The following is a 72,089-nucleotide window of genomic DNA, read 5'->3' on the forward strand; positions in this document are numbered from 1 at the left end:
CTGGTGCTGGCGTACCATCATAGTACTGGGTTTCTCAACTGTAAGCAGTTTTCCTGGTACTGGTATGAAGTAACGTTAAATATGGAAATTCACCGCCGTAGCTGTCAATAACATGCCGTATTAGACATCCCAGCATGTCTTCTTTATGGATAAAAAGGTCTCCAGTTGTATTATATACAATATTTCACTACAGTTCCCACTAAAGCTTTCCTATGTCACTAAAAGCATCCAGTATGTTCAACATTAACTTTGCAAAAGATGTTCCAGTTATTCAGTACAACTTTACACACAGTTCCGTTAATTTGTCTTCTAAAGCGTTAATAAAACCTCCTTACAGAATTATTATTTCACAATTTTTATTTACAATTTCACAGTCGTTCACTGACACCCATTTTAAAATGGGCATTGCTTTCAGCTGTACAACTCTTGAATTTCGAACTCCTGTGAGGTTACAATGTCTATATAGGCATAGTTGTCAATAGATATTTGCACAAATTACACGAAACTCAGTCGTTTACATCCTCAAAGGGCTGTGAAGGCGTCGTGGCGATATCCAGATTACCAAACAGTTCGTGTGTTAAAACTTCTAACGGTACTGTTTTCACACCGACGCAATTGTTCGTCTGGGTACAGAGACACATCTATATTCCGTCTATTGCACATCCATATAGAACACACCTTGGGCAAATCTATACACTTTGTTTGTCACTATTGTACAGGCGTAGATTTGAGCTGATGAGATTCTGGCTGTATATATGGTTTTCTTCAGGTCGTCATTACATTTTTCTTCATATAACCGAGCCGTGAATTATTTTAGAAATAGTTTCAAATCCCATAATCTGTAATATGAAATGAAATCTCAAATAAAAAGAAAAGACATAAGCCACAGACTACAAGGCTTTAACTTGAATTTTTTTTAAAGTGGGAAAGTGTTTCCATAACCGTGACCAATTTTACGAACAAAAATTTGTTTCCCATAAAAAGAACCCTACAAATATGCTTCATACATATTGACCAGGACTAGATTAGATAGGAGCCTTATGAATGTTACTTATAACTCCAGTAACTGCAGAGACCCCAGACTGAATGTTACTCATAACAGTAGACGATTACCTGAGACCCCAGACTGAATGTTACTCATAACTGCAGATGATTACCTGAGACCCCAGGCTGAATGTTACTCATAACTGCAGACGATTACCCAATACCCCAGACTGAATGTTACTCATAGCTGAAGGCGACTACTTGAGACCCCAGACTGAATGTTATTCATACCTGTAGACGATTACCTGAGACCCCAGACTGAATGTTACTCATAACTGCAGACGATTACCTGAGACCCCAGACTGAATGTTACTCATAACTGCAGACGATTACCTGAGACCCCAGACTCATAATATAACCTATAACATGTGGACAACGACTCGTTCAGAGAACCACCCCAAAATATCTTCTTCATAACAAGCTTTTGTTTTGATAGGAACCCTGTAAATGTTACCCACAGCTTGGCAAACCTTTCTCTGGGAACCTCAAATGCAGCCCTCTGTGGACAACGACTCTTCCAGGCAGTCACCCCGTGGACATGCTGCTCAACTGTCAGAAAGGCGACTCTTTCTAACAGGAACCCTCACCTTAACTTCTTGTTAAAATAGCATGAAAACGTTGCTAAGACATGTCTCAGAAATGAAGTTTCATGGATCACAACTTACCTTTTTACCTGAACGTTATATGATATGTTCTGGGATTAAGACAGACGTCTATCTTAATCCCAGATATGACTCATATCAATTGCGGGCAACCATGACACATTTTAAGATTACGTAATTACAAAAATGTATTTTCGATTTTGGAGATTATTAATCTCCAAAACTTATAAAACGAAGACACAATTAGCTCTTTTAAAATATGCATAAACGTGCGTGGGTGATATACGTATTCGATGAATCGATCTATATATAGCGAAATTACTTTGGCATAGATAGGTTAGACTGAACAATTAAACTTTCCTGGTACTTGAACGATCATGATATTCCTCACACGTAACCCTCGTTCCTTATTACTGATTATAAGGTTACCAGAATTAAAATCCCATTAATTGGGAACTGACATTAACGACCCAGTCCTACGAGTACGCAACTTCTCTTCTAAATTACTTACCTGTTCTGTATGCCTTCCTTCCACCAATTTGGCACGCTTGTCTTAGGCAGCACTTTCTATTATTTCTCAACAAGCGGAGCGACGACCTAGGTCTTTGTTCAGAATTCCACACGTAATGTATTCAACCGGATACACTGCATTTTAATGAGCCTCGCGCCTCCCCTGGAATCCACTCCCCATCATTAAACCCCTAAGTTATTCAGCTGACCCCAGGGTCTTGTGTGTAATGACTGGCCCGCGTGTAACCCGATACTTTGGACATTGGGATAAAATTCCAACCTGGAGTGGGTGGGTGTACTGAGGTGTCGCTATCTGACAGCTCATTAGCTATACTGTAAAACAATACAGGCCTGTATATAACCTTGAATTAAGCGTATGCTCTTGTCACGTTAGATAGAAATATCTAAACAAAGGCTATCTGAACAAAGACCTAGGTCGTCGCTCCGCTTGTTGAGAAATATATATATATATATATATATATATATATATATATATATATATATATATATATATATATATATATGCTTATACTGTTAATGTTAACCTTTTAACGTGATACGTGGAATTGAGTTTCGAAGACATTTCGATTATTCTTATCTGATTAAAGTTGACAGTCATTACGAAATGTATATTTATATAAAGAGATGAAACTTTGTGATGCAGAGTAGGGGCCGGAGGTGGGACAGCTGTCATCAGTTAATCTGAGAGGTTGGCTATTCTTAAGGTTGGCTTAGGAAGTATCTCTTAAAGAAAAAGTACGCGATAATATTACAAATATTGTAAGTAAAGGTTGCAGTAACATGATATTACGTACATTTCAAGCTCATCTCTAGCAGTTTAGTTCGTTCTTGAGGGTCGGCTCATCAACTAATTAGCCAATGAAATATCCCAGGACGAAGGAAGAAATCTGACTGTAAATCAGTTCGTGGTTTAATTATTCTGTTGTTTTAAAATGCGTAGCACAGGACTGTCAATTTTCATGGCAAAATGAGACAAATACCTAAATAATATGTTTAAAAAAAATTGAATATGTTTTAGCCTGTATTATACCTTTAAATAAGTTACATCATTGGCCAGTTTTCACTTTCTTATTGGTCAGATGTTGGATGTGAACATTTGAGCCAAACAGCACGGATATCCAATCCATATTCACCGCAGAACGATCCTAACTAAATCCAAAACGTCACAGATACAAATTTTTAATATTAACTGTATTCGATCTCACTGTTTCAATTCAGTTAGTTTGACCAATCATTGGACCGTTTAAAAAAGCCGTTACAGCGGATACTATGGAAATGCAAATCTTCGTGATGCCCGTTGAATATGACCCCCTAAATGATATTAGTAGAAGGAAAGAAAGAAAAGGGTATGAACCAATATAATAATATGGGCCTATGAATGATTGCCAGGACATCTAGTGAACAAATCTCCGTACAGATAGCATCTCACACCAGGTAAAGGTAAACATGGATCAAAGGGTACCGCCTTATCGCCTTAGCGAGATGGTAGATGTTCGGGTGAAACCTATAGCTCGTATATATTTTTTCCTCCTTGACCGGAGAACGACCCCAAATTTTTAGCTGTGCGTCTATAGACGTTTGGAGTAGTTGCGGACAAGGTTCTATCAAAGATCACAGTTTCTGTTCATTTAAATTTCTCACCCAACCATGACAGCTTTGGTGTTCAAGAGGGTTTATACCAATGCAATCAACACAAGCTTTATTCTGCATTATTAACTGACACGACCTGAAATGACGTTGGTGTCTGTTAACGCTGAAAAAACCCGACCGCCAAGTGAGGCTCACGTGCTGATCTGTTGCTCTCTTGGAAAGCGTACTGCTGTAGGTCAGCGTTGACCATGTCAGCGCCTAAGCCAGACCAAATGCTCCAGGAGCGACTTTCCAGCTGGTCATAAAGAATCAGCCTAAATAATGCAAACAATCTGCAACAGTGTAATTTAATAAACCAAATATACATTATATGTATGTATGTATGTATGTATGTATGTATGTATGTAGAAGAAAAAACAAGGGAAACCTCAAATTTCTACATCGTTGTATTCCAATCGAAGTTTCGAACTTTCATTCTCATCACGGATACTGAGCGTTAACAGTGTAAAGTCATGATTATATGCAGTCTGTGGTCAGTGTGTACTTGACAACAGTGGTCGCTTAACAAAACGAAACCAGAAGTGGAGAGTACTGACTTGATTTTAACACTTTATGCTTAACACAACTGAGAGATCAAATAAGATAATCCTAGTGTAATGTAATACAAAGACAGCTGTTAAACCTGACAAACAGGTGAAGACAAGTCTAATATACAGTTTTATATGTTAAATATGAACTAGTGGGGGTGATTTCCGTTTAACACAGGTTTGTATTTTTCAAGAAATAGAATTTCTTTCACGTCGATCAAAGCTTGGTTTTCACGTAGTACCTTGTAAAAAGGGAAGACAGTAAATGATGGTGAAAGAGAAATAGCACATCGCCTGAAATGACGGCTAACGGGGAGAAAACAAAGGTTTTCGTTATTGTTGTGTTGCCTGGGAACAGTTAGCCTAGATTGCAGATCTGTAGTTTGGCCAATGTCTTTTTTACCACCCTCGGTACAAATAAGGCAGTATATTACAAATTTTGATTCGAATGACGTATTAAATTTGAGTTTAAAAACAGAGTTTACATTAAATCTAACGCTAGGACCCTTCACGATATGGACACAAGCTCCACATCTGGGTTTGTTACATTTAGTGACTTGTGCATTACACGGATTGTCAGAGTGAGTGAGTGAGTGCTTGGGGTTTAACGTCGTGCTCAACCATTTTTCAGCCATATGACGACGAAGGAATCCTTAGGGTGTATGTAATGTACCTCCTTGTTGCAGGACGGATTTCAACCGCTCTTTTACCTAGTGCTGCTTCACTGAGACGACTTAATGAAGGTAAGTAAGTCGCCCCGCCCGAGACATTATACTGATACGGGTCAACCAGTCGTTGCACTATCCCCTTCATGCTGAATGCCAAGCGAGAAAGTTACAACATCCTCTTTTAAAGTCTTAGGTGTGACTCGACCCAGGATTGATCCTGGATCTACCGCTCCTGAAGCGGACGCGGATTGTCAGAGAAGCGAGTCCGAGTTAATATTTTCTTTAAGTTAGGGGCTTGACGATTGCTGTTAATAATAACTGATTTTGATATTATATATTGCATTCTATCGCTATTGCTTAGTATTGATAATGTATTCATGACAATCGGAAATAAATTATTGTTGTTAGGATTGCAGGTAATTACTAGAGGTATAATGTAAGCAGTGGCTTATCGCCACTTCCAAAATACCGCTACCATGTCGCGGCGAGGGCTTGAACTTGTCTCTCGTCGTTTTGGCTGTGGATGTACATATATAAAACTCTAGAGAAAGTGGGGGGTGACCGGGTACTAATATAACACGTGGTCCTTGTTTGTTTTCACTCTGCAGCTTTGTTTCTACACTCATAATCAAAGGTGTTGTACTATAGTAAATTCTCCGCACATTTTTACTCTCCATATTCTCGTTTCCGTTTCTTATAGCTGGATAATCAACGTGGCATTCATGTAGCCTATCACGCGAACTCACGTGAACACCGTGCCTTGTCGCCCAATCCCATGTTGTATATTTCACTCTCAGACCAGTTTATTATACATATTAATGAAAGAGTATTCCGGTTTGATCTACAGGTGTTTGTTTTCTAATTCCTATTTTTAGATATTAAAACACAAATGGGTTACAGGCTCTACAAAATTCTTCATTTATTCCTGTTTTTTTTTTTTGTTGTTTTTTTTTTTTTAACTTTATATAACACACATGACCCTCATCTCGGATAACTTGTGATAACCGCTCATGAGATCAGACAGTTTCGCAGCTAGTTTAAATTTACACGCTAAGCTGACAAACCAGTTGACTCATAGCCTATCAATAGTGTGAGCTAGTTTCGAACATGCGACCTTTTTGGTCAGGGTTATCGTGGCTATTACAACCTCAGGGTTTGTTACAGCCTCATGACGTGTACTTTTCAGGTATAATCTAGTGAAGTTCGTGGCATGCATATTGTTGTGTAAATGACTTCTCCCCACTGATAATGACCGCTCCCTGACACCGGGATGTCAAAGGTCACTCGTGAACTAAGCCATCCCGGCACAAAGTACATGTTGCAAACTAAAAGGAACTCGGTTGTTGAATTATTGCCGGACACAACACATTGTTTGTCCCACCCATTCTTCACGGCCATTGGTTACTTGAATTATTCTGGAGTACGGCATTAAACGTCACATAAATGAATACACGATGCTGTGATACATTGGACTGGTCAAAATATCGGCCTAGTTCACGGGAGACAAGCTATGGTTTACTCCCAAATTCTGACATTCTGACTATCATGGACACTAGTAAGCGTGCTGCCCTCTTACCTGACGTCCAGCACAAAAAGGGTGAGGAAGGGTGGGTGTAGTCTTCGGCATGGCCTTACACTGAGGCAGCACTGTAATTACCGGTCGGCTTTCGAACAGATCAATTATAAGAAGACACATTCCTTTTCGTGAGAGATACATTCACAGGAAGGCTGGATTTCAAACAAAAGATTTTCATGGTCTCTCCTTTCAAAATGTACACAGGACTATGAAAGATTTTGTTAGAGATTAAACATGGCCGTGAGCACAACTCGTATATAGTCTAACCAAACGTCAAACCCAAAGCAAAACAACGACATACATGAGGCTGTGAAGAAAGAATAATCACAAAACAAACATGATTAACTTTGATTCAGTTTTATTCCTGAAGAGTATAAAATATATCTGTGACATATCTTTGTACATTGACAATAATAAACAATTTTAGTTGCAATACAAATCGGACTCTTGGTAAGCTCATAAGTTTCAGTTTATACGTTCATCAATTTGTGAACATTTGGCCGTAGAAACGTGTAAGGCTTAGTCAATGTAGTGGTTCGACCACCTCGTTATGCCATATATGATAGTACATAGGTTAGACAGTAGAGCTCTTTAGTCAGTTAGAAGTTGAACTTTGTAACTTCAAACCAGAATTAGTTTATCCATTCTAGTTTAGTAACTTCTAACTAAATGTCTCTAATAGTCTCAAACACTATTACTTTAGATACGTTGGCCTTATGATGATAATCCCAATAAGGAATGAAAATAGCATGATTCCACACCCAACTTTGTATCTATATATCAAAGGCGAATAGTCAAAAAGTTGGAAGGTCTGATAATACTAATAATAATATAATAATAATAATAATAATAATAACTGACAGGCAACAAGCACTATTTGAACATGCGAATACTATATACAAGAATATGTACACTGTGGGCTTCGAACCTGCATTCAGACAAATATAACACGAAATCATTCATGCCAGAATTTATGTACAGTTAATATATGGACAACACTTATATGAGTTAATATGAATAAAATACATAATATATTAATAAATTTCGGGCCAAATACTTACGAAAACTGAAGCGATGATTTTATATAGTATCACATAGCACCATTAGGCATCCAAAATGTACATCACCTCTGCTTACCTACATCATGACTGAAACTGGTGTACCTTCTTTTTTCATAAGCTATACATTAGATTATTAACACGTTTTTGTCATAGGTTTAGTAATGGGAAGAAATGAGAAAATGCGTAGTCCGATACTGTATGATGAGGAAATATACAATAATGATTCAGTTGCTTCCCTTTGTTGACCTTGCCTTCACTGAGCCTCGCTTTGATCTCTACCCTACAGATTTACCTGCCAAGTCTACAAGAACTTTTAATCCTCTCATTAGCATACACGTCTAATTTAGCCGCCGGGTTACCTATATATTCCTTACTGCACAGAAATGACAGGTTTGTCCAAGATGAAATTGTCTGAGCTATGACCTGGGTAAGTTTCATCTCACAAGGTGTGTTTCTTAACCCGTTCAGCTGACCAGATAAATTTTACAGAACCTTCCCTTCCATGATAACCCTGTCTTAATACAACATAAATTCAAAGATTTAATTAATAAACTAAGTACATATGAGCAGGAATTATGTATAATAGGCGATATTGTTGAGATGAACAATGATAATGATACCAATTAACAAGGTAATCCGTTTACCATATTGGTGATTTCTGTTCCTCTCTGGCAAAGACTCTATTTCATTTCATTTCTTTTACTTCATCGTCTTTAAGGTATAGAAAATATGAATGAAGAAAAACGTCAATGAATGAAAACAGATATTCACCTAGAAGCTTAGAAAATTTAAAAATATACTTTTCGGTCAGACTGCACGTCACTAGGAAAATGAGCAACAGGAAGTACCCTATAGATCTTTCCGAATTGTTAATCAAGAACACACAGTTGTCCACTATCCAGTCGGTAAACATTGGTTACAAATGTTCAATCTTTCTGTGACGTCATGACGTCACAACTGCTTTCATCGGGAATAGAATGAAAAGTAACGTTGTCACGAGAAGGGTTGGTGGGACATCAGATGCGTTGGATTCGTCCTTTTGTGTGGGAAGACATGAATAATGTGGAAGTCCAGGGATAAAAATGCGAGTCACAGAATGTTATAGCTAATCTCAATGTATGAATAAACAACGCTCGGACGAATCTACTTTTCGCTCTTTCCGTTTGAGACAGACGCCGATAAAGATGCACCAGAAATGATACATTAATTGACTCCCGCAAGCTCTTGGAATGACGCACGTCATAACCGCTGAATATATAATATGGTTGAATATCTTCTTGCATTGTTTCCGGTCCCAATTGCTATGAAGCACAGAAGTCCCACACTGAACACTTGGCCGCGTGCTGATTGGCTACAGGAAATGTCAGCCAAGTCGCGTGATACATCATACAAACGAATCCAATTATTGTTCATAATTCGTTGGCTGTAGGCTTTACGGCCTAGAATATCACAACCGCGAGAGTTTGGCCTCTAGAAGTTTTATCACAACAGTAATGAGATGTCCTTAGAGTGAACAGCAACCAATGCTTAGGTAGGCATCTCCTCAAAAGTAGACCGTTATCTCTGGCTTTTCTTCCGCGGGCTTCGTGTCATTACCAGACACTTCTTCCTGTAATTCAACAACAACAGCAACACCGATGTCTTAATTAACGTGTGCTAAACACTTATCTGAGCTGATATGAAGTATATAGTATTTAAAACTATTTAAAATGTCTAATACTAAAACTTAGTTATTATGTCCTAACTTTATTTTCTTAATTTTTGTTCACACAAATCGTAACTAAAGACAGAAGGAAACTCTTTTCATGCATAGTTGAAGCAAACTTGCAATTCGATATGATTTTTAAATTTTCTTTGATACTATTTTCAATCAATTTCCTAACTGTTTCGTTCGTTACTCTCTCTGTTTAGCTCAACATGCGTTTCGGTTCGTCTGCATTTCCAGAATGGACATATTAAATCCCATTTCTATATGTGACTAAAAATACTGTAGACATGCTACTTACAGTGCTGTTCAAGTTGTTCCAGGAAAAGGGTTTGCCGTTCCCCTTGTCGTGCTCTACCAGGTCGGGTTTAACCAGCTGTTTCTTACTGCCCGGGGTGCTGTCGCTGCTTAGACTCTCACAACTACTTCCGGTGTGATGGAACGTCTTCATGTCGCCCGTGCCGTAAAGGTCGTTTTCAGTGTAATCAATGTAACCATCTTTGTAAGGTGTCATCGAGGTCTGTATACGGATGTCACCCATGTCCCGTCCCATTTCCGACATGTCACTTCCACTGTAGCCGTGGTTAATAGAAGTGATAGGGTTGTGTTGTACTGTAGTGGCGCCATCTTCCGTTTCGCCATGGTCCGCGTCGAAGTTAAGGTCAAGTGTACTTGGGAACATTCCGTTGGAGGGCTTCGTGGATCTGTATGCAAGTCCTTCCGGGTCAAGATGACTAGGTGGTTTAACTTTTTCCAGGTTTTCGTCCTTAAAGGCATGTCTGAAAAATAGCCCAAAACACTAATGATAAAGTCTGAACAAAACTAGTAACGACCTTTGAAAAAAAAGTTCATGTAGAAGATTTTTGTGATTTGTGTGTATTTCTGTGTTGTTCTAAGAATGATTTTCTCATTGGAAAATATTAAAAACACTGTGAGGGTTATGCAATCCCTTATTTATGAGGTGGAGGCTAATGCTGTTTGCTTAAAGATGTTTAAAACATATGAATTGCCCTTGAATGCAGATGACTCTCTTTGCTGATTGTTGTTGTTACAAAGATCTGACTCGACCTTACAAGGCATCACCAGAAACCAAATACAAACACAAAAAAGTTATAATAACAATTTTCCTGTTCAAAAAATGTGTGAAGCATTTGAGAGAAAGGTGAAATGTGATCATGAACTGAGAGAACATTGGTGTGACACGTGTACATTGAAACAAACGACATTGCAATCTGCAGCAGATCAATAGAAAAAAAAACATAACGTGATATACAACACCACAGAATAAAAACTGTTTCTAATAAAAATTTAACAATAAAGTGAAATAATAAATGAGCCAGAACCCAGCGAATATAGATGGCTGTACGTGTATTATCACTGCAGTGGAATAAAGTTATTCCAATGTAAAAATCTATGTTATTAGCGCTTAGTGATTATGTAAAATGGCACAAATAATTCTTTGGCACAGAGAATATTATTGCTATTTTCCAGTATTATTACTTGTTATTTATCCTTTGAGAACATGGCGACTTTAACCTGGAACAGAAAAGATTTAACCTATTCCCAATTATACACAAGAAAGCCCAACTCCTTGGTATTAGTTCAGAGATATTCTTTGATTCAAGTTTCAAACGGAACGGGGCTTCTTTATATATTGTAGTCTGTTATACTGCCCCATCCACAATTTGAACCAAATGTTAATAGGCATGTGCGTCTATTAAGACCAGCTTTTGTTGGTATTAGTCCGTTAGATTTGCATGTGAATTCTAATCTATGGTAGTAAATGGTAAATTCTAAAATACAAATGTTAACATTTCCACTAACCAACAGTACCACATTGGAGGGGAAGACGTCAGAAATAAGCCAGAGATAACCGTCCCTACATCACAGATATATAGGGAATACATTTTGATACAGATTTTTTAAAAAGAAGACAGTCAGCTCTAAGAGCATAAACCCTCATCCATACCATTCCTCTCTTTCACTTTTTCAAAAACTCCTGCAGCAAGCCACCATTTTCTTGGGGCTTTTTGATCGTCATCATCCAGTTGACACAAATTATCCCCCATTTATATATTCATACTTCTGTTTAGGAAGATTACTACTGCAGAAATTTTCTTTCAACTTTTACGACTGAGTAATTCTAGACCAGTGACTAACTAAAAAAATTGCAATTAACATCAGTGCACTTTTTATTACCTAATTCTGATTAAACTATGGTGCTAGAGGGAGTGTAAGTTGTTTCCTCCGATGTTTATATATTACGGACTTGCATTTATATGAACTATACAGAACTATTATAAATGCATCGGTAGACATAGGAAACAAACTAAACATTGATATTAACACAGCATGCGGTTTAGCGAATAAAGCTTCACCATTAGTTAATGCGGTAGATGATCATGCTTTAATTCATGGTGAAATAATATGGTGAGTTCAAGTCTAGCTCGAACTGACTTCCTCTCCGTCCGTGCGTGGGAATGTCTGTCAGCAGCCTGCGGATGATGGTGGTTTTCGAACCCGGTTTCCTCCCATCATAATGCTGGTCGCCGTCGCATAAGTGATGTATTCTTGAGTACGGCGTAAAACACCAAGCAAATAAATAAATATATAAATGTGGCCATAGGATATTAAGGAAGTAGGATAAGAGCAATCAAAGTATTATTCAGTAACATATTGCTGTACATCATTAACATATAGGTATCATAATCAGCTGGTAAAGAAAGAAAAGGGTTATCCTGTCTTTTCACCCTGGAGCATGCTACGGCGATATGACCATTGTTCATGCAACGAAAACAGCCTCACCTGCTTTCACTTGCGTTTTCGGTTTGAATATCGGCTGACCCTTGTGCCATTTTGCTGCACAAAAGTCATAAATAATTTTATAAGATTAGTGCTGGACTCAATAAAGCAAGGAGTGAACAAAATGAAATTATTTCCGACAATAACTATATGGCTTGCGTCGTATGTAAATAATAAATAATGATGCAATGATTTTCAGATCATTGTATTTTAAGTGGAATGTAAACAGAACTTCATATAAACGTAGGAAGTGTAAGAAGCACATTTTGGTTATGTATGTAGTACATTCTTTTAAAGTGCTAAGATCCAGGTGAATAGCATTAATTTGTTGAACAAAATCTCCCTCATGGGTATTTCACCGTGAAAGTGTACGAAAGTGTTCAGCCGTTCAGCTGTACACCATAAGACATGAAAACGGCTACAATCCATGTGTTTATAAAGAACACAATATCAAAGATGCATACATTGACTAAAAACCATATCCCCCATAAAGAAAACGCGTTTTCACATTAGTAATGAAGATGTCAATCAGTTCACGTAAAATAAATAGCCCGTTCCTTCACCATACATATTTATTAACTATCACAGCTGTTATCGCCACAACCTCTTCCAGTGTACGTGAGCCATTGTATCATCTATCTAAACCAAAAAGTGCCCTTGAAATGTGTATGTAGCATTAGTGTGTCGTGTGAATAGTGATCAGGTAGCAGGAAATCCGTGACCTAATCTAATTCATTTGTGTGTCCGGCAATATCGAGCAATAATAGCGAGAAGCCTGCCATCTGAGATACGACCATGTTAAGATTCAATATGAAAACCGGAATTACGAAGGGTCCGTGATTTTGGTTAGCACTTCGTAAAACACCTTTCCATAAATGGGCTGAAGTGCCTCTCTATCATGATTTTCATGCCTGTGTGCGTTAGTAGGACTAAAAACCGTTGTTTTGCTCATGAAACCATAATATAAGACCATAAAACCAATGCTCATCACCATGAAACCAATGCTCATCACCACGAAACCAATGCTCATCACCATGAACCCATGTTCCTCACCATGAAACCAATTCTCTTTATCAAAAAACCAATGATGATTTCCAGTACCTTTGTCCCATAAACCAATGACCTTACAATAAAACCATTGCTCTTGGCCATAAAACCAATGGCACTGCCATAAAACCAGTGACCTCTACCATAAACCAATGCTCTTAACCATAAATCCGATACTCTTTACCATAAAACCAACGCTTGTCACATCCAAGTGAATTTTGTTTTCTTTCCTTTCCCTCCCTCCCGACCACCATACATTCCAAACAATTGAAAAGTGACACGTGTCGAGATTACCAGGAAACCGTGTTAAACACATCAGACAAAACAACACCTAAACAGACTGTTACACTTTCTCACCTATCAGTGTTCTCATTTTGTCGTCTGGCGTTGGCTTGTTTCTTTCGGCTGCGTGGAATTTACAAATATTTGTTTACAAATCTCGTGTGATTATTGTAAAGCAAGGTTTGACCCTTGAACCAATTCACAGGTCTATACCAGTGCATGTAAGCTTCAAAGAAGCTCTATATCTAACCGGCGATGTAGCATTATTGGTGAGTAATATTAAATAAGCAGACACAAAAGAAAAACGAAAAACTTTCCCATGACAAATGAATAAATTGACGGTCCTCAGACAGACTTTCTACATGTATTAAGTGCTTGGTGGGTCTATAAAGGCGACTGTTCCTAAAGACGGGTGCGGAAGTATCAAATATATCAGCTTAAGTTAACACAGTGCATCGGGGGTTACAAGTAAAGCTATACAGCTTTCTCCAAAAGCTTCGAAAACAGACTGAACCCAAAGGCAAATGTAAATTAAAATTTGTACAAAAATTTCATGATTAATATCTCACTGCTGAAAACAACCCTTTAGTCAGTAAAACTGGAAATTTTGTTACTTTTATTTTTAAATTAAGAAACATGATTACATATAATGATTTGTCAGAGTCTCGATCACAGGAATGACCAGTTTTCCTGAAATCGGATGAAAGCACCAGATACAACTCGCTACCATATACTGACCTTCTAACAAGCAGAATAGCAAGAACGATGACGACAAAGAGCAAGACGGCAGCGACAACACCCAAGATGATGGGAACGACGTCATTCGGCTCCTCCTTCACGGCAGCATTTGTAGGGGCCTCTGTAGTGGTTATTGTTGCGGTTATGGGCGGGACCCCTGTCGGGGTTAAAGCCGGTAGATTCACAAGGACATGCGCAGTTGCTTGTCTCGGCGGAAGTCCATCGTCCTGGACTAAGATCACCACACGGTATTCGGAGTCTGGGAAGGCTTCTGGAGGTGACATCATAAAGACCTGTCCCTGGGCATTCACTGAAAATCTGTGGTAAAATTAACAGACAAATATAACTACATAATACAACTAAACAACAACAATTCTAAACTAATATAGACAAACTATTCTTGTATTAATTTTGATATTTTTTTGTAACTAATCCCATTGTGCTTTCGAACAACTATATTACCTCCATGTTGAAAAAGACATTGATTCGTTACTAGAAAAGCAAGTAGCGGATTGCAGTGTTGTACTTACCTATTGTCCCCGACAACTGAATAAGACAGGACAGAGCCAACATCCTTGTCGGACGCCTAAAGAATAAACAAATAAATAAAGTCAAAACGAGATAACACACTTTAGCTGTACAAAAGCAAATTCAAACAACGTAAGGTATTGCTGTACCTATACTTTGCATTGGTCTTGTCTCTACGCTATCTTAGGCTGTAATTGGTTATACGTGTAGAACTTTTAAGGGCAAAAGCTTAGAAATTCATAAAGTAAACGTGTGTTTTTTCTGTTCGTTCTGTGTCTGCGGAATCGCCTATTTCTTTCCGGAAATCTAGCTTACACTTCACGTCGACGTGGCCAGTAGAATGACAGAGAAAACAAGAAATGGTTACACCAAGGTTACCTTCACGCTCCATAGTGGCTATAAGCGAGTTTTGATCGTACTCTATATACGTCGCTGTGGCAAACAGAATGGAAGAGAAAACAAGAAATATCACAGCAACTGATTATGCCGATACCAGAGTTTCCGTCACGGAAAACGTACCTCAATAGTGGCTATAAGGGAGTTCTGATCGTACTCTATATACGTCGCCGTGGCAAACAGAATGGAAGAGAAAACAAGAAATATCACAGCAACTGATTACGCCGATTCCAGAGTTTCCGTCAAGGAAAACGTACCTCAATAGTGGGCTATAAGGGAATTTGGATCCCGAGCAGCTCTGACGATCACCTCTGGGTTTTTGATCTCAGGGTTGTTGTCGTTCACGTTTTTCGACAGTAATTTTCACCATCACAGATGCCGTCTACAAGGTACATGTTTACATATTAAAATCAAACTAATCACAGTATTCTGGTATTTATCTATAATCTCTAAAATCTAAAGCCGTGCAAATTCTAAAACTAAGCTGAAAGTGCCGCCAACATCATCGACTTTGGAATACTGTTAACTTTGTACGATTTTTTCTTTCCTTATATAGATGATTATATATGCCCTTGACAAAAAATATTACAGCTTTTGTTTGGTAGGTCAGTTGTCGAGTAGAAATTGTTAGAAATGTAAACGGTTAGAGATGAATAAATTGGAGATAACTTACATAGGTTCCATCCGTGACGCTGACGTCGAGGCTGTATTGTCGGACTTTCTCGTAGTCTAAGCTTTTAACAAGTTGAATATCAGCCCTGGGAATAAAATCATCACCATGTGATATCCAAATCCAAATCATTTCTAAGTCAAATCGAGATCTCTATTATTTCTAAGTGATATCGAGATTCACATCATTTCTAAGTGATATCGAGGTTCACATCATTTGTAAGTGATATCGAGACCTGCGCCATTTCTAAGTGATATCGAGAGTCACATTATTTATAAGTGATATCGAAATCCACATCATTTTTCAGGGATAACACAGGGCACAGCATTTATAATTGTGTTTGCATGTATAATAAGAAGATGTCCTGGGTAGTACTTACGTTGGCGTAATCCGGAACATGCCATTTATATCATCTTTTAACCAGTATCTCAGAGTGGAGCCCTAAGAAGCAAAGGGAAACTTAAAATCAGATTCTTTTTGGCTATCAGAAGAAATTATATTATATCTCGATTATTTTCAATGCCACCCATTATTTAAACATAGTACCCTGCTGTTTAAAATCTGATAGCTTTTGTTTAATGCTAAACTCAATCTATGGCGGTTAGTTTTGCTGGTGGAGGAAACCAGAATGCCCAAGATAAACCACCGATATTTGGCAAGTTATTGACAGACTTGGAGATCATATTGGTGAATGACAAGTCGTCTTCAACGAACGGAACACTTGAAGACGGAGCAGCCTTGTCCATAAAGTCCAAATTGCCAGAATAATAAAGAGCGAGTGTGACTAAAGATTTCCATACTCTCAGATTTATTTAACATACAATTACATCAAAACAAGAGTTTCATGACTAACACCAGAGAGCAGAACAGTTCCTTAAGAAGCAAAAAGTAGGCGTGTACTGTACTTACAAAATCTGGATCCACAGCTTGAACACTCACAAGTGTATGATTCACTGGTGTAGTCTCTAAAACCGACACGTCGTAGTGAGACTTGAGAAAACTGGGCGGTCTGGTCTGTGCGCCAGTGTAAGTCACCACAAGGGTCATGGTCGCAATGGCCCGTCGTCTAGGGTTGTCCACTTGTGCGGCCTGTAGCCAAAAGAAAGTGTTTAGGTATTTTCTTTCAAAAGAAGACCTAAAAAAGAAAGACTGTTCATTCCCATCCCAACAAAAAACTGCGATAAAATTTTGAAAGCCAAGAAGATAAAGTTCTGCATTGGGATATGGCACTGACGGACAATTCACTCTGAGTACCCATATTGTGGAAGCTCTTATTGCTAATCACTATCGCTGAAAGCGTCACATGATAATTGTCTGTCACGTCAAAAAACCTTTTAGCTCTCAATTGTCAGTGTGGTTTCTTATAGAGGATAGACAGATATCGATGCAATAAATTGAATTTTGCAGTCAGTTTAAGTGTTAAACTGCTGCATTTTGAACCACACATTTATGAGCAGGGATCTGAGAACGGCTGCCCGTGTCACAATGCGTCCACAATGTTGGACAGGATACTGCAGCAGTAACTTATCAGGGTGAGCTGGCAAGAAAACTGCCTAGGGATAGTCATTGCTTGAAGAAAAATATTACGACTGCATTATTTTTCCTTAGAAAGGTCAAATTTATTATGAAAATATCTCTTGCTGACCGACTATGCCACTACAAGAAACATCGGCACATTAAACACGGAGCAGGGCTGATACTCTTTGATCGGGTATCAGGCGTTTTTGTTTTTAAACGCTATATAACTGGGGACTCGTGCCCACTGCTTAATTCCATAGCTCACTTGAAGAAACCCTGGACAGAACTGCAATCTTTTCCTTTACTAAATGTGACTGGGGTAGGGGTAGCTATGTTTTTATATTGTCTTGTACACTTCGTCAACAACAGAATGTCACAGAACTGCCTCTTTATATAATATACAATGGACTATTCCGGTAACCTCTGTAAACAATAGCCTAAATAACAGTAAAGACAAAGAACAAAGAAGACGTGAATGGCCTCGCAACGTCTCTTCACTGCCTATCCCCAGTAACCTGTGTCAGCAATAGCCTAAATAACAGTAAAGACAAAGAACAAAAAAGGCTTGTTTGGCCGTGCAACGTCTCTTCACTGCCTATCCCCAGTAACCTGTGTCAGCAATAGCCTAAATATCAGTAAAGACAAATAACAAAGAAGACGTGAATGGCCTCGCAACGTCTCTTCACTGCCTATCCCCACTAACCTGTGTCAGCAATAGCCTAAATAACAGCAAAGACAAAGAACAAAGAAGACGTGAATGGCCTCGCAACGTCTCTTCACTGCCTATCCCCACTAACCTGTGTCAGCAATAGCCTAAATAACAACAAAGACAAAGAAGACGTGAATGGCCTCGCAACGTCTCTTCGCTGCCTATCCCCAGTAACCTGTATCAGCAATAGCCTAAATAACAGTAAAGACAGAGAACAAAGAAGACGTGAATGGCCTCGCAACGTCTCTTCACTGCCTAGGCCTATCCTCAGTAACCTGTGTCAGCAATAGCCTAAATAACAGCAAAGACGAAGAACAAAGAAGACGTGTTTGGCCTTGCAACGTCTCTTCACTGCCTATCCCCAGTAACCTGTGTCAGCAATAGCTTAAATAACAGCAAAGACAAAGAACGAAGAAGACGTGAATGGCCTCGCAACGTCTCTTCACTGCCTATCCGAAGACGAGTACAGTCTTTATAATGACCAGGTGTCTTCACTACTCTGTATGTCCAGAGTAGACGGTCATAGCGTTTATCCTCACGTGTCTTCACAGTCTATGCTAGTGTAGACGAGTATTGTCTTTCTCCTGACAACATGTCTTCATTGCGTACTTATTTGTCCACAAAAGCACTATGTATCTCTTACCCGTAAAACGGCCGTATAGACACCTTTGTCAAGCTGTTTCTGTAACGTCACCTGAGCCGTGTCGGGATCAATAGCAAAAGAATCGCCATAATCTGTAACAGAATAGCAGTGCAGACATATAATTAGCTGTCATGTACTATCCCAACCTTTTCACATTTTTTCAAGACGTTTATTAAAGCATATTCTTAAGGCATAGTTTTGTGTAGACTGATAAATTAATAATTTTGGTGAAACCCAGAAATTGGCCAACCAGACGAACATAATTTTGTCTCCAACTTCAAATTATAAAGGTCATAAATTGCTCTGAAAGTAGCTCTTTCGTATGCAAATAGGTTAAGGTATTAGGGTATTATAAGAAACCATTCACTTACAAGTATGTGCCTTCAAACGAATTACCTTATCACTTACGACGGTGATAAGAGAATAAGATTTGTGTCCTTTTCGACGAACAACAGTACTAATAACAGTGCATCGCGGCGTCGTATAATATATGATCCCGACATTTGAAATCACTGATTGGTGGGTAAATGTCTTAAATTCCTCACTACATTTCTTTATAGAGTCTCTTATGGCGGTAGATGAAAGTATATTGCAAATCATATATAAGGTAAAATTTCCATGTCTGAATAAGTTCCCGACGTGACAGAAGTTTTATTTATTTTGTGCCAGTGTACTGCATATAATTCATGCATACCTGACGGCCAGTGCTGGTACTAACTGGTTTGCTGAATACCGCCTAATATAACTGGATTCGTGTAACATGAAGTTCCAATCCCCGTCATACTTACCCCATATTGAGTAGACAATGGCGGACTTGTCGGTCAGATCCTGGTCCTCGGCGTATATCGCCGGGATAGTGTTAACAGTCGTACCCTGCAGAGGAAACAATCAGAATTGTTACTTTTACATGTGCGCCTGTTATTAAAACTATCAGTTTTGTTTTCAACTTCTGACCACATGGTTGCGTAAGATTTGCACGAATCGACAATTTCTACCTTCATGTCAGAAGATGGATGAGGATGTCTCCAACCTGTAAACACCTATACACACAGAAATATGACCCTTCTTTACTCGTACGACTCGTGTCTGACTCGTACATTTCCTGTACGTGTATCATTCAGCTGTATACAACTGATTATGTGCTCGACGGTTAAGCAAAACAAAGTTCACACTCGTATTCAAGTGGCTGTGTTATACTTTGGAACGCTATCAAGTCACATGGTGCTGGTATACATACGACTCAAAATGAAACCAAACATTATTTTGTATTTTATTTTGTTCAGTACGCCATTCTACCTGGCCAATATTTCCTGATTTGGTTCAAGTTGTTGAATTTTGGTTCAACTAAAATATTAGACTGATTCAGACTCTGTATCAGTGTGCCTTAACATCATCATCATCATCGTCATCATCATCACCATCATCATCATATCCACGTATTACACCTTTATCTGATCTGGTCTGATTTATCTGATTGGTGTTTTACGCCGTACTCAAGAATATTTCTCTTATACGACGGCGGCCAGCATTATGGTGGGAGGAAACCGGGCAGAAACCCACGACCATCTGCAGGTTTCTTGCAGACCTTCCCACGACACATGTATCTGAAACACGAACATATTATTATTATTACTAATAATAATATCAGCAGGCTTTGTTTCTAGGCCTGCAACGGACGCCATGTTTGAGGACTGCGCTCACCCCTGCTGCATTGGAGTCCATCTTGGCAGAGTAATGGTCTTTACTAAAGGCAGGATCCATGTCGTCCTCGTCCTGAACGTTGATGGTCAAATTGACGACGGCGCTGCGTCGTGGGGAGTTCGTATCCTCGGGAGTGTCCTGAGGATAATGAGAAATGTTAGACGCCAATATACAATGCTGTTTGAGACATTACGAGAAATGTTAGACGCCAATATACATTGCTGTTTGAGACATAACGAGAAATGTTAGACGCCAATGTACGATGCTGTTTCAGATATAACGAGAAATGATAGATGCCAATATACAATGCTGTTTGAGACATAACGAGAAATGTTAGACGCCAATATACAATGCTGTTTGGGAGATAATTAGAAATATACCATACTGTTTGAGACATAACGAGAAATGTTAGACACCAAAGCGATGTTGTTTGAGATTTAAAGAGAAATTTTTCAGGGCCGTACGAGATACTGACTGAAAAATAGCAAGAAATTTTTCACACGCCTACAATATTGTTTCAGAATCCAACCACGTGGCTGGATAGGCCTGTGCACAGAATAATGCATGGTCCCAATGCTCTTACATGGTTTACATACCAATGCTCTGATTTCAACAACAAAGCTCTGCATTGTTTCATAATCCAGACTCTTGTTCAGAGTGACTTCCCCTTTACTGGCCCGGTCAAATCGCAGGTACTCCTGTGAATCAGATGACAAAAGAGATGTTATCACCCACCTGTATTCTAAATAAGATACATCAGATTTCACATAAGCCAAATTTTTTTTCTTTCTTTTTTTTTTTTGGCACCGTCAATGTTAAGTTTATTAAACAAAAGAACCACTGCTATACATGTTTCATAATATTGTTACCAAACAATGACTAATCAAACAACTATGGTGGTGCATATGGCTTTACGGTTGTAAATTGTGTTTTTGAGTAAGTTGAATATTTGAGGAATTTCAGCTAGTGTATCTGAATGACTTTCCCGTCGCTTACCGAATATGGTCCATTCACAACCTCGTACTGCATGTACAGATTTTTCCCGTCCAAATCATTTGCTGTTATCCCATCGAAAACGACTGAACCCACTGAGCTAAGCTGTAATGAGAGAAATTTAAAATGTTGATAATCAGTTTTAAAACAATCCTAACAAATATCAATAATTAAAATGATTTTATCTAAAATTAAGAATTAATAAGGGAATGGTTCATCATACCATGGAATCTGGATATATGGGACCACATTACGCTTTCATCAAATCGCGGGCGATCTCAACCCACGCGCGATCTCGACAGGTGACATCTGATCACAACAAATCACACACGATTTCGCATAGTCACACGTGTTTTAAGTGTCATGTTATGCTTTGCTTATCTTCTCTATTAAGTGTTGCTGTAGAGACAATGTATAAATAAGATGTAGGTAACATGGACACTTGAGTTTGCTTACCTCACTAACGTTAGCCGTGTACGAACTGGCAGTGAACACAGGCGGGTTGTCGTTGATATCCTTTATAAGAATTCTTTGCACCAAAGTAGACTTAAAAAGCAAGAAAAAATTTAATCGGATCATTGAAAAACCCACTGTGTAGTTGAAGCTTGTCAGCAACTGTACTGTATTATATAAATGCCGAGTTCAACAGATTATAAATGACTTATACAAAAGAAACCGAAATATTGTTGGTTAAAGCACCTAGGAAATATTTTTCATGTTAAGTTTAAATTGTCACATTATCAGTTAACTGAAATTTACGTGCGTATGTTAATGGCTACCTCAAATGTCGGGTTCGTCTGTCGACATATAGCGTTGACCTTGTAGCTTTGGGTCTTTTCAAAATCTAAGGGCGCTGTTAGAGTTATCTCCCGCGACGTGACGTTCAACATGAAGGGGGAGAGAGGCGCCTGTTGACTTAGTTCAACCTCGTCAACATTTCCGGAAATATTAAAATACCCAACAAGAGATCCTGAAAATAGAGTTTAAAGGGGCATGAAATGAAAGCGATTACAAACGGTCTACTTCGTGTTAGAGTAAGATTCAAAACATTTATTGTTAAAAACCCTATAACGATACGAAGGGTGTTACTCTTTGTCACTTTTCACAACTATTTATAAATTGCAATGAATGGGTTACTCTATGCAAGACAATTTCTGGGTGTCTCGAACATGTTTTAGGCATAATATTTAGATTGTATTAGACACAGAGAAGAGATGACTTAACAAGTCGGCATAAAAACAAACGTAAACCTACTCACCAACTGTCGTGTTTTCAGGAAGCTGGATAAAGGTAGTTTGTTTGAAGGCACATAAATCTGAAAAAGGAAACAGGAAAAAATCAAAAAAGAGCAAACCTTTCATTTAGCACGAACTGAATTTCAAACGTATTGCATGGAACCACTTATATATACGTCTTATAAAGACATTGAGTACGAGGTTAAACCCCAAGCACTCACTCACTCACTCTTATATAGACAAAACTGCAACCCAATATGTGCATGCACTGTGTGTTTTTCTCTGTTGGAGACACGTCTCGAGATAAACGGCGCCATATTTTGATTTATTTATTTATTTATTTATTTCATTGGTATTTTACGTCGTACTCAAGAATATTTTACTTATACGACGGCGGTCAACATTTTGTTGGGAGGGCCCGGAGAGAAATCTACAACTAATCGCAGGGTGCTGACAGAACTTCCTACTTACGACCGCAGAGCCAGGATGATCTGGGATTGAACTCACAGCGACGGCATTGGTGAGAGGCTCCTCTGTTATTGCGCTGCGCTAGCACGCTAACCCCTCGACCACGGGGGCCACCAACCCATATTCTGTGTGTGGGTATGTGTTGTAGTGAGGATAAATGCAGCTTAAACCTATATACATATCCAGTACAGCGTCCATATTTATGGGTGCAGGTTTTCTATATTTTATCATAAAGCATACAAAAAAAAGAATTCTTTCATTTTTGTGTTGAATTTAAGCACTAAACCTGTCATAATCTTTCTGGAATATATTCGAGTGTCTCAGATATGGCGCGAATTCATTTTACTCTCTGTTCAAAAGGCCTTCATTTCGAAGTCCGAAAGCCTGTTTCAGTTATGTCCGGTTCAATCCTACCTCTCTGCCCAGCAAAACTGTACGTCGTGCCGATGGAGACTATCCAGAATATAAATGAGGCATTAAAATTCAAATTCCCAAGATTTTGGGATAAGGACAATGGCGAATGTATCTGATGATATAACTCCGGGGGTGGTACAGTACTTGAGTGTACATCCATTAGTGAACATCGGAAGTTTTCTCACCCTCGGGAAGCCTGTTCATCATGATTTTAACACCCACGATGACAAGGTGCCCTCCAGGGCTGTCCGGTTTAACTCTGCGCATCCCCCTCCCCCAACCCCAATCTCTGCTATATTCTGCTGGCTGGGTGGCAGGGCATAGAGTACGTTTAAGGGTAAGTACCCAACCCTCTGGGCTACCCATTATACTCCAGACGGATTAGACAAGGGATCCTCAAGAAACAGGTAAACTATTGATTTAAAATCACCATAAAGTCATTCAGGTATTAAAGTTAAACCGGGCATTAAAGCCATATACGTGACTTTATTATCACTTGCTCGATTGTCCCGCATTCGGTACTGCCATACGTCGTGGCATTATCTCTACCTGTGGTCTTTAGTGTTAATGTTTTTCACGTTTTGCATTCACAGGTGTGGTCAGAAACGCTTTGAATTAACCGGACCTTTGATCATTGAGAACGAAGACGAAACCCACTATCTGCAAGTCTGGCGGAAATTGGCATATTCTGTGGTTTGTGCAAATCAGACGTATAAGATGGTTCCATTTACTTAGTGTGAGACCTTTTTGTTTCAAACTTGCTGGCATTTTTTGTCACGGACAAAGTGACCTACACGCGTTCAGAAAATATAAAAGTTTTGTTTGTACTTACAGTTGGAAATCTATCTTAACCAATTTCAACAGAAGCTTAGAGTTGGTCAGGTAAGAAAAAAAAAAACCTTTCCCAATCGATAATTCATATGCGGTACAACCATTAATTCCAATTCCGTGGCAAATAAGAAACCATACAACGTTTGCAAAAGAGAAACTGTCCCAACTTTCAATCTCTGGTGAGTTTATTGTCGATATTCGAGGTGCCCTAATTCTTCAACCTTTTCAACCGTCTCTGCGACCATTATTTTGAAACATTCTGAACGGACTATGGGCTGTGGAGAAATAATTTGCACAATTAGTTTAGGCTTATTTCTTTAATTACACAATGAAAACATTTTAGTGTCAGTTTCATAATAACTGTTTGCGTAAATCCCACCGAGTGCTTTAGAGGCTGAAAAGGTGGAAGATTTACAGTACGTAAGCCCCAAAATAGTACATTATATTTCAATGCCATATATTTATTTAATGCTTAAGTCAGTGTTTAACGCCGTCATTTGTGCTGTATTTACACATCCACAACAGACGTCATGATTACGGACTTACGGAGTGAAGAATGAATGTGTAAGAGTAAATGTCGACGCGTTTATAGTTTCCCTTAGCATGGGTACCGCGGTATGTCCGGAGACATTTAGCAGTCAGTGACCAGACACTGACCATTGTCCGATGTCTGACCATGGGTGCAGCTTACGTAACTGCTTAAACAAAACCAGTCATTGCCATTATACAATAAGGTTTTTAGGCCTACTGCTACAAGTCTATATCCATTTTGACCAGTGACCAGACACACGGCACATTACATGACAATGCTAGCATATGGTGTGGCTAGGACAGGAACACAGCTCATTCACCTGCAGTTAATATGGGTTGTTCCAATCTATGCTTATTACGACAGCAAGTTATAATGGTTGACAACGACAAGACTGCATATGTGTGTACCGACGTTACCTTATCATGCATACGTATGCCTGTAACTCAGACTTGGCGGTCTGCTTATCCCTTTTTTTCAACTCTTCCTCTTGAAAGGTAAATGTACAGAAGCCTATGGCGTTAATTGCGCTAGAGCGTTGATGTATGTAACCGCGAATGGACACAGCTAAATTAGATTATTTGCCATTTTTAGAAAATGAAATATTGAAAAAAAAAAATTAATATCTGGTAGGCTTATGACTCATGTATTACACAGATGAATTTATAATGATTTAGCTAGAAAAAACTCCCTTGTTGTTGAATATAAAGGGCGGTGTAGAAATAACTCATTGGTTAAAATTGATAGCATGACGTCCCCTTTCAATTTCTCAATGTGTGCGATTTTAGTTACTCTGAACTGTGATAACTTGGTTATGCAACATCACAAAATTATTATTTTTAAACTATACATCAGATACTTCATCGCAGCATATATCGACGTAGTCATGACATAATGAATCCACATCAAACTCTTACCTGCGCAGGATGCCCCCTGAATGAGAACAGCAGTCACGAAAACAAGCCGCCACATGGTACCCATGGTAACTGCTGTGCGTATTGGTTTGGTAACCTGCAAAACACAAAGCAAAAAAGAACATTAACTACCAAATACAAACCAATTCATTACACTTAACTTTTTGGTTCTTTGACATTGTGAATTCTATGGGAAAGATTTAAAAGAAACAAATTTGTACCGGTTAAAAACGATTTATTTATCTACGATAATTATTTATTGGGGATTAACGCCATAGGCCTACTCAAAAATATTTCACTTATAGTACTAAGGACAGCACTATGGTGCGGGGAGCCAGGCAGATCCCGGTGGGGAGGGAGGGCATGTTAAATATATGCTTGAAGAGCCACCAAAGACAGCTGCGCATGACTCCCTAGAGGCCTATAACAAAGGCGGACCGTCTATCGCTTGAAGACCTTATATCTGTGGTTACATTACGCAACTTGAAACGCAGGTTAAACCTGCCTGAGATAGATTTTACCTATGGCGTTTGTTTCACAATTCAGTGTGACATATGTAGGCCAACAGATAGGTCCACTCTGGTACTCATCATGTAAAACCTTAAACTACAGCATATCAACCACCGTGAACACGTCTACACTTCTTTGATATTCTAACATTTAATTCTTTGAATGTGTTTTTTTTTTTAAGAAATAAATAACCATTAAGCACAAGGGAAATCAAGTTTCCAATTGGGACGTTTGGCACAGATTGCCCTAGTAGGAGGTTTAAAACCTGTTTTACATATGTAAAACTAACTTTTTACAGAGTATCTTTTAAGTAAACTGCGTTTTAACGCTTCAGTACTGATAATAAAAAAGATTTCAGGTTCTCCATCTTAGTGAATAAAACTGTTCTGACACTCAGCATAAAGGCCTGGAGCAAGTTGTTATGAACCGTTAAAAATAATCATCGGCCATATTAAACGTTCTCTATGTTGTTAAAGCGCGAGGCACATGCGCACGACTTCCTCACTGGATGGCCATGCATCTAGAAGAAGATCTCAGTACAAACGGACTACATGGTGATACATCTACATTGCGTAAAAAGAGGCCATTTCCATTGCTGACTGAATAATATCCACATTACACCTCAAAGACACTATTTTTAACATAATAAGTTATCCATACGAAAACTGAAGGAAAACAGTTTATGGGCCGGCAACACAGGGCGGCCGGCACAAACAAATTTCAACATAGAAACTTTTGTAGTCATTTGTAGGGCAACACACCAGTAAATGTAGACTTGCTGATTGGTTGATTTTCTCCTTAAATATACGTATGCGCATATGGTATACATTTTATACCATGCACACATGTTGACAAGGATGGACCAATCCACACACGAGGGGTCTCTATTTAATGAAAATACCAGTAATGTAATAGCTCAATGTTTTAAGTCTTTATAAATTTCCGTTCGGAACAAGAACCACATTCAGAATTTGCTTAAGCAAGCGTTAAGAAAATGTGCTAAGATTAACATAAAATTTCAAAAACCTCACGAATTTCAAAGAAGATGACATGGAGACAACGCATTTCCGGACTGCCTAAGTGCGTTTTATTTGCGCCATGTTATATTGTATATGCTTCAGTTAACACGATGCACTTGTATGCTTGTAATGCCATTATCACTGCCTCGTCTGAAGACTTGGGCTGTTGGTCAATTGTGTCCACTGTAGAGTTTCTGGACAAAGGGTATTGTCCAGTTCGTGAGAACACGACCCTTGGAATCTTGTAGAAAGCCTTAGTAATCGAGAGTGCAGGTAACATCAACACAGTGGCTAAGAGGTGGGCTCGGTACATTGAAAACGGGACAAGTCATTTCATGAACAATACAGTATGAGAGCTGCAGAACAAGTATTCTTTTATAAAGCAAAAATAAAAGTCTGCTTGAATTTCATGAAACGCAGACTTTTATGTTGCCTTTAAACTTTACAAAAACGTTGTTTATGTCAATTTAACTACTTTGAACACATGACCCAGGGCCAATGCGTTGAGAATTTGAGGTAAACACCTGGAAATTAAGTTACCCGTACAGATTTGCATTTGTGACGTTACCCAGTGCAGGTAATCAGGTGCTTTTTTTTAGAAGCACTTTTTGTAGAATCTGTAAACATGCATACGGGTCTAAAATATGAAATACTGCAACAACGGCAAATTTCACGGATCATTTATAATATGCAGCTGAATAAAGACGCCATAATCAGCACATTGATGTATAATATTTTTTTGTGAGAACCTATTCGATAAAACTATCTTAATAACTGACTTATTAATTAGAGTTCCAAACATATATTGCACACAATGAACGACAGAGAATTTTGTAAGAGAGTTTCAAGAATACAATGAAATAACGCCAGGCATGGTGTGGAAATGTAAGACGACACATTCTTGGTTGACTGATTACTTCATGAATTATTTAAACCACGGTAACTTTTTAATTAAGACAATTTCAAAATACATGTAGCATGCATTGCGATTGGCTTTACGTCAGGAGATACGCCAGGAACCTGGTTTCCTCGAAGATCCTTCCGGTTTCCTTCATCTCAGAACCCGTTGACTAAATTCATCTAATTAAAACGGTCTTAAAGACAGGATTTATCGGACAACCCAGTTCTTTTCTATTTTCTACATCGGTGTTCTTTACCTTTGCTTAGGAAGGAAAATACTCAGTAATCTACCTGTACCACTGGCACTGTCCTCACAAATCATGGGTACAAAAATTAACAAACATGACCAGGGGCCGTATGAAACTCTCGTGATCTACTGGTTCGCGTGCAAACTTAAAAAACGAATATGTATCAGTAAGACTGGATTATATTATTAATTGCAACCACAGATTTCCGACATCTCAGCATCACATGCAAATGTGTGACTAACTTTATCAATTGCTGAAATATCTAACTCTGGCCACAAAAAAAAAACTGAAATATTTTCATCGAAAAACAAACACGAAGACAAGACGTTTATAAAGTGCAGGAAGTCCGCGATGCATGCTTGATCTGATTGGTCGGCTATGTCGCTTTTCATGTTGTCATGGTGACAAGCCTTGATTTCACTATATTTATAGAATAAAGATTGCCCGATATGAAAACGTCACGCATATTATCGTGGACTAAGGCACTGCATCAATGACCGAGGAATTAATTAAGGTAGATATACATGTAGGTATTTACAGATGTTCGCATGTGTACAGCAGAACAAGTCGGAAGGGAGGGGCGCACTTTGCTGTAGTTACATGAAATGCATATGAAATTCGATGGAAACATTTAATCGAGCCAACAAATAAAAATAAAAAAATGACGATTGTCTGCCTAGCTGTTCAAAGCATTCATTGGTTAGTCTTCACTTTGCCAGGATTTGATTTTATCCATGCAATGAATAATATCAGTTTCAAGCAAAACGACTGGTTTTGTATACATTAGTACTGACAACAAAGGACCATTCAAGATACAAATCACATGTATACACAAAAGGTGATGACTGTTAACATTCTGAATATTTACTGCAGACATATTAAGAACGATACCACCCTATTAGGGGTGATGAATTTGTGGTTTGTGCTTGTAAGTTACAGTAATGTGTAGGCCTACCCTAACGTATGCATTGGGAATGAATGTGCAGCGTGACCCAAAAAAAGAAAAAAGAAGAAAAACTCTTAAATAAATATATATATACATACCATATACGTCAATATGTTCATTGTTTTAACGTTTTCAGATTTTGTCAGGTTTATTATACCTGTGGAACTGTCCTCGCTGGGAAATGAGTAACCATCCTCTCTGTGCGACGTGATGGGAATATCTTAATTAGATATGCACAGGTAAATTGGCTTGGTTTGTCAGATTGTATGGTATCTTTGTTATTCCTTCCTCACCACACAGAAGATAACAGTCTGTCTCTATCCTCTGTAGCTATGTTCCTCACACGATCAAGACAGATTAAAGATAATCTCATCTATATACATTTGTTGATTAGATTTAATGTACACGAATGTCAATGTTGTACCGCTAAAAAGCGGAGTTTTAAGAGAACGAACATGCGAGACAATAATGCTCATAAAATAAGATTTTGGTTACTAAAGTTAAACCTCTTAGCATAACTTAGGCGATTATAATTTGAAATCGTAAGATCACGATTGAAAAAAATACAAATAGATCACGTATCAACTTGCCCCCGTAAACTCGCTCATTAATATATTGTTCTTCGTCAAAAGCATCATCTAATTACGTGTATATAGGGTGTCTTTTAATCAGTGTCACTTTTGATAGCACCACCTGCCTAAGCTGTGTAGCCTACATCAGTTATAAGTTCAACTGCACAGTCAGTCATCTGGTACTAATTGTCCAGGCACCCCAACCTGATATGTCCCATTCCAGTACTTCGGTTCTATACTTACTACAGAATACCCAGTATAACCCAGTACCATGTAAGCTAGTGCAACTGGTCACGACGGCACGTGCGCGCGCGCGTGTGTGTATGTGTGTGTAAATACGTCATCAATATATGGTATCGAGAGAGACAGGGTTTTCATTCCATCATTTAAATTGCAAATGAGATGGATTAGATCACGGAAATGGTTGAAGGCGATACACTTCTGTAAGTTGTCTAAATACACTTTAATGGGAAAGCGTGTTTGAAACTTGTGCACTTTTGAAGCGTAATTTTATGGCTATGACGTCAATGCTGTATATTTGTAGATGCTCTCTGTGCAGCTCTATGATTCAGTGTTATCAAAATGATATATTTAGTCTTCTAAACAAAGGAGAATTGCTTGGAAATTGATCTATTTGTTTGTCTTGGGCATACGTGCGTAAAGATTCAACACTTCGTTAAAACTCCATTCAGGGACCCGTTCAAGGACTCGAGTAACTACCACGGCGACGTAATACATATGACATGGTAGTGGTTAGGGGAATGTAACTACCTTGGTTGCGTTAACGTTTTCTGTATCATGTATGCGGCGTTGTATATCTTTGGTGTCATGAATCTCGATGTAATGGCTTGTAGAACTGGTTACGTGTTAACTTGTAAAAAGGAAATTATACGCAGCTAAAAACTAATTAATGCTTGAATAATTAGCATGTGGATTTTCTCAAGGGAATTACGGATGCATGAGTAGTGTGAATTTCGAGAGAAACAACAAAGGTGCAATGCAAATTCACCACTTAGTCGCTGATTCCAATCGCGTCAGAATGTGGCAGGGTTGTGCACCTGACACACCTGTGAGCTGAACAGTGTGCTAAGTTGTTCTCTTAATCAACAATCATAACTCACCTGCGCTAGATCAAAGACGGCTCCAGGTAAAATCCTTTGAATCTTTACAATGGGGTGTAAAATCCAGGTATATTTTACATTTCCATGAGTGTAAGGTATGTATGAGTACGTATCACTGGAATGATTCAATAAACTCAGATAAAATCCTCGACAGGTAAAAATCCCCGACTATGATGTGGCTTAGTCTGCCCGTACCTGACTGATGCCAGGATCGTCTGAGACCCATCTCACTGGTGTTACCTGAACAAGCCTTAAACCCACGCTAAACACTAAATATACCCAACAGCCTCAGGGTACAGATTTACCTGCCCAACCAAGCGTTACCTGTAGACAAGATTCTCTCTCTTTCTTACGACGTCACCCCTGGCTGAGTCTTCTCCAGATATAGACTCGATGGAGCGGCAAAAACCACCCAGAAATCAGATAATTTCACAAGCGTTACGATAGGATATACCAGATCTTCAGACATCGGTTAATCTGGATTAGGATTTCCCCCTATGGGCAATGGCATGGGATTGCAAATCCGCCCGATGTAACTTCCTCTCCATTTAAAACTCCAATTCTACATACGCTACAAGTTTGGCCTATCTTGTACATGGAATCCGGTGTTAAACTGCATAATGTAACCAATCTCAGAATGTGAATATCAAAAGAAGGCCACATCCTACACTGTTTCTGACGTACATTTGCAATTAGTTATGATAGTTAGGATAACGTTCCAAGATCAAAAAACACGCATGTTGCTTGCTTTACAGGTAACATGACTTAACTGACACTTTTCATTTGCGCTTAATGCCTGATTGTCTGACTGACCGACTGGCTGTAAGAATGGAATTTGATTCAGAGGCACAGTCCCATTTTGAAGATGTGACTCATTATATGATTTGCCACTCAATGGAAAAACAACAACAATACGCTATTATATTATTTAGTCAGCTCGTATTATTGAGATAAATTAAAACCTATTATTCGTCACAAGCGCTAAGTAATCCCTGAATATGTACTAAAAGCATGGCATTATCTACCTCACGTGCCTGTTTTACCTGTGTAGTTATCACGCCCAGGCAGTAAGTATGGAAATTACCTGTAATAAACTCAGGTACTATACCAGGTAAATTAATTACCTACTGATCTATGTCACATGGTTTGTATAGGGTTGTCTGATGATCGATGATCGATCGTTGCCTTTTTTTTGTCCAGGTACAAGAATGGCATTGTAATACCTGAGCGGATATGATAAAGCCGGAAGTGAACTATTATACACCTGAACTGCCGGGTATTGGTGAAGATACATATGTATATAAATCAAACTATTTTTACTTTTTATCAACTTTGCTGTATTCCTTTTTAAAATCATTTTGCTCAAAACATGTAATTTTGGAATTTGTTTACGACAGCTGAATACACATTTTTTTCTACATTGCTGAATTTTTGACAAACACAAAGGAATTATACCAGCGATTAACAAGAGTACTCAGATGCAAGAATCAAGACTAAAGTACGTTTTATTTGGGCATTCCAGCGCAAAACACATCACACTCTTTTCTGAGTTGATTATAGTTTCTTTCCTTGTAAGTGTTTTGGCTCTGTACCCATGAAGAATTGAAATCAGATACATGGTCCGTAATATTCCTGCTTGCATCACACTTCCAGGGTATAATTTGTATCAATTTGCCTTTTACCCTTATCTATAATGATATGCCAAAAAACACTCGTGATCCGAACATTTCAGTTTGGACGAATTCATTTGTTATTCAGTGCTAAAGCACGAGATGCCCCGTCACTTGAACGGACGGAGGGACGATCAAAATACCCCTGGGGAATTATCAGACGGTTAAGAAGCGAGCTCAGCGCCATCCATCATGGATGACATTCACCACATATGAAGTTTGAGTACGGGCAAGATGAAGGCGCTAAAGGCAACGATTTTGATTAACGGCGGCAACAACTGAACCGAGGATTACAGTCCACAGATCCAACATTGTAGAAGCTGCAGTCTACTAGGTGGGCCGTGCAGAAGTTTTGGTATAGGAATGATGGCCCTGGATGACGAAGCTATCATAAGTTAAAATTTCGATCACTTTAATATTGTTATTTCTTTACGTAACAAGTTCAAAATATAGCTTGCCAAGGTAAATTCTCGGTAAGATACTAATTTCAGCTAAAATAATGAAAAAAGGAAGTTTGGTGAATGAAATTTTGAGTTAAGTCAAAGATCGGTTCATGATCCCGGGGCCTGGTATATTCAAGCGTAATATTATGTTTTCGAAAAGACTTGACCTCCCCCTCCCCCAAAAGAGTCCAAAACAGTCACAACACAAACGTTAAGATCAACATGCCATGGGGTTAGTTTTATAAGCAATATACAACGGTTTTGGTTACGGCCTTACGGCCATTGATCATTCCTGCATTTACGACTACGATTTGTAATCAAACGGGTGGCACATTTCACATGTACAAAAAAGAGGAATGGTCAATCCAGCTTGGACCTGAGTCGCCATTACACGGAAATAGGCACATGTACCTCACTGATGAGCTGATAAGTGGAGGAACTAGACTTAGAATCAGTGGATGACGGATTGCTAAAGTGAATGACTTAAATTAGATAGCATGTGAAGGGTCGCACTTCAAATATGGGATTGTTGATTTATTGTTTCTAAGGTGGATTGATTTTATTTCAGTTACTTCGACGATGATTTACTTCTCAGCAAATTTGATACGACAATTCGCAACTACAGAAATGTGTTGAATCCGCTATACCAGCAATGTGCTACTGGCACACAAACAAGCACAACAACAACATATGTTTATGGAGAGAAAAAGTACGCAATGAAGACACCTCATGAGGTTAACTTATTTCTTTTGCTTGTAAAAGTATAGTTTTACTATTGATGTCTTCTTTTCTGCCTACTGACTCCTGTGCGTTCTCAGTCTACAAAAGAATTAAACAGGTTACAAAGTGGGTCGCTGATCCCAGAGAAAAGAGCAGCAATATCAGCTGTTACAACGCGGAAAAAACAGCTGTCATATATGTGTAGATGACAAAGACCCGCATGACAATTAGTAAAGTGCTAAAAGATGGGGGGAAAGAAAGATTAAAAAGTCAAACAATTATAACGTAAAGTGTATTTTTATGTCTCATTCGGATGAGGCTTTTTGTTGTCTATCAAGTTGTAATTATCACGTATTCAACTTCAGAGAATAACTGCATGACAGAGTCTCTTAATGAAGCGAGGGGTGTTGAATTAGCCCAAGTATAGTGGACATCTGCGATTTAATTGTTCATTCCGGGCTGTTGAACTTCTGATGGATTCCCCTGCAGGCAAGGTTGAGTTATCTGCCCTTTACACGGACGATTGCACACCGCGGCCAGTTACGATGAAAGAAACAAGGGCAGGTAGACATAAGAAATTTACCAGTGATCAGGTAAACCTTGAATCTTGTGGGGGAAAAAACCAATTTGTCTTTTTAGGAGAAAACAAACCATTTTACCCAAATATCCAGAAAAACATGTAGCTCAAGATTTGGAAAGAGACATTCGGAAGGACATATGGTATGTGCTTGTACATAAAGACTTCTTTTGTAAGGTATAGCTGTAATTAACGCTAAACGTGTGTCAGGAAGCCTATTTATAAACAACCAGTACAGAAAAGAGGCGAAGGTAAACAATGAGCTACTCTGACACCCAACCCACTAGTAATGCAACAAAAAGGTGATTAATCCTGGGCGAGAAAAAAAAAATACCTGTGACATCAGAGCATGCATTTACCTTTGATTGGCATAATTTATGAAACATGTATTCAGTGATGCGTATAAATTATTTCAACGAGTCAGATAGTAATGATGTTATATTCAAAGCATATATCAGCAGCCTCATCCACATGATTAGTCCAGACATTACGTCAATTAAATTAGCTCTTTACCTGTATGTATACATCGCACAGGTAAACTAATGCTAATTAATACTTTTTGTTTCATATATGGATAGGTGTAATAAATTGCATAAGCATATGAGACTGTATAAACCCTGTGTTAATGGATTAACGCGTCTTCAGAAGATACCAGAAATCAATACAACTACTTATCTAATGAGATCATTCAGATCAAACTATTCCCTTTGAACAGTTTTCCTTAATTATACAGATTAAAGATACAAGGCTGTTCAAACTGTCTGAAAGAACGTGAAGTGTTTTTTTTTAAGCACTCTGCCAGATCTGGAACAGACACCCTTATATGAGCCAGGTTAAAGAACCAGGTTAAAGAGGTTAAACTGTGTCGGCACTGACTTTAAACTCGATCGTAAACCAATACAGTATATTATAACATCTAATCTGTGAAATAAAGGGCGAGTTATAAAGAGGCTTCTTGAGCTAAAACCACAATCTGTCGCTTAACGCATGTCTTGCAGCTGCAGAAATCCTCTATTGAAAACAACTAAGTTTAGAGTTTTAGATGTTTAAGTTGGATGAATCCAAATAAAATTCCTCACAGGTAAATGCTTGGAGTCAGAACTCAACCCTTTTCAGTCGGTGTTACAAATGCGTTTCATATCCTGAGGACATTCTCCTTAATTTGACCTTAATATTAATCATAATGTCGAGTGGGATATAAAAATAGCCACCGTTTGCCGAATATGCAAAATTCACTTGGGTTGCAAAAAAATCTTGGAAAAGATCACACATGTTTTTTGAAGTGCATGTAAAAGCTGTTACATTCTTCTTTAGGCTTTGGGAAGGAGCGGTTAAAAAAATATACGCGATAAAAGGAACGGAGGAAAAACTGTATGAGTAAATACAGGAATGAGAGACGGATGAATACTGCATTCAGTGCGCATGACTGGCATGCGTATTAGGGTATATTTTCAGTAACATCAAGAGAATATGTCTTGTTATTCGCGGCTATACTGAAGTCTACCAAATGACCCTTTGAGAAGAGGTGTTTATGACCTGGATGGTATTAATCAACAATACCGCATATAGGTACGATGAATAGCTCTCAAGGTTGGCTGATGCTGGAATGGAGGACATGGTATAATGCCCAAACATGAATCATATTCAATCATGCTACCTATTCTATTTTTTTCACCGGTCTACTCTGCACAAAAAGCTTTTCATGTCAAGATACAAACAGCCCTTCACAATTATCTTTTGAAATCTTCGCATCATTAAGCAAATCTTACGGGTCACCGATTTAATATGTCCTTAAAACATATTCGGGCACCATCGCGAATGCAAGATCCAGGATTATAACGAAGGTCTCCGATGACTGTTCTTGCTTTGGAACCAAGTGTTTCATTTGTAGACAGCCAGGACACGGTTGTTTTGCTGCGCAAAGAACAAACCTTTTCGGAACGGGTGTTATTAAGTGGAGATCGACACGCCTTGTGAATTTACATCAGACTTTGATACAATAGTACAATTTGGCAAAGGTCCGTGTACCTGTCCCAAGCGGAACCATTATACGTTGTGGCCTAAAGTACGTGTCACTAACTGAATAGCCCAGCCATTAGGGTGGTTAAATCTAAAAGCTAGATATCTAAGTTCATTTCCCAGGTTGTTGTATGTCATTTGTGCCTGTTATCGGAAAATCTAAAACAAACTGAAAGATATTCTCACCTTTTCTTCAGATCGTATATAGTGAAAACTCAAGAAAATGTGGACGACTGGAAATATCTATGCTTTTCTTCGAGCGCTCTATCTCTCTTCATCTTCCCACTGGCAGTGGCCTTTAACTTTCGGCTGTTTTGGTAAAAATACTTAACTTCAACCTATCAAATTTAAGGTGTAAAACTCTTGGCACCGTTATCACCCGTGAGGCCATTCTTGTGGCGTACAAAATATTAGCGTCCCAAATCTAAATTTGATTTATTCGTAAGTTTCTTAACTTTATAAACTACACTTGATTCATCAACCAACACATGGATGCCACAGTCGCATGATCTTGGCCTCAGAGCACTCGCGGATGTGACCCGGAAGCGATAGCAACGAGGTAAGAATTGTCGTAGAGCCAGATGATGAAACATCGCCTTCTGTTGACAAAACGTGAGGAAGGAAACGTTGTGTCACGGGTTAACCATAAGGGCACGCGAGTCGAGTGCTGCGTAAACTCGAAACACTAGAGAATGTCAGCTGAATCTTTTGGACACCTACTCCTTTGTGACCTGCCGTACTGACAAACATGGCACGATTCAGCCCTAAGTTCATGACACAAACACCAACTTCCGGCACTGAACTGCCATGCTGAGCTATCAGACATGCGCAGGCCATAGGTCACAATTACCAAAAGAAAAAGTAAACAATCTAGAAAAATTGTTTCTATGTCTGTTGACATAAGGTTTCTAACAGTCCACCATCAAAACGAAATACTATTTACTAGTCTGTTCAGGTCATTGATGAAATGTTAACGGCTTTAAAGCTACTTGACATCGTAATAAAGTACAGCGCTACCACCTGAATTCATGAAAACCAGAAATTTATTTTATGCCATTGTTGTTTTGTTTTCTTTTCAGAAAATTGCTTTATTTCCGAAATTAATGTCAGTTATTTTCGGGAAAGAATCCTGCATTGCTCGGTTTTATACAATAGCCACAAAGTGTTGAAACCATGGAAACCCGCCTATGGATTCCAACGCAAAAGCTTATGTTCGGAGCAGAAGTCACCTTGACAAAGCCACTACCCAAATACCTGGTAACACTTGCTATCGTTGCCTTCAACAAAAAGTAAGGGGAAAAAACACGAGAAAACGTCGAGAGTTTAAAATGCTTACAAAGATTACGTAGTGTATTCGAGCAAAGTGATGTAAAATTCTGGTCCACGGAAACCCTTTGCACTTTATGTAAGCAACGTCGACAGCAAGAAATACTACAGTGAAGAAAGCGGACGTCACCATGTACCAGGGCTCATGTTATCTAGTGAATTCTGAGTGGCTCACTTTTTATAAGACGCATTGTGGGAGTTGTCATACCCCTTCATGTCAAAAGTGCAAAAGCCAAACCAAAATTCGAATGAACAGAACAGGTATGGCGCTGTGAGATGGAACGATTACAAACAACACAAGAAAAGGGGTATGATGGTTAGGTTTTGATGTTTGAAACCGAATCCGTTACTTTACACATCACAGCCTCCATATTATATTACATATTATTATCATAACATTTTGTCTGAATGAAGGATACTAGTATGAGTTAAATAGGCCTACATACAAGAGGGTGAATGAGAGGTCTCATTTCACGGACACAAGTCACTGACTGCGTATCAGCTCATTGAAATGTTTGACAGACAGTCTCACTTACGGATTTATGAAATGCAAAGCCTAATCATGTAAATAAAATACAGTCACTCCATCATTTCCAATGTCATCATAAGTAGACTGACTTGTATTTTGGAGTTAGATTTAAAGAACAGCTCATTTACTTTTGCTATGAGTAAAAACAAGAATGCGTGACCTATACCACTGTATTTCTGGATGTCGCTCGATAGCTTTTGAAGATGTCTATATGGTGGAACAAGGTCGCTGCCTGGTTAATTAGTTTGGATATTTAAAGTAAAAGAAAACTAAAATATGAAGTAAGTTTCATCATACAGACAACTGAAAACTATGCGTAAAAATGTTCTTTTTTAAGGTTTGGAAGAGTGTTGAAAGGCATTCAAATATTTGAATACTGTGGCGGTTTTTATGGGCCATACTGACGTTATCTAGGTCACATCAACTTTTTTCCTGATGAAGGAAGGACTTTTTGAGAACATTGCTTTAATCTTTTACTTATGAGCAAAAAGAGTTATTACAACATTCAGTGTCGTGATTAGAGTTGGAAAATATTCCTGTGACGCCGAGTTCCTAAACTCTGATAGTATGGCCTATCAAGCGAACTCCAGAATTCAAACGTTTGAAAGCCTTTAACTCTCTTCACAAAAATCTTTAAAAAAAAAACAAAAAAAAAAAACAAAAGTATATTTATGTATGATTCTAAGTGGTCTATTTAAATTGTCTTTTCTTTTAAATTTTGTTTCACATTATGTTTAACCTGGAAAACTGGACAAAATCTTGCCAGGCGTCGAAATAGAAATTCGTATACCAGTTGTCAATATAAAAGAATTACAGCATACAGAAGAAAACCAGAACAACGATAACACTGTAACAGTTAGCAAATGGTGGAGAAATTCCAAAACTTATCAATTTACCAGTTTTATTCTAACTGTTCATGTAAATGATTAAATAGTAGCGAATTCCACGCCCCCTATCGCCATGGCTTAAGCAAAATGGATAAAAAAAAAGCAGCGATGTTACCTGAATTTATATTAGAGATCACCGGTTTAGAATTACTCAAAATGATGTGTTGTGATCATGTTTAATAAATAATAACATGTAAAGACCCGTTTCCAATAGCTTTCAACACAAACGACCAAAGGACTGCATAATAAAGTGTACAATTATTTGAAAAAAAGAAATTAGGACGGAAAGAAAAGCAGTCCACAGATAACAATGAAGTCCGGAAGCGACTGTGCTCTTTCTTTTCGCAACACTTTGCCTTTAACTGATTCACAAAACAATCGCGGGATCAAGGCATTGACATTTTTATCAGTGCATTGTCCAATAAGCACCCAGGTGAGTGTATAATGGATTCAATTTAAATTCCTGGAATACAAGAGCAGGTAAATATACAGTCGATGATCGATAGACTGCTTGATTGATTGATTGATTGTCCATTGCACACGCCTCTGTATTGTTAAGATCGCTGTGTAGCATCCAATGGCTCGACAAAACCCATCGACAGAAAATTACGACAGAAAATGTTTGGTGGTCTTGTAAGGCCAGAAATGCCGCGGGCGATGGAATTGCATGAAACGGATAATTGCATGGTAAAAGCAGACGAATTCCTAGAGCGATACTATCGTATGACCCGAAGGCGGTAATTACTCGGAGATTTCATAAAGACACGGCCCCAGGTTTGGTATCAGATGGTTTTTGGCGTGAATGGCGTTCCATCACGTCACAGAGTAATTAAGGCATCTTGATCATGATACAGACGGGAGTTATTTACACCGCTAACAAAAATGCAATCAATGGACAAAAGGCATCGAGGCATCCTGACTCAAGCTAGCGAAATCCCCACCAAATTAGTCCAAGAGCGTTTAAGATTACACACGTAGAGACTTGTTGGTTTTTACATCGCAGCCATGCTTGGCAAAAGCTTTCTAGACAGGTGTTGACTAGTTAGATTTTAAATTATTGATACAAAAGATTGAACGCGCGTCAAGAATCAATCCCACCCAGTAATGAGAGAGAGTGTTCCGGGATGTCTTTTGCCCAACTGTTTTACTGTGGAGACACGTGCATGTTTGACATAACCCAGCTCTCCTGCCACTGAGTCGCAGAACCCGCCGTATGTCAACAGACCGGAAATTGCACACAGGACCTGGCTTTGTTGCTTTACTCACCACAACACAGAGCCTCAGTTCCCAGCATGCAAACATCCGCATGGCGAGTATCACATGCCGACAGAGGGCGAACATTTCAACCCTTGTCGTTGATGTTTGTGTTACAACAGTAATCATCAAAGTGCGGATTTAGCGGTTGAATGATGCGGAATTCCCCATAGTGTAACAGGAGCGAAACAAACAAATAAACAAATGTATGTCTGCATAAGTACAGATATACAGGTAGTAAAGACATGAAGAGCAGGTCAAATTTAATCATAACTGTACACTTATTAATTTAATATGTTTCAATCTGTTTAATGAGGAATTTTGACTTATGGTTCACGCGATGCAGTGCTTCAAAATACAATGCAAATGACTACATTCTACTACGTTCTAAAACTTGCAAATGTCACTTCAAAGTGAAAAGAAAGAATCTACGCTGTGCATGATTCCAAAAGGTTTTTTTGGAAACTGGAACAACCAGTGCATTCTTTGAAGAACACGGGATTAACAAGGCCCCGAACTGCAGGCTGGAATTGACCAAGTCGCTAACAAGGAAATGTGTGTGTTTTTCTGAAGTGTAAATGTGTGTGGGGGGGGGTTGGGGGGGTTGGGGGGGGGGTACGGGGCGTGGAAAAGAAGACTACAGAGATGCTTAATTCTCGGAGATTGTCTCATGAGTAAGTTGTACAAAAACATCATTTTCTCCGGTCAGCTGAGCACCAACACGGCCACAGATCTCTGATACACACAACCACAGCTATTTGTCCGCTAAATGAAATCCTTGGAATTCCTTTATAGGCACAGTGTTGTAACCGGGTGGAATTCTGAATCAGTCTCCACCATTGTCACGATGTGGACACTGGAAACATTGCGCTGAAGTCATTTTATTTCCGCTTGACAGAAACTTTTTTCCTTTAGTTGGGGCCGGCTAGCTCTTTTGCTAGATTGACACGTGAGATAAAAGTTGAGTTTGTGATTGTTTACCTGTAGAACACGCGCGAGGTGTTACCTGTCGGATAGGACATGTGTAAGTTCTGTCAGTGTGCTCAATGGCATCCAAGTGTTAATTTTCCCCTGGAAGAATATCTTTATGCTTCATTAACAGCTGTGATTGGCCAATGATTCTGCTCATGTGCTAAACCAACAATAGCCCGGAATGTCCCTTGCACTTTTTGTACGTTGGTGTAATGTTGTCCTCCTCCACCCGCCTACAAGCCAGTTATTGTCCAGTCCGACACCAAACTCTGTATGTATTTTCCATGTGTTAGATAACCGGAAGTTACACCTAGGTGACTATTTTTTTTAAAATTCAGGTGTATATGAAGTACAAAACACTTACTCCGAAAGTAGGCCATACCTAAAACCTGGATTATACTGGCACAGTAGTACGGAAAGTGCACATGCACAGTTAAACATAATGTGTTTGCATTGCGATTCTAAATTTCATTACAAGACCCTGGTAGACCTAAGACATGTTTAAAATTAAAAGTAATACGAGATATTCAGAGAGGGCCGTCAGGTTAAAGGAACTTTTCATCCTGACTTTGATACATTATGACATTTGCATTTTAAGGTGACGAACATTTCTGATTTTTTCCCGGTTTTATTTATTTGACCGCGGCGGCCAGCATTAGTTTAGTATACTGATCTGTCTGTTACAGACAGGCGTTAATTTCAGACCGTTTCTCGATGTAGTATAATAGGACTGGTCGTCAACATGTGGTCATTGTCAATTTGGGTATCGAGCGGAGCAGACTTTCGGCTGTACACATAATAAACTTAAATAACTTAAATAAACTTTACCGGACGGTAAAGAGACGCCATTGTTTTGGATGGGAGGTCCTGACTAGTCAACATGACTTCCTGTTTGATGTCACGGCGCATGCGTCAGTCTGACACCCGGTTTTGACCAGGTTAAAGATGCCTGTTGTTTGTGGTTCCCAAAGTTTATGTTTAACTCCGGCTCATACGTTTACCTTGTTCCACCGACACCAGTCATTGATTGACAAAGGTTTCGCGCTTGCTTGAACGCTACATTATGTATGGAGTAGGCTACACTAGGATATTAATCAGTACGGGTAAACTTGCCGCCTTCATATTGAGTATCACAAGTTCATTAACTCCAGCCTTCTGGCGAGAAAATCAACACACGCAATACTTATAAATATTGAATGTATATTTATTAATTACATCATATTACTTCATTCTATATATCTTTTTAAAAATCTTTTCACCTGACGTTTTTAACATTTGACCCCCAATTAACAACGCATGATGACATATACACAAATTTCATCATTTAGTTTTTTTAAATATCAATTTTGCAAGTTTTCTGTGAGAAGTTATCAGTATTTGGCCTTGTCAAGCGCCATGAATTTAGATACACACTGCTGCAAAATACATTAAATACACTCACTGTTGCAAATCACCATTTCGTCTCAATTTGTAAAGGTATTTGTTTTTAATGAATGAGTTTAATAGAAGAAACATAAAAATTATGGATCATTCTGATGACGGTGCAGTTTCATAATCAACATAGTATTTAGAAACGGTCATGGCTGATTAAGTAGATAACCTCTTATGTTTAAGTGACCAGTTATGAAACGAAATGCGATGTGTGACGTATGTCTACACCTGTAGAAGATTTGGTTATGTTATATTTATTTATTTATTTGATTGGTGTTTTACCCCGTACTCAAGAATATTTCACTTAAACGACGGCGGCCAGCGGTTATGTTATACACAGATCAGCTAAGAACATGTCATAGATGTACATATTCAAAACAAAACATACTGAAACCGTATCTCAAGGGTCTTTCGCATATGACGAATTGTTTCCTTGGTTGAATATATTCAAGCTAACTATAATGAACTGTATATGATTAAAGAGTAATTGTGAATCGCTAGGTAAGTTTAAAGTTTTGATCGGTGTGCTACACCCTCTATTCAGCTACAGAAGAACATCAGTTGCAGTTGTAGGCCTACATTCTAGTCTAATAATGACGTCAGAATCACATGGGCACAGAGATCTTTGTCACGATACCCTATTTTGCACCTTTCGGGACACGTCCTCAAGGCAGCGTTCGTGTTCTCTTGTTGCGCAGTATTCGTTATATCGAGTTATATCGAAAAGAACAAAACGAAATCAGATTAAGGCCTACAGTTCATTACGTGGGTGGGCTTAAGTTCAAAAATTACTCACACGTGATCGAGCTATATGTCAGTCAATTATAACACGGGCTCCCATGTGGCTAACAGTAGGTTACGAATTAATGAATGAGATCAAAGGATACCGCTATGTCATTAGATTACATGTGTTTACAGGTGATGTAATCCGCCGTCCATAAGGCTTCTGGAAGCTGATATGTTGGCGTGTAGGGATAGAAATATGGGGTCATTTCATGAGATAGTGATTAACTTACACAAAACATTACATCGTCACCACCAATCACCGATGAAGAACTTGTAAAGAAGCGTAGATAGCTTATTTGACAACATTATGGTTGTATCATAGAATAACACTGCTTATAAGCTTTAAAGCGGTAAATACAATTTGCAAATATTGCAAGAAGTGATAAAATGATGCTAAGGCCAATGCGAATGTCTCCAACTGTAACATAAGGGGAACTATTGTCTATAGGTATATCTTGCTATCTGGACACATTCTGTTTATTATATAAAAAGAAGGCGGTAATGTGTCATCCTACAAATACAATAGATAATTCTTGATACAAATAAATAACTTAAAATGATCTAACTAAAATGATAAAAGAGGTAAAATTCGTAATTTTTTGTATTCATTGTATCTTTGCATAGAAGATAATAAAACTAGACAGGAGCTAAGAAGCAGATTGGGTTTAATACTACAGTTTAATCCCTAATCCCATACCACCGGTCGTTTATCACAGAACATAGATTAAACTAGGCACATGTAAATACTTAATCCTATTCACTAGGCTGGTGTCAAATGATGGCTGGCATTGTGCAGCAAGGTGTCAGTTGGAAAGGATTAACGATTAACTTCATCGGATTAAGACATATTGATAAAATTTGCCTGCATCGCTAACGGTCTTTTGAAACGTTTAAAAAGACAACTACAGGCCACTGGGCCATATGCGCGGGTATCAGCCTACCAGGTGAAGGTAACATGGGTACTTTTCCCCTCAGGGCAGCCAAAATAGAGGCATGTTTATCTTTTTGCACCCCCCGCGATTTCAAAGACACCGCGTAAAACACATGTCGCACGAGGATCTGCTAAAGTCCAACGTTTTGATTATGCCCTTGACAGTTGCTTGCATGTCCACGTATGGATACGTTGTACGACTATTTTATTATGCAAATTATTCTTATTATTTTGTATTATACAGTACAAAATAAAATACAAATGATTTACTAGATACCAATGGGTAAATATCAATATATAAGTAAAGATCAATTTTCCTAAAGCAGTTAGTTTTAAGGTATATATCGCATTACACGCCTGTAACTAACAGATATTGCTCACTGTGTAGTAATACCATTGAACGCTTGAATTAGTTCCAAAGAACTCAAACTTAATTCTCCATTATTTGCCAATCAGTTTTAAGTATTTCCATCAAATTTGCCACTAGTGCAATCACACAAGACATAATTCATTTCGCGTTAAGTGTCTTCTACACTATATCTCATTGGTGCACGCACATTTGTTTCAGTGAATTTACAAAGCAGTCAAAGTGTTCCACCGATATCGCTATACACCGAGAATCACACATTACAGAGGGCTTTCGTAATGTTCCATCACCATCATGAATGGAACACAACTGTCTATATATTCAACTTGTCAACAAGAACCAGATTCAATATCGGAAACAAGGACACATGTTTGAAAACTATTAAAGGAAACATTAGACTGCGTCTGTTATAGATTGTTACAAGTATTTGTTCCACAATATTGTTGATTTTAATATTAACGAAAGTATAATGTAAAAGAAAGGGAAATATTGTTTAGGTGATAAGGAGAGCAGTGTAAAGACAGTAGCGAGGACGCTATCCATTAAAGAAAACGTCTGGTCTATTTACCTATGACCAAAATAAACTGACAACTTTAACTTCAGCAATTCATGTGGAAGAGTATTCAAGCCTGCTTTACTAAGCTGGCCGTAATAGTTGATCTATAACAGTACATCGACCGGCTCTTTGAAAACAGCTAAATAACGGAAAGTGAAAAAAAGCATCATATAAGTCCCTTAAAGTCCTTAAAGGTGAAAACCAGTATATCACAGATTTAACAAATCGGATAACACAAAAGGCTTACCTGAGAAGAAAAAGCAATCATGTACAGGTAGACAGGTAGATTCCGAATAATCTTGTAAGATTACTGCCACAGATAAGTTTCAGTGTCCAGACTCTGGAGGTACTCTTTGGAGTTCAACAGGAAATCAGTGAATGTCTAATTGTTTGTGTTGGGTATGTTAAGCGCTTGGTCGATATGACATACCTGGAAGAAAACAAACAAGTATAAGTAAATTAACTAGGCGTATATAATCAATCCAGACTCGAGACGGGTGGGTATGATGTGTGAACACGCATGTAAACAGTAATATACGACGAACTTTTAGTTTCATACGGTGACATGTGCGAACTGTGGCTCGCTCCCTTTGTTGATTATGTAACAACCCGGATGACTGGCTGGTGATCTGATATTAACCCAATGCAAAATACATCAAAGCTTTAATAATTGGTTGAAATTCGGGAGTAGTGAAACATATATTAAACATGCATACCAAAAGTAAAGTACTTCGGCACGTCTACTCAATGAGTACACGCGACTTAATTCAAAAGCTTGGAAACGTTCCAAACTAAAAAACGATGCGTGCGCCCTGGGCCAGACAAATTTGCACAAGAATGGGAGTATGTGGCGTGAGAGCGATCATACAATCATGGCCTTATGTCACTGCATATCGGATCGTAATCAATCCCACGGCCTGTGTAGGTATGTCAATGCTATATATTCTACAGGATATAGGCCCACATACATACACTGCACGCTACCCACTTCCACGATGGCAGGTTTATCAAGGCAATTGATACCGTAAACATAGCATACGTTGGCTTCTAACACATTCGCATTCATGGATTTTTATTTTTAAGAGCCTGAAGTATCTTTCCAAAGCGTATAAAACAGAACTCTTAAAACAAGTTTGTTACTGTTAGCATACTGCAGGCAGCACGTTTTTTAAGTGAGATTTTCTTAGCCATAAAATAATCTATTTTACTATCACTCCAAAAAAAAATAGTCATCTGTAAGACAGATCTGATATGATATACGTCACACAAGAGATCCGAATAAACTTAACCCCAGTTAGGTAGTAGATACTGGTATCACAATATGAGGACTTTACACGCAAGTAGCTATGCCCCAAGTCAATTACAAATCTAATAATCACCATATTGCATTCCTGATCTGACTGGTGGGAATTTATATTTTTCGCATCCTTTCATTTTTCTTTTTTTTTTTGACATTTTTTTTCATCAGAACGACACATGTGCCAAACTGGTCAGTGGTCTGATTAGAACACTCATTAATAAAGACAGCTTGATACTGTTGAGTAGGATGGCGGAGCCGGAGATATCGACAAGGATGAAAGGAGATTTATTCCAGATGATACATACTGATGTGAGTCAACCAGCTTTGGAAAATCCACTTAACAGCTAAATTGAACACGGAATTACTGACGTTTGTATCGGCCTATATGACATACAAAGATATTTCCCTGGACACAAATGCCTCTACTACTATCAACTACCAAATATACGCATTATGTTACAAAGAGTATTCACAAATATATTGTGGCAACACAAGTAAGTAACGTGGAAAAAAGTAACTTTTCTCTAACGTGGATTGCGTCGTTATTTATTTTCATTGATTGTTTTTCAACGCCGTACTCAAGAACATTCCACTTTTAGGTGTAGCCGTAGAGAAAACCACCCGTGGCTTCATTGTTTAAAGACGGATCGGCTGTCATGAGGAAAACGCTTTTGACTATTGAGCTATCGAGATTCCCAGGAATGGCATTGCTGTAAATGTTCACTGTAGTCTTCGTACTTTTCCAGAGTATTGTAGCATTAAAGGTCCAATAGGAGCATGGAACATGTCGCGTTCAACAAATAGTGTGACCAATACATAAGAATAGTGATTCAACGGATCAGCGATTGAAAATGTGTAAAGCGGCGTTTTGAAGACAAACCACCAATTTCCCGTTCTAACATGTTTTCCGAACGAAATGCCAATGTGTGGTTAAATTCTTGTCATTCCAAAAACGCCAACCTTTATGAATATTGAAGGACAAATTATCATTTACGAAACAACACGAAGAAATCGGTGTGGACAGTAATACATTATAATGCGAACAATTTTCATGCAAATGTGCAACATCATCATAATACTTAAGTACAGTCACATAACATGTCATGGCAAGTGACTTAACCTTCTGTTGCACAATCCCATTTTGCCAGCAGAAGCAGTGTTCGACAAGAGTTGTTAGACTCAAGCATTTATATAGTGGCCTTGTCGATTACCTTTGTGCTCAGATGACACCTCTGTGCTACTCTACGAAAGTAGTCAGTGTTCTGATATAGAAGAGATGCTTGTCCACGTTGGCCGTTTAAATGGTCAATGTCCCTGTGCCCGACTGGAACATCGATACAAGGGTTGACCAAACAGAAGGATTTTTGGGCAGAAACGGACATCAATGAATAGGCTATTTCTAGCTTGAAGGTCACGAGCATTAAGGTCAAAATCTTCAGTTTAGATTCGTCCCTATTTGTCATAATTTTCCCTGTAAGCCAGCCAGTTGTTCCGTCATTAATTGAATAGCTAAAAATGTGTCATTGATGAAAACAAAACGCCTTGCTTCTGAAAAGTTTAGAAAGACTATTAGAAAAAAAAACAATACCTGGCATCTATGAAAGTAAATAAGTCTGCTAGTATTAGCAAAGTTTCTGTCATTTCGAGTAAGCTACAGAACGTCGCAAAGCTACTTTGGTGGTGTGATAACATTGAGGGCGCTTTTACAGAAGTGATGACGCGCTTGAGATCGAATCTGACAACAGTTCACAAATACAAACCATGACACAGTGAGAAGGTCAAGGGGGGACAGTCCATGGTTTCTGATATGTGCGTAACGATCGTGCAGTCCAATGACAGTCATCCTTCTGCGCAATACCGCTTCTGGCATTCAAACATTTAATTCTTACATGCACTGTTACAAGCCGTTTTAAGGCATTGTTTTTAAATTCTCAATGTAAAAATACTTTATTGGCCCAATATGAAATAGACATGCACTACCACCCATTTGTGGAACCAATCAGAGGCTTTCAACACACCACTATGGTGTAGATCTCTATGGTTTACTTGATGTTTCTTCACGTCTTGCCATTGTATGAGGATATTTTAGGAAGCCTTATTTAATCAGACCTGTGACCGAGAAAACCACCAGCTAAATCTTTATAGACACAGTTGGTGTGGTAATCCACAGTTGTTCAATAAAGACGAAGAAGATGATGTTTGGCTCTGTCCTAAGAAAATTACTTAATATCCGAAATAGTAGCATAGTACGTCGTCTCAACAAAGGCTAAGTTAAAAAATCTTTGTTTATGTTTATGTAACATTGAAAGAGAAAAGGGGTAAAACATGTCAAAAGGGCAAATAAAAATCACGCAATATCGCACTTAGCTATAGCGGATAATGGTGACAAGTAGCTTAATAAGGAAAACGTCATTACATAAGAACAAAAGAATCATTTGCGTTTACAAATAACCTGATATACAAAGTGCCCAAAACTTTTCTCAAGACTACCTGTTTTTTGTTTTTTCACACACACGCACAAAAAATAACCGTGGACAGGTGTGCCTTGAAACCATTGTCTGTTTCTGATAAGGTACAGGGAAGATAACAATAGCAAAGCATCCCACCAGAATCAAAGCTATTTCAGGTAACGCAGAGGTATGTTATAAGAGGCAATCTTGGATAACACCACTTCTGAACTAAACGTGGGATACACGGGCAATGGTATATATGTATGAAATGACAGAACGGGCATACCATACCGTATATATCAGATGAGAAAACCTGCATATAGAAGCAATCGTTTGTGAATCTATATATATGTACATATAGATAGATATAGATATACTTGAGGGTGTAAATGCTAATGCATGTGAGAAACATACAGGTAGATAACACGTCATTTGCTCACCTGGAAGCTGTACATCCGATAAATTAACATAAACCTTTGTTTTTCAGACTTCATTTGTCTATAAATAGCAGGTTCAAAATTCCACTGCTTTGAGATACTATTTACAGATTGGTTTGGTACTCCAGTATTTTTCCTTTGATGTTCATTGTCAAACACAGGGTTTTATCCCTAAATATCTGTCTGTTGTCTGTGGTTCTTTTATTCATTTATCCCATCTTGAACACGCTACCATGTAAAGATGAATGAAATCGAACCGGATTATCTTGTACCTGTTCTCTCAGGTCAATTTAAGTAAGATCCACTAACAATTAAAATAAACATTTGCCATATGTGTCTCTTAATTTATTTCATTGTTTCTTAAGCCGTAGACATTTTTCATAATTATATGTACAACTGCGTTTGTGTTTATGTATGAACACGGGAAGCATGAGTACAAAGAGCGAACTACCGCGTTTCTCTAAGCACATGTCAAAACTCCCAACTTAAAGCTACAACCTTAGTAATAATCGCTCAGGGCCGATCATACAGCTGTATGCTCAAGCCAGTAAACGTGTTACGCGGAATCTTGGTTTCTCATGTCAATGCACTCGAACAACACTGAAACACTGAGTTTATGTTACAAAGAAAATATGACATCCCTGTGATCTTTTGCACGCATGTATATAAAATCCCAGATATATAGCGCTGATTCCTTGCCATGTATATTTGCACCGTGGGATAGTAGCGCACAATGCGTTATGTGACATATTCAAAAAGCCTGTCGTAACATTCAACACATAATAACGCAATTTTCCCGACCAAACAAAAGGTTAAGTAAACAAATTCCGCTTTCAACCCGGATTCGCCTCTTTGATACGTTCATGTAGGATAACAGTTTGCGCAGGATTTTTGTAACATCATACACGTATTTGCACAGAGATTCCTGCCACGGAAGACAAAATATACATGCATGCCAGCCTGTTAGAACGGTTAGGATAAAACCCTGACTGAGGTAAATAGACCAGAGGCGGTATTTCACCTGTCCAGTTACGTGTGATCATTTGTCAGCTACCAGTATCACATTGTTGTCGCTGCTCTGGTTTTACTCTCAATCGTGTACATCTTGAATTATATTGTATGAGGCCGCATACGTTTATATTGTCCAGCATGTATTTGTGCTTGTATATACGATCTTTATAGGTTCGTTATGTCTAAAAGTTTCAAACAAGTGACTTAAATGTGTGAATTAGCGATTGACAGATTACAACCTCGCAGCTACCACCCGGCATTTAGTCCCGGCGGTTGACATTTACGCAAACCAGATAACAGTACTTTGGTTATATCCTACGCCGTAACAGGCAGCGGATGTGAGGCCATGGCATTCAAAACAGTTGTTTTATTATCGTTTGTAGCGTTCTGTGTTGTTATATTGTGTAAACTGATAAGTCTTGCGGATATTCCTTAGATTCTACGCCGCCCTATAAGAATAAAACGTGGGTCAAAAAATGACAGAATTCAGAATCGAACTTCGTACATACACTTCTTCTATAACATACAATTAAAGGCGTATAGCCTAGCGAGCAAAGAGCAGAGCAGCGCATCTACAGTGTGATAACTGGTAAATGGTCACACGTAACCGGTTAGGGTTTATTCTAGCTGTTCATGTAAATGCTTAAATAATAGCAACGTAAACGCCGCCTATCAGCATGGCTTGAGCAAATGTAAGCAAAGAAAACATGCATTAGTGTTAACTGCGATTTCTTAGGCGTCATTGGTCTTGAATTACTCAAAATGCGGTGTTGGCATCACATTTAATGTAAAACAGCATTAAATAAACATTATTAACATACACAGTCAACTGGATCAGATTATGACACCGTGGCGAAGGAAATCATCACCGTTTGCCTTAAACATGGATCCGGGTACTTGCCATGAGACAAGCAGACGTCTTGCATGCATGTATTTGAATCCGGAACCATGCAACTTGTTATATCTGCGTCCGAAAGTGTAGGAGTACAACTTCTCATTGAACTCGGTTATTTCTTCACGCGGATTCATCACGTAAGACAAATGCTAGAGCTAGCAGATGATCTTTACCTTGGCATTTAGAACAGTTTTACTTGCAAATACAGCAGGATGGTTGTTAACGGAAGACAACAACGTGATGCGGAGCGTATTTAGGCTATCTTCTCTCACAGAAGTAGAGGTTATACCGAAAGTCTTGTAACGAGTTGTAAATATCTGGTTGTTATATAGACGGTACACCCAGAGAAAAGTTTGGGTCAACTGACTCAAAATTCTGAGTTATTCAATTGAGCTAAATCAACTCAGAAAACTGAGTCATATGACCTGATCAGATGACATAATAAACCACTCGTAGCACACAACCATACATGTACTATATCCATTTTATATTCATTTTTTATTTGTGTCTGAGATGTAGATGTTATGAAATTTCTATTCACACCTCTGTCACGCATCTGAGGTGTGTATGTCATGACTTTCCTATATTCACACCTCCAGGACACGCATTAAATATTCATTATTCACTCTACTCTACCACACACCTAAAGTGTTGATGTTATGAGCTTTGTTATATTCAGATCTTTTTGAATTATTCAAAATTCACACTTATTTGTAACCCTATCTGATTAAAATCTCGAATTAAGTGTTTGTAATTCTTATTCAGATCTGGGTCCATACCACGACAAGTGTTAACAGCGTATGTGGTGACAGCTGTGCGGGTGTTACTTGTCCGAGGACGATCAGGCCGGCTTTATTAAACGACTCAGCTACTTATTTCCGTGGACAATCAGGCCGGTCTTAACGACTCAACTACATGCAGCTTAAATTATTTACCGGCGTAGTACTCTACATCACTGTAATACTTCATCCATTTCGTTTGTTTTATTTGAAATAGGTATGACACATTTTAAATTAGGAATTTCCTTCCATACCATATATGTTTTGAAAGCATCATACGCATAAAAGGAATCTTTAAAAAAATTGGATAACTAAAACAGAACCAACGTTTGTTTTGTTAAGTATATCGACAGTTTTGAAGAATTATGAGTCAATTCTCAGTGTATATGTGCAGAGCAAAGGTATTGTTCTCTATGCTGCCAGCTAGAGAGCGATTACAGAGTTCGCCAACTGCATACAAAATCGTCTTTTATATTCGGACAGGTTAGAGAATTAGAGTAGGTACATCATGGCACAGGTGGGCTTCCCGTATGTTTTATACAGAGGCCTTAACCTGGTATTTTTTTCACGAACGAGTCTGTAAACTTACCTGCCTGGGAGAGTGGGGACTCGAGGTCCGTGTGAACGCCGGGCAGCGGCTCTAATCCCTTAATTTAAGTCCGATAAGCCGTTACACAAATCGCTCTGAGAATCCGTACGAATCTGAGAATCCTGTATTGGCTGAGATGAGTATATAGCCAATAAACACCTAGGCCCGTTCAAATAACCTGGCCACTAAAAGACAGGAGTAAATCCTGTCTATTATCGCGATTTCAAAGCCGCTGACCAACGATGATAAACAGCACACACAAGTACATAAGTATTGTTCGTCACTTCGTCCGCTGGACACCTTCCAAATGGAATTACGGACACATTCGCTGGTGACCCACGCGGCTTATCCAGACGAATTTCCAGCCAGGTATAATTCCGCTCGAGGTTAGAATGAATCAAGAATCGGCCATCATCGGCTACATCAGTTGTACGTAAAAGCTGTGTCTTTGGCCGCTGGGAGGTCTCGGGTTTAAGGTGTATATTCTCAACCAAGCTGATATTACAGATCCCTCATATCTCCAAACTCCTCTCTGTGAACTAAAGACGCTATGAGATTCTTATCTGATCAACATCAAGCGCTACTCCAGATGAATTGCCCTTGTCCTTTGTATACGCGTACAACCACGGTTTCTAGCGCCTGTGTACTTTCACACGGCGTCCAAATTGTTCCGTTCTATCTATTTCTCGCCACATACTATACGTCGCAGTCTTTTCCCCTATCATAAAGGAACACAGCTCTCAATAAAATTCCTGTTGCTTTCTCCGAGAAGTTTAACGCGATTTTTTCGCCGATAAGATGCTATTCCCCGCCCTGCGTCTCAATTCAAGGTGGACAGTTAAGGTATGTATACATGTAAGTAAACACTTTCCACAGGTAGGCTCAGGTAGATGTAAAGATAGCACCCACTGCACGCAACTCACCGCTGTTACCTGAGAGAGGGCTACAATAACGCCTGTCACATGTCAGAGTTCCGGACTCTATAGCTGGTCGCAGGGGCATGGAGCGAATTGAAAGGCTCAGCGGTGCTCCCAAATAAATAGATAGAGCCACAAAAGCACGCAGCGAGCAGTGCTGAAGGCAAAAGCGGGGTCCCATTGATTCTACCCAGTGACGTGTTTTCGAGGTGGGTCGCCAGAAAGAAAGTCGACTGCTCCTCTCCGAAAACGTATTGATCGTTTTTCCAATTAGACAGTGAGAATGAACGTCCTTCAATAGAGAGGAGCACCCTACCTGTCTGCTCTAACCATGTCACATAGACAAGTTCCTATCAGGGAAGCTTTATTAACACCGACTATACACTCTGGTTGGTTCTGCACCAATTCAGCAGTGTCGGACCAAGGTGAGGCATTTAAAAGAACACGTCTGCGTTCGTCAAGGTTCTACTATTAGCCGGCTTTATTCCCAAACAATAAAACACTAATTTGTGAGCTGCGTTTAGACATACATCCTATACATGAATATAATTTCTGACCAGGATATGCTTTGAAGTGTTTGCTGGGAAAGGACTGCATTGTTTCTTTGAGAAATGCATGGACTTAACACGTCGCCTTTGTGCTTATGATTTTGCCCCATAACGTGATACAGTAAGTTTGTACACGTGTGTTAGAACATGTTATAGTGTCTCACATAGAAAGTAGCATGTTAGATTTAAATTTGAAATCACAAAAGCTAGATGAAGACTGGCGTATGCAGTACTGCAACCATTTCGATGATTATAGCATCTAATACGACATATTCAAGTGGAAACAGTCTCTTCATAGTTCATGCACTCAATCAGTTACAGTACTACAGAAAGTAACCGCTGACACAAGCAGAATGGATAGGAAAGTCATCCAAAGAGCAAATCCAAATGAGTAAAACGTATACTAAACTGCTAAAGATCTAAAACTAGAAGTCTCAATGTATTTATTTAGTTATTTGATTGGTGTTTTACGCCGTACTTAAGAATATTTCACTTATGCGACGGCGGTCAGCCTTATGGTGGGAGGAAACCGGGCAGAGCCCGGGGGGAACCCACGACCATCCGCAAGTTGCTGCAAGACCTTTCACCGTAAAACTTCAATTTAACCGTAAAACGTCTTAAATAGAAATTAGCGGATTCTTCCATTAAAGAGAAATGACCTTACAAATATTCGCTAAAAATAGCCCAATTACTTTAAAACTTCGTGTTGGACTATACTGGAGTTCATTAGTAAAAGTCGATGGAGCAAATCTTCGATAGCGCCAACCAGGTTCATGCAATGGCGGTGAATTGTCAGCTCAACCACTCGACCATAGTATTTAAATCTCCAGATTTTGTTTGTTTTTGCCACAGTTATTAAGCAGAACGTCAAGTTCGAAAATAATTTGTTGACGTACAGAGTCAAAAAGTTATAAATTACAAGGAAAAAGCCGATGGGTGACCAGCACGGACCCGAGCGAAAGCATGCAGGCATTGGTGTTAACTGCAATCCACGAATGCTTGAATACCCCAGGTAAATGTCACCAGTCACTGATTCTATTTGAACTGTGAGAACTATTTGAAGTGGGGATTAAAACGAAAAGCAGAAGTGTAATTAGACGTGCAGTTAATCCATGTTGTTGTTGGCTAACCTTTAAGTGCGCAAACATGACCTAATTTTACCCGACCAGACAGAAGAGTGTCGATGTCTGGCGAAAGAGGTTCTGTATCATCTCATGCTAATGAATCCCATGCATAAAGTTGATCTATTTCCGAATATTTCCTACCATGTGCATAAAATGGACTAGTTATTACAAAACGAAGGACTAGCAGCGGATCTACGTTCTCAAGTCGTCATTACTTATACTATATTGTGTACAATTTAGCTCACAAGGGTTTTTTTTTTAAATTTACTTAAGTATTTCGGTGAAAATCGACAATTTGGTTATTGAACCACTTCATGTTCAGAACTGAATTTACATGCAAATCTTTGACTAAATTCCCGAGGGTTACAAGATACATGCATATGCGAGTTTCCAATTTAAGCATGAAGAAATTTCTCCATGCAAATAAGATTTGGTGACATAATACATGTGTGTGATAATGTCTACATTTTCACCATTAGCCTTGTCACTAAGCTTCGGTGTCGAACCCATTCTCAGCTTAATATCAGCTCATCTTTCTTGTCATCCGGGTGGTTTTCGAGAGACCAGGATGTGACTGACTACGGCTAAAGAGTTATGTGACCCCGTCTGAGCTACAGCTGTACCCCGAGCCTCAATCTGACAACGTCGTGACGTCAAGCTGAGCGGTAAACCAGACAGGGCAGTTGAAGGTTTTGCATTGTGTTTGGTGGGGAGAAAATAAAAAGGGAACAGAATAGAATACTTTACATAACTGTATGATTATTTTTTTTCTGTACTTTGCGAGACACAAGTTTATAAAGTTTTATATATTATTTCTGCATAAGCCAGAAGCCGGTTGTTCAAACGTGTATTAAAAGTTAACCCAGACTGAAATTTAATACCGGTGTTATCTTAATTCAAATCAAATTGAACTTTAATAAATTGGTTAATACTAGACTTAAGGTCTCATACACTTTTGAATAACTGGTTCCAGGATTCTGCTGGTTGACTAAGCATCCCCAAGACCTTGTCCTTTTGCACTTTGATTGCTTATTACATGCGATGGCTACACAGTATCATGAACAATTCTTCACCAAAGCGCCCTGTTGAATTGTAACTAACATAGCTACATTCTCCCATGTCCTCTACATTAAATATGTAAGTGTATGGCACGTCATTCACAATGGCCTTCCTCGCTGACCGCTCAGCACTAAGAGGTTAGAGCAAGGAAACCGGGCTAGTTGTTCTGGTGTCAGTATAATGCGACTGGGTGTGGTGTCATGTCTGGTATCTTCGACATAATACTTCAATGGGGGCAGCACTTTGGCGACATGGACTAGCCTTACCACAAGAAGACACAATATATTCACACACACCTAATGACTCCTCGTCGTTATACGACTGAAAAATTGTTAAGTACGACGTTAAACCCCAAGCATACATACATATGGCGGCCATGTAGCTGCAACGACTACTGTACTTGAGATAGAAAGAAGTCAATTACGGTATGTGACTGAAAAATTGTTAAGTACGACGTTGAACCTCAAGCATACATACGTACATTATGTTGCGTTTGATCTTATTAATCAGTTAGTGGTATATGCTAACCAGCTGGTGAATTCAACCAGTTAGCTCACTCTAAACCACAATGAACCACTATATAACTGACTCTTCCATGCGTTTGTAGACTAAAAACCCATCTGGTTTATACAACCCCCGTGCTATACCAGACTCCACATCAACAGCAGCTCTATAGCCCACCACACTGCAATCAAAAAGCCAGATTTTTTCTTACCTGGATTTACCTGAGTACGCGTGACCCATCATGACCTATTAATGCGAATTTTTACCTGGTAAGTTTGCATTCCCACGGATATGCAGTGTGGTGACCTACTTCCCCTCGTGTACATGGATTTTATGTCGCAATGTCAGTCATGTATAATACGTCTCCTCGATGGAATAGATACCGGTACAAAACATGGACGATGTAAGCTCACTGAATGTTTTCTATGAACGACGAAAAATCGCTACCTTACCACAGATCTGCATAAAGCCTTGACCTTTTCTGGTCATTAGGTTATCTACAAAATCACCAAGAATTTCAGTGTTGAAAACTTTAGTTACGTTTGCGTCAAATCGTGCTTTATGTCTTGAATATTATGGCTAGAAAGCCATATGTCATAAAATGAATTCTGTGACCAAAATCAAAATGACGCGTCCTGGATTTTTTCCTTCCCAAAGTACAATGTTAAGTAAACATACAAGCATGTTCAAATGTGTACTGTCAAATCAATCCTAGTTTCATATGAAACTATCATCACGCGTCCCAAATCTAGTTTAACAACGAGAAATGCGAAAATAACACGTCACTTTTATATCTTAACTGCGCTGTGTAAAATGTGCATCTTCCAATTTAGCAGGGTCAAACTATCTTTATGTACCCAGGACAATGGGTCTGTATGGTCTTTGACGATTCGCAAGACGCTATAGTGAAAAGGGCCTACACGTATACGTGTCTATAACGAGTCTGACGATTCGCAAGACGGTACACAAGCCGAAATTACATGTACATGTGTCTATGCGCAGTCTGCCGATTCGCAAGACGCCATACAAGCCGGACTTACACGTATATGTGTCTATACACAGTCTGACGATTCGCAAAACGCTACACAAGCCGGAATTACACGTATATATGTCTATATGGAGTCTAATGATTTGCATGGCTCTACAAAAGCCGGACTTACACGTATATATGTCTATATGGAGTCTAATGATTTGCATGGCTCTACAAAAGCCGGACTTGCACGTCTACGTGTCTATACGTAGTCTAGCGATACGCAAGACGTTACACAAGCCGGACTTGCAGGTATACGTGTCTATACGGAGTATGACGTTGCCCAAGACTCTACACAAGTCGGACTTACAGGTATACGTGTCTATACGGAGTCCAGCGATTCGCAGAACTCCACACCAGCTGGGCTTACACGTATATGTGTCTATCTCCTTACTCTAGGGCCATGTCTCTAACAAGAAGTTAGATCTCAACTTCAGCGCACGACTAACTCGTGAAGTGGTTGTTAGATCCTATAACGAGATTACAGGGCTATTCATTAGGACAATAGCTCCGCTGTGGTTTTTTTCCAACCCTGTTCTTTATTTAGAGATACCCACTTTCATTACTCCAATCAAAGGTACAGAGTGTCTATTTGCATCTAGACAGATAAAGCCTGTATGGTGTCCATCCAGTGCTGTTTTGCAGGTCTTGTTGGCTTTAAAATAGGGCTAAATATATATAAATATATACACCGGCAAGGAGCACGAATGGAATTTGAGGGGGAAATCAACATAATGTCTGAAATAGGTACACAGGTAGGTCTACGGCCTGAATTTATCAGCGTATGTGCACTATGTGTGGTCTTAAACTCCTGAAATCTTGAATATGAATCAAGATACCATGGAAAGTTGTCTCACAATAGAAGATAACATACACACCTGTGAAATTTGCAAAATACGTATTGCGTTATAGTTAGAGTGTTATACCTGGAAGATCAAATGCAATATGTATACTAGAAGCGTTTTAACTATATATGTGAAAAAAGGCGTTTAGTTTGGACATGAATCAAACTTATATCTTATCCTGGGTCCAAATTAAGCCGAAAAGCATGGGTTCATAAACTTTGAAGTGGAATTTCACCCACGCCCTACAGCAAGACAATAAGTTTCATCTGTGGACTACCTGTAAATGATAAGCATGAACTTACCTGTACAGAAGCGTAGCTATTGAGGTCACCCCGAGCCGTAAGTACCCTCCCTTCTTGCTCTGTATACCTGTTAACGACAGTACGGGTGTTTCTCAGGTGTATGAAGGTGCGGACAGGTAAGGTATATATTGAACTTGAAGCTACAGGTAAAACTCTGACTTTGTAACTTATATGACAGCGCTCGCCGAGGAGGTAAAGGAATCCCACCGAGCCCTGCTGTTCGAGCTTTTCTCACAACTGAGACACTGTTAACGTCTAGTCCTATCAACCTCTGGTCTGCCCACCAGACAGTTAAGTAAGGAGAACACACGCTGTGACCTGCTCTCACCCAGGTCCGCGCTGCGGATCAGTGATCTTCAGCTGAGTGATAATTTTAACTGTGAAGAGAGCAGTCGTACATGAAATAACACAAGGCTAGAAGTTAGACATCTTATTAGAGAGAAAAGTAGATCTACCAGTTAAAGGATGTAAAATTAAAGACAAATTAACTCCTTTGAGATAACTCGGGTATATATATATATATATATATTGACTGCAGTGTGTATGCATTTAATCACTTCGCATTAAGCCACCCTGATGTCAAATTTTAACGGCGAGCGTGAATAATTGGAACAAATAAACTACATTCTGCATCTGACTGCAGTTTACATACAAAAGGGGGTTAAGATGGAGCATAATTGATCTGTCTTATGTGGACATCCGATAACAGAATCAACAAAACAACAAAGACGGCGGCTGTTTGTTAATTTCTTACAACGAAAGGTAATTGTTGACATAATTGATCCAGGCTTTATACCTGGTTATCTTAATAACTGAATGTCAAAAAGCAATCTGTCAGCTTAAACAATAAATACAAGAAATTAGCGAAAATCATTTGCACACACATTTGTGGTTAATTTCTTCATCGTTTCTCGCCCGATTGACTGATTTAATGCTTAATTAACCATCTGCTTGCTTACCTGTATTTTTGATTTGTTAATTGATTTATACAAGGTGTTATAGCTGAATATACTCTTGTCTGCATGCGTGGGCTATTATACAATATAATTAAAGACGTAGAACATTGAGAGTAAAACCCAGAGCAGCGATGACGGTGTGATACCCGGATAATGATCACACGCGACCAGTGAAATACAGCCCCCTTGTCAACTTACCTCAGTTAGAGTTTTATAATAACTGTTCAGGTAATTGCCTATAAAGTAGTAGAGCACACGCCCCCACCCCCTCTTTCCTGGCATCATGGCTTACGAAGAAATGATAAAGTTACGTTAATTGCAATCTGTTAGACGTCACTGGTCTAGAGTTACTCAAAATGGTGTGTTGTCATGACATTTCATAAACACTAACATTAAGACAATACAAAGGGATCAAGCCTAAACGTCCACCAACAGAATCATGGTTTATGCAGGAATACAATATAATTACAGCATAGAGACTAAGACCAGAGTAACGATTTATTTATTTATTTGATTGGTTTTTTACGCCGTACTCAAGTATATTTCACTTATACCACGGCGACCAGCATTATGGTGGGTGGAAACCGGGCACAGCTCGGGGGAAACCCACGACCATCAGCAGGTTGCTGGCAGACCTTCCCACGAACGGCCGGAGAGGAAGCCAGCATGAGCTGGACTTGAACTCACAGCGACCGCATTGGTGAGAGACTCCTGGGTCATTGCGCTGTGGTAGTGCGCTAACCAACTGAGCCACGGAGGCACCCCCAGAGTAACGACGACAGTGTGATATCCAGCATACCCTTATTACGACTGATGTTTTACGCCGTCTCATTCTATATAATATTTCCATTTATAACATATATACTCTCTATCGTCAGTATTAAATGTAATGGCTTAGCTTGTATAGCACATACTGTACTGTAGCCCATTACAACATAGAATATGGTTTATTATAGCTTAAGCTCTAGTCTGGTCTAGCTTATTATAGCACATACTCTAGGGTAGCACATTATAGAATAGACATGAGGCTAATTTAGCATACATTTAACAGTCTAGCTTATAACAACATATATTGCATCTCTTAGTAAAGCATTCAATTCTTTCATCTCTGGTTGGGGACTGGATATAGCATTCGCATTTCCTATATGTCAGAGTGCTGTTCAATCCAGTGTTCACTTTCCGTTTGATTGATTGACTGATGACTAAAATGACATCGTCGCTTGGTCAGAGCGAGGGCCATATGGCAAAGGTGACGTGTAATACCATTTTACAACTACAACGCCTAAACTTATACAATAAAGGGTATTGATTAATGTATTGACCCGTAAAATCGACAGGAAAGAACAGCAAATAAATTGGGTTTTTTTCACATTGGTTTTGGTTGACCGAGAAGGTTAGGTACAAACACACCCTTCCGGGTTAAATGCACAATGGTCAGCTGAATGATTGAGTGGTCAGCTGATTGACTGAGTGGTCAGTTAATTGATTGAAGAAACGATTGACAGTATTCAAATTTGCTTATGATTTCGCAGCGCTATTTAAAGTGACATTGTATTATATGTGTGGGAAGCGCGTGTCACCATATAGCCGGTAAAAGTTCACGAACGGGATGGCTGCATCTGTCTTTCATCGTGCATTTCGTGGTGCCTATATACATGTGAATCTGAAATAACGATGACACTGATGCATGGACAACGTGTACTTGTGGACTCATTACGTGCAATGTGCTTACATGATGAGGATGTGTCAGGCATCATTGTTAAGATGACAATTCCCGGTCAGCCAAGACACAGCGAAGCGATAAGCACACAACTAAATCCACGATATCGTAAACATCTGCGGGAATGCATAACATTCATAAAATTCGAGATGAAACAAATAGTATTTCTAAACGGTACTATTTCCGTGATTTTTCTAAGAAACTATCCTTTGGATGGATATTTTTTCACATGAACGACTATCCACAAATGATGTAAGCTACTTTTACGTATAAAGTACATAAGGTTTCCTCCAACACAAAATCAAAGACTATAACATGGTGTTGACCTAAAGGTTGTCTGGCATTTCTTTGATCTCATTGCTGCACATTTGGTGAAACAGAAAACCGTCAGACGTTTTTATTAACGATTTTTTCCTGTCATGTACAAAAATGGTTTTGTACCAAAACAGGAGATGTTTGCAAGCAAAACAAGTGTCTTGGAAAAAAATCCTTAGTTTAGTTTAACAGAAAAAGATAACAAACACGTCTACATATGCATAACGTGTTCACAAGGTGTGACTATATGGTGATATCCGGATCCACAGTGTAAATAAGGCTACTCAATCATCTGATTGGAGACACTGATATCACGATAACTATCGCTGATAGTTACGATATCGCATAATTAGAAATACTGGTTTACAGTGTATGAATGCCATACATGTAGTGTTAGTTATATCTTGTAAGCTTGGATAATATCTGCCATCTAGGCCTATATAACGGCGCTGATACTCCCCAAAGTGTAATCACTCGTGAATTCTGATTTCCTTTTGAGTATTTATATTAATTAAAGTACATATGTAATGGAATATGAAAAAGTCCCCTACATCTTATAAATCATCTTAGTATTTTCTTTGTCATATAAAGACTACACAGTGGGGAGATAATGGGGAGTGCAGAGACGACAGTGAGGTTGGCAATGATCAGACATGACCTTTGACAATCCGGTCAGGTTACATCCGTATATTCTCACTGTCCGTGTATATGCTTAGAGGACAGCAACTCACACACACCCTAGCGCCATGGATTAAGGCGAATTAGGTAAAAACGAAACAAATACAAAGCCTACCCGTCCTCGAACATAATCCACCAGATGTGAAATATCTCACCAGCAAAATCATTCACACACCCCACTTTTCTACATGCACTGCATAAATATACATTAATCAACCTATAAATGCACTGCAAGCACCCTATTAAGGTGTTCGATCTTAAAAATGGGTGAAAAAACAATCAAAACATTATTCATGTTCTTATTCATGCCTATTCCCTTTGACGTGTTCAGTGTATATGTATATATCAGGTCGCTTATGAATGTTGTTCTAAAATTAGTGAACCTTCGAGAAGTTATTAATGTGTAGAAACAAAATATTTTACACACCGCTGAATAAAAAGGTCACCGAGGACATATTAAACTGGTTTATTATTAAGGTGAAACGATGAGGCTTTATCTTAGTACCAGTTGGTATTATAAGAGAATAACCGTGGTTATATAAATCGTGGCCTGTCCGTTACACAAAGACGCAGTTTTGCTCCCTGGTATATTATAAGAGATATTGACTTTTTTCCATTTTGTGTCGATAATAGGCCTATATCGGTGTATCTGAAGGATGATTTAAAAGATACGAAGGGTTAGATGTCTGATTGTATAATACGTGAATATATATCTGAAATAAATCCCCCCAAACACACCAAGTTCACATAGTATTTTGCACTTACATTGAAAAGAAAATGGCGCTGAGCTACACGATGTATGTTTAACATGCTCAGTGATGTATTAACCGTGGCCGACCCAATATATCAAGTGTCAGATGTGATGTCTGTCAAAATCCCATTGTTTAATGAAAGTATTCATTATTCACTTGCGTGATGTTCTCTAAATACTTATCTTAGAGTTTTCAATTTCATTCGGAGTTAAATTATTCAATCTGATATCCGAAGCTAACTTATACGCATGTCGGTGTACATAAGATACTTATGCCATGCGTGTATGTATGTATGTATGTATGTATGTATTTATGGTTGGGGTTTTAAGTCGTACTTAGCAATTTCTCAGCCATGCCATGCGTGCACAATGTACATATATCCGTAAACAGTCTATACACGGGGGAATTAAACTATCCTTGGAACAGAACTGACCGCATTTACATGTCTTGAAGACTAATGGAACGGAGAGATTAAAACCAGTTAGATCCAAAATTCCTGGCGCCGCGTCTTGGTGAAGATCTTGTCGTAAGGCAGGCCTAACTAATTATTGCGAGCGACTTTACTGGCATTTGAGATAAGCAAATTGCAGTAATTGAATTCCACACCTTACAAAGCTTTCCAGTTGTCGACGAAATGTCATTTCGTCTGACTGCGCAATGACACTGACAACCTACCGTGAAGCAATCTAAATGGAACACTGACCAATACCACGGTCATCTAGAGACTGGACATCTCAAAAGACCACAGGGGAAGGGATTATGTAACCATTTCTGAGCTGGTAACTTGAGAACCCTTTTTATTCTGTTTCCAAACAAAGCCACACTTCACCTTGTTCGGGTGTAACCGCTCTGTTGGGAATAGAACGGAAACAATTGAAAGCTGCAGACGACAGATGCATGACGTAATCGATGATGTAGCTCGCGTGCGGATGCGACTTGTTGGGACTTCATTGTTTCTTTATCTACCCCTCCTGTTTTTCACCTTCTCACGCAGGGTTTGAATATCTCCCATATATGGTTATGCAATAATTCCCTAAAACCCCCAAACAAAACCTTTGTCGACTTCATCAGAGATAACTTGATAACATACTTTATCTTTACGCTGTTTGAAACCCCCAACGTAGTTTCATTCTTAAAAGCAGATTGTATCTACATAATTCAAGGACGGCGTCTCCATTGCACCTTGTTGTCTTATTTCGTGAAACGTAAATGTAAAATTAAACCTTAACGCATGTCCATACATGGATATTTAGCCTAGACAGCAAAGTATTTCGATTTCTGCCCTGAACATTTGTACTTAATCATCTGACATTTATTTTAGTAGAGAAGAAAACCGGAAAAGTCAAAAGAAGAAATTATTGACGATGATAAATGTGTAACAATATTGACTTTGGCACTAAGGGGGTAATCAGTAATAGTAAACAGCTTTTGCTTTTGCAGAGACAAGCCTAATGTTTCTTCTATCCACTTTTGCATGTATAGATACATATTTATAACTAACTTTTACAGTAATGCGTATCAACCATTCATAAAAAGTAGAAAAAAAAACATTTGTGGATAGCTTATAATATAGCTACCAATGCTTAGTATGGAATGTCCCCTCGCTGGCTGAGTTGTCTAATGGGTTGTCTCCAACGATCGATCGGCCCCGATAGAACAGCTGGTAGGGCGGTAGATCCAGGATCAATCCTGGGTCGAGTCGTTAAAAAAGGAAGTTGTAACTTCCTCGCTTGGCGTTCAGCATAAAGGGGATAGTGCAACAACTGGAAGGACTGGTTGACCCGTATCAGTATACTGGCTCGGGGCGGCTTACTAGCCTTCGGTATGGTGTGTCATTGAAGCAGCACTAGAAAAAGAACGGTGGAAATCTGTCCTGCAACAAGGAGGCACATTACAAGCAATCTAAGAATTCCTTCGTTGTCATATGACTGAAAATTTGTTAAGTGCGACGTTAAACCCCAAGCACTTACTCACTCACCCAACGACCGACGACCTCTCCTTGACCAACGAGCTCGTGTGCTCGAATCCCAGAAGCTCCTTACATTGGGCTTCGGCTCTAAAGTTGACACGTATCTAGCGCGAGGTAACCGTGGTTTCCTCTCGGCTCAGTTCGGTTTCCTCCACCCATAAACCTCACCGTTTTCATATAATCGAAAATATTCTTGACAATATTGTGGAAAGCACCAATCCAGTAAAAGGCAAAACTCACAGCACCTTACCTTCAATACATCAAGTTTCCATTCAGTTAACCCAGAGGTCAAACAAACTGTGAAAATCGGCATCCAATCTTTATAAAGACTGCATATGAAATGAACGCTTTAAACACACCGTTATTGTTGTATATATGTTCTATATAAAAATGCGCACACATGACCTCGGCCATCGCTATTATGTCTCATATTTATAAGGCCTCACTGCTATATTTACTCTTCTTAATGCCGACTACTTTATTATTAGATACCCACATACTGTGTATAATACGGTACTCATACTGTACAATCCCTTGTTTTTTTCAACTGTCATTAGGAATGGGCGGGTTTTTCATGAGAAGTGCCTATATATATATATATATATATATATATATATATATATATATATATATATATATATATATATATATGTATAAATTATTGTGCAGATTTTGTTATTTGCTTTTCAAGCGACATGAGAGACAAAAACAATAGGACCTGGAATGACCAGAAATGTATTCATATTAAAAAAAATGAAATGGTTCGAAAAGTTTTTTGACAAATGATCGTTACAAAGGTACAAATAAACATGATGGGTATATATTTATTTGATCGGTGTTTTACGCCATACTCAACAATATTTCACTTGTACGACGGCGGCCAGCATTATGGTGGGAGGAAACTGGACAGAGCCCGGGGCCGGAGAGGAAGCCAGCATGGGCTGGAGTTGAACTCACAGCAACTGCATTGGTGAGAGGGTCCAGAGTCATTACGCTGCGCTAGCGCGCTAACCAATTGAGCCAAGGAGGCCCAATCATGCCTATGATTGGTATAAATGAAGTCAGTGAGCTAACGTGCATACCCACGTTTACTTAGTTAACCTCTGTCTGATTATAGTTGACGTTGGAAGTTCCTCAACTGCAGACAACCGCGAATGTTTGTCACCTAATGTTCTTATCGAATTTACATGAAAAACGAAACTCAAAAGTATGTTTGTACAATGGATGTAAGATGAGATACCAATTATATAACACAGTCGTTGACGCTGTTTCGGTTTGAGACAAGTTTATATTAGTTTGACACAGGTTGTCATGGATTGCATGTCTTTGGCATTTGGCTGGCGCACAAAAAGAAGCACATCAGAAACTTTCGTTTGTCGCAACAGATTCAGAGCATTTCACTTACATAACAATGGTCCATTAAGATATACATGTAGTCATTTTGGTAAGCAAAACTGAAACAATGCGTGTGGGGTGAGGAAAGAGGGGGGGGGATTACTTCACTTACGACAAGTATCAGATACACTTCATGACATGAAGCTAAAGTGGATTCTGATTGGTCCCATGGTGCGAATGAATGAATATGGATAACACCACCTTGGCGAAGTTGCAGTAACAACGCAGAGATCCATGCGACAATCTGATTCATTGAATCACTTCTCCCTTAACAGTTCAAGAAAAATTATCATTGTTGAAAGACAGGATCTCAAAATCCTGAGATTTACAGGAAGGAGACAGCAAGCACTAACTGCGTGCACTGGCAACTCTTGTGTCACGATAGTTTCAAGTTCGTTATAGTTTTTGGAGAACTCTGTGGGTCAGGGGTGTTTGCTTTTTGGGGTTCTTTTTTTGTCCCTGCAGGTAAACATCGTGTTGAGAATAACGTTTGAACCCGTTTTTTTCTTTAAGATGACATTTGTTTGTTTCAAAAACAATCTTACAACGCTACATATCTATTCCCAGAACTGTATATTACGTCATCTTGTTCTGGAAACGAAAGTTTAATATTTGTTCTTACTTCTTGTTACAGCAAACATGACCGGTAAGATATTTCCCAGTCGATAAATCTGTTTGTTCTTTGTCCTTTCCATTGCCATAGTAAAATGCTGTGAAAAAAATTTTCAAAGAAGAAATACCAACAACAACAACGGTTTATTTTTGACCCGTTAAACGGGGAAAATGTTTTTGACATACTCACCGTAAATACGTCCACGTTTGCGTTCAGTCGTGAACATGAACTTGATTTTTGGGGGTTATATAATCAGAAGGGCTAAGTCAGCTGGTATAAAATGACCGTTGGCACGTTCAAAGGTAAGTCTGCTAGATGTAATATAGCTTAGGGCATCTTTGACGCCGCGTTGAGTAAGTATGTATGTAATCAAGGGATTAACCAAGGGCCAGGCGTAGAACGTCTCTGCTGTGTAGATATATGAGCCGTTACAATAAAGCGTCACTATATACAAGCTGAAAGTATGACTGCCGATTGTCCAGTGGATATAATATGCTCTATTTTGACATAAATTTTCCAATGTTTTCAAACAACCACTGGAAAACATTGAATGTACTGTTAGTATGATCGCAATTATATTATACAATATTTGTTTTATTTACACCAAATCCTGTGCAAACTTAAATGACACTATGAATTCTTACCATAGGTAGACGGTGGCCGACTGAGCCTGTGCGAGGTTGGTCCATTCTGGCACGAGGACGGTCGTTTTATTTCAATGTAAAACAATACGAGAAACACACTTTTCATGAAGTGCAGCATGGCGTGAGGTAGGGAGTGTCTAGCATAAGAAACAGTTGACATAACCATATCGAACTGATAAATGTACCATCTACACATGCACACTTATCGAAGATCTCTGGAAAAAGCCACCGATGAAAGGGCAGTTTTGTGTTTAAAACTTCCATATTGATATTGGACATTGTCAGTATGTCTGTACACCAGTGGCTAAATTCACTTTCGCTTAAAGAATTCATAGACTTCTCAGAAGCAAGTATACATGATGCTAAATACAGGCTATTTACTTGATTCAGATACTGAGTCGCACTCAAGATCATGCACGATGGCCGTCTGTTTGATTGGAGGGGAAGCTGAAGGTAAACCGGGCTATTGGGCAGCAGCGAACCTCACGAGATACCTTTTGGACTTACAGACACATCGAGAACAGCGAGAGCTGGACTCGAACTTGGTCTCTTTTGTTAAGGGCTTAACCTGTGCAGCTGACCAGCGCTTCCAAAGAATCACCAAACGTTGATACAATGCCTATGGGAAACTACTCGTGCATGCATACCCTACACTGTAGGAATGTCTCAAAAAACGGGATTAGATAAGTCTGGAGAAGTACAACTGAAACGTCAATAGCATTGTGCAAAATATGCTTGGCAACCCATGCAGAGCTTCAACTGGTAAATTTCTAAGTAATTGTTCCGTTGCCAAGGTTTTCAAAAAAAGTCGACATTAAACCGTCTTTGAAATTCCAGAAGCTTGAAATTTGAAGGATCTCCTCCATTATATGAACAGTGCTGCGAACAGCTTGTGCGACCCGTCACTCTTGTCTACAGCACCGTTATATGTAGGTACTTGAGGAGTCAAACTTAAAAGGTGTTTGAAGTTAGCGGTGAATGGTTACGTTAATGACCCGGTTTTGTCAGTTTTCTTAAGATCGTGGGCTAAAGTTCGTGCCTAATGGACGTTTCTCTGAGTAGACCAATCTGTACATTTCTCTCCACTGAACACTGACAATTGTGAAGATTAGCCGATGAATGGAAATCGTTTAATGCATTGCCCTCGTTTATTGTCATTAACACGCTATCACAACAAACCAGGCCAGGTGCACTCTCTTTTGAATTGTACACCTGGAAATACGGCTTACTGGCGAATCTTATCGAATACCCCAGCTAAGAATATGGGTCTAGCTCACGGAAGCTACTCTCTAAGCATTGCTTACTTGCTAAATGTGGAAGGTTATCAGTATTTAAACCCAAAGTCACAGTTTATTTGTTCAACAGTGGAATCTGACAACGGTTCATCCGGCCTGCAAATGCAGTCCACCGTTTTACTTCTCATTTATCTTCCATTTCGTATGACTGAGACCGTATTTCCCAATTCCAATACCAGATTGTATGTCTGGACACCTTTTTTTGAATGGATGTATCTAGTCAGGGTTGTGTGGCGTCTTCTGAGAGGAACGACTCCGACTTGAAGGATTACATCACGCTTTGTTAGCCATTTTGTGATTTTTTTTCTTTATAATCTTATTCTCTTGCATATCGGTCCTTTCTAGATTTAACCCGAATACAACAAATTCTAAGAGAGCCGTATTAGAGAAAATATACGCCCTGTCTTTCCCAGACTCAGTTCACCAGAACCCACAAGAATTTTTTAAAGTTTCATTCTTTTGCAGAAATCGAGGTCATTCTGCTGATTGTGTTTGATTTTGGAGACATGCACCACGCAAAGCCGAAGAGAAACCAGAATTTAGCTTCTTCAGGTGGAATAATCCCACTGACTTTGAAGTGCGACCGAGCGGTATTAAGTGACAAGGACCATGTTAGTCACACCTGTAATTAAGAACACAGGTGAGTAATCGCGGTGGAGTACACAGGTAAAGGTGGGTAATCCGGATTAGTCGGGATTAAGTTAGATTATGTCAGGGACAAGATTACAAGGCGGGCATCCTAATGCTGTTCATCAAGAAACAAGGGTATCTTTATAGGAAAGCTCAAAGAGACAAGAAAAAGATCTTGTTGTGCAAGCTTCGCAGAACAATGAAAGCTTTGAGTCATTTCCCCGAACTTTTTCTGTGGCGGGCCGCCACGACAAGGTTTCCAAATACAACACAAGCTCAACTAAAGTGAGAGCGTCCCAAACCACCTTAGTTGTCAACACTGAAAAGGTATTATGGGCGTGGCCTTTTGTCATCAGTTGTTTCGTGTGTGATGTCGGACGTTTTCACTTTCATTTGACCATAATGTATCCAGGTAGACCGGAATGAGTGGGTATATCATTAAAGTTGAGTGAAAGCTTTTAACGTTAACGCATAAAAAATAATAGCTGGTTTCTTCCAGATCTGTTTGTTTATTTATTTGTCTTTTGAAATGATGTATACGACCAAAAACTATCAGTGTGATAGTATATGAAGTAAAAGTAATTTAACATTTTGAGCTCAAGGAAATTGCAAACATTCAAATCAAGGACTCAGTCTATGATTGGATAAGTGGAATTGTCTATATGGTTTACAATCATTTATTGCATTAAGTATGCATGCATGCATATACATTTATCTATTTCATTAATGCATTACGCGGTAAAAATATCAGTATTATTTCACTTAGATGGCGGCATCCACGTTTAATTTCTGGAATGATAAAAGTCTCGACCGTAGAGAGATGGATCTGAACTCTCGACCGTGTTGATGTATGTGCGGCCTTAAGTTTCCTTCCACTCTTGCTCTATACTTCAGTGTCTTTATGGGATCATCTTTGACCAAAATTCGTTTGGTTTTTACCGGAAAGTTAAAATTCCAGCACCATCAAATAAATGGAATATCAAAAATCAAAAGGCCAGATCATTAAATACATAAATGAATTAGTACCATTCTTACGCAAGTGGAATAGTGTTTGACTGTAATGATTTCGGGAAAGGCAAACATGTTTCTTGCTGTAAGGTAACATGTAAAAGTTTCATTTCCTTCCCCTGTTGATTTGGTAATTTTTTGTTCCCCTGCGGAAAGCCATTATAGCTTCCTCAATTCCATATTTCATCCAGGTTTTAGCACACGGAAAATGTTGTGTTTTACATGATGTGAACATGGATTGTCCACAGTCCGCCAAAACGTCAGCAAACAACTCGTCTATAGCGATCGGATAAAACCTCGTCATGTAATGCGTTAACATCTGGGTGTTAGAGGCTGGGGGAGGCTTTCCCGGTTTCAGACATAGCAGGAGCTGACTTTGCCGGATAGTTCTCCGCAAGGGACTGTCTGAGGGTGTCCTAGCCATGAGTCTGGCGGAACGCCACTATAAGACACGATAACACATTCGCCGACCTGTACACTCAGATCGTGACAGGATGACATACTGAGCAATGTACAAGAGCTCCGACGACCTCACTTCTCCGATCCAGCCGTTCCGACTAGGCAATTAGTTAACTTTCCAGTGGAATACAGAACCTAAAATTTGTGTGACTTCATGGTACGTGCATTGAATGAAACAAATCTATTTACATTAAGTAGCCTAGACGTCTGTAAAAAAAGTCCTGATTTTAACATTCTTATTTAAATGGTATTGAGCGTTTAAATTTGACCACGTCTCCAGAAAAAATAAAATAATGATG

At 38.9% G+C, this 72,089-nt stretch overlaps 2 protein-coding genes across 3 annotated transcripts; both read right to left on the bottom strand.

Annotated features, from left to right (window-relative positions):
- Positions 1–6,955: 6,955 nt before the first annotated feature.
- LOC135479231 (uncharacterized) lies at positions 6,956–15,304 on the bottom strand. Its single transcript, XM_064759032.1, has 6 exons — positions 15,281–15,304; positions 14,764–14,819; positions 14,234–14,551; positions 12,170–12,223; positions 9,666–10,143; positions 6,956–9,268 (listed from the first exon to the last, which is right to left on the bottom strand). Exons 3-6 carry the CDS (start codon positions 14,518–14,520, stop codon positions 9,203–9,205), a joined length of 885 nt encoding a protein of 294 aa, XP_064615102.1. The 5' UTR covers positions 14,521–14,551; positions 14,764–14,819; positions 15,281–15,304; the 3' UTR covers positions 6,956–9,202.
- Positions 15,305–15,317: 13 nt separating this feature from the next.
- Positions 15,318–59,514, bottom strand: LOC135479226 (protocadherin Fat 1-like). Of its 2 annotated transcripts, none has more exons than XM_064759023.1 (15): positions 59,357–59,514; positions 45,814–45,996; positions 25,786–25,879; positions 22,650–22,706; positions 22,171–22,361; positions 21,848–21,937; positions 21,395–21,496; positions 20,995–21,096; positions 20,399–20,536; positions 19,486–19,570; positions 18,698–18,789; positions 16,737–16,916; positions 16,207–16,268; positions 15,831–15,915; positions 15,318–15,539 (listed from the first exon to the last, which is right to left on the bottom strand). In XM_064759023.1, exons 2-15 carry the CDS (start codon positions 45,832–45,834, stop codon positions 15,483–15,485), a joined length of 1,356 nt encoding a protein of 451 aa, XP_064615093.1. In that variant the 5' UTR covers positions 45,835–45,996; positions 59,357–59,514; the 3' UTR covers positions 15,318–15,482. The 2 variants fall into 2 exon arrangements, with proteins under 2 accessions (XP_064615093.1, XP_064615092.1); XM_064759022.1 differs by lacking the exon at positions 59,357–59,514 and adding an exon at positions 53,028–53,303.
- Positions 59,515–72,089: the final 12,575 nt, after the last annotated feature.

Source organism: Liolophura sinensis, chromosome 12 (genome assembly GCF_032854445.1).
Source record: "Liolophura sinensis isolate JHLJ2023 chromosome 12, CUHK_Ljap_v2, whole genome shotgun sequence".
Taxonomy (NCBI): domain Eukaryota; kingdom Metazoa; phylum Mollusca; class Polyplacophora; order Chitonida; family Chitonidae; genus Liolophura; species Liolophura sinensis.

Excerpts from the sequence above, each read along its gene's own strand:
- LOC135479231 (XM_064759032.1), bottom strand. The coding sequence starts at position 14,520 with ATGATGTCACCTCCAGAAGCCTTCCCAGACTCCGAATACCGTGTGGTG. Across the intron at positions 12,224-14,233 it reads GCTATTCTGCTTGTTAGAAG|CAAAATGGCACAAGGGTCAG; the intron begins GTCAGTATATGG and ends ACTTTTGTGCAG. Across the intron at positions 10,144-12,169 it reads GAAAACGCAAGTGAAAGCAG|ACATGCCTTTAAGGACGAAA; the intron begins GTGAGGCTGTTT and ends GCTATTTTTCAG.
- LOC135479226 (XM_064759023.1), bottom strand. The coding sequence starts at position 45,834 with ATGATTGCTTTTTCTTCTCAG. Across the intron at positions 19,571-20,398 it reads TGGACTCCAATGCAGCAGGG|GGTACGACTGTTAACACTAT; the intron begins GTGAGCGCAGTC and ends TTTCCTCTGCAG. Across the intron at positions 16,269-16,736 it reads AAGCTGTGGATCCAGATTTT|GGCTCCACTCTGAGATACTG; the intron begins GTAAGTACAGTA and ends TTTGCTTCTTAG.